General features: G+C 39.8%; 10 protein-coding genes, 2 long non-coding RNA genes and 1 other non-coding gene across 15 annotated transcripts in view; 7 read left to right on the forward strand and 6 right to left on the reverse strand.

Moving 5' to 3' along the window:
* Positions 1–810: 810 nt before the first annotated feature.
* Positions 811–1,786, reverse strand: LOC116206337. The gene is made up of 3 exons (XR_004156661.1): positions 1,526–1,786; positions 1,339–1,390; positions 811–1,102 (listed from the first exon to the last, which is right to left on the reverse strand). It is a non-coding gene; the product is annotated as an uncharacterized LOC116206337 (long non-coding RNA).
* A 1,351-nt stretch (positions 1,787–3,137) lies between these two features.
* LOC116202994 lies at positions 3,138–7,115 on the reverse strand. The gene is made up of 3 exons (XR_004156188.1): positions 6,772–7,115; positions 6,094–6,174; positions 3,138–5,490 (listed from the first exon to the last, which is right to left on the reverse strand). It is a non-coding gene; the product is annotated as an uncharacterized LOC116202994 (long non-coding RNA).
* Positions 7,116–11,629: 4,514 nt separating this feature from the next.
* On the forward strand, positions 11,630–14,086 carry LOC116205122 (RING-H2 finger protein ATL65). Its single transcript, XM_031537614.1, has one exon. The coding sequence runs from the start codon at positions 11,668–11,670 to the stop codon at positions 13,213–13,215; it is 1,548 nt and encodes a 515-aa protein (XP_031393474.1). The 5' UTR covers positions 11,630–11,667; the 3' UTR covers positions 13,216–14,086.
* A 12,314-nt stretch (positions 14,087–26,400) lies between these two features.
* Positions 26,401–32,608, forward strand: LOC116204694 (long chain acyl-CoA synthetase 2). The gene is made up of 19 exons (XM_031536904.1): positions 26,401–26,821; positions 28,499–28,562; positions 28,682–28,771; positions 28,907–28,963; positions 29,055–29,103; positions 29,340–29,416; positions 29,496–29,532; positions 29,620–29,714; positions 29,794–29,958; positions 30,224–30,334; positions 30,439–30,526; positions 30,671–30,737; positions 30,810–30,885; positions 30,964–31,081; positions 31,169–31,417; positions 31,635–31,774; positions 31,870–32,055; positions 32,138–32,257; positions 32,344–32,608. The coding sequence occupies exons 1-19, from the start codon at positions 26,673–26,675 to the stop codon at positions 32,389–32,391; spliced, it is 1,986 nt and encodes a 661-aa protein (XP_031392764.1). The 5' UTR covers positions 26,401–26,672; the 3' UTR covers positions 32,392–32,608.
* Positions 28,294–28,367, reverse strand: TRNAI-AAU. The gene has a single exon. It is a non-coding gene; the product is annotated as a tRNA-Ile (tRNA).
* A 349-nt stretch (positions 32,609–32,957) lies between the features above and the next one.
* On the reverse strand, positions 32,958–35,069 carry LOC116204695 (cold-regulated 413 plasma membrane protein 1). 3 transcript variants are annotated; one of them, XM_031536905.1, is made up of 5 exons: positions 34,905–35,069; positions 34,601–34,800; positions 34,073–34,180; positions 33,893–33,963; positions 32,958–33,426 (listed from the first exon to the last, which is right to left on the reverse strand). In XM_031536905.1, the coding sequence occupies exons 2-5, from the start codon at positions 34,774–34,776 to the stop codon at positions 33,173–33,175; spliced, it is 609 nt and encodes a 202-aa protein (XP_031392765.1). In that variant the 5' UTR covers positions 34,777–34,800; positions 34,905–35,069; the 3' UTR covers positions 32,958–33,172. The 3 variants fall into 3 exon arrangements, with proteins under 3 accessions (XP_031392765.1, XP_031392767.1, XP_031392766.1); XM_031536907.1 differs by having other exon boundaries at positions 34,601–34,795; positions 34,905–35,054; XM_031536906.1 differs by having other exon boundaries at positions 34,601–34,805; positions 34,905–35,053.
* A 9,148-nt stretch (positions 35,070–44,217) lies between these two features.
* LOC116202318 (protein JINGUBANG-like) lies at positions 44,218–46,730 on the forward strand. The gene has a single exon (XM_031533841.1). It carries the CDS (start codon positions 44,458–44,460, stop codon positions 45,871–45,873), a length of 1,416 nt encoding a protein of 471 aa, XP_031389701.1. The 5' UTR covers positions 44,218–44,457; the 3' UTR covers positions 45,874–46,730.
* Positions 46,731–52,033: 5,303 nt separating this feature from the next.
* LOC116206221 (diphthamide biosynthesis protein 3-like) lies at positions 52,034–53,113 on the forward strand. The gene has a single exon (XM_031539035.1). The coding sequence runs from the start codon at positions 52,160–52,162 to the stop codon at positions 52,409–52,411; it is 252 nt and encodes an 83-aa protein (XP_031394895.1). The 5' UTR covers positions 52,034–52,159; the 3' UTR covers positions 52,412–53,113.
* Positions 53,114–58,078: 4,965 nt separating this feature from the next.
* LOC116204191 (protein ALP1-like) lies at positions 58,079–59,377 on the forward strand. Its single transcript, XM_031536260.1, has 4 exons — positions 58,079–58,594; positions 58,681–58,906; positions 59,012–59,238; positions 59,324–59,377. The coding sequence occupies exons 1-4, from the start codon at positions 58,079–58,081 to the stop codon at positions 59,375–59,377; spliced, it is 1,023 nt and encodes a 340-aa protein (XP_031392120.1).
* A 3,430-nt stretch (positions 59,378–62,807) lies between these two features.
* Positions 62,808–65,442, forward strand: LOC116205214 (pentatricopeptide repeat-containing protein At2g15630, mitochondrial). Its single transcript, XM_031537730.1, has one exon. It carries the CDS (start codon positions 63,224–63,226, stop codon positions 65,123–65,125), a length of 1,902 nt encoding a protein of 633 aa, XP_031393590.1. The 5' UTR covers positions 62,808–63,223; the 3' UTR covers positions 65,126–65,442.
* A 508-nt stretch (positions 65,443–65,950) lies between these two features.
* Positions 65,951–67,226, forward strand: LOC116205216 (transmembrane protein 45B). Its single transcript, XM_031537733.1, has one exon. It carries the CDS (start codon positions 66,088–66,090, stop codon positions 66,991–66,993), a length of 906 nt encoding a protein of 301 aa, XP_031393593.1. The 5' UTR covers positions 65,951–66,087; the 3' UTR covers positions 66,994–67,226.
* Positions 67,227–67,242: 16 nt separating this feature from the next.
* On the reverse strand, positions 67,243–68,167 carry LOC116205217. The gene is made up of 2 exons (XM_031537734.1): positions 67,980–68,167; positions 67,243–67,803 (listed from the first exon to the last, which is right to left on the reverse strand). The coding sequence occupies exon 2, from the start codon at positions 67,781–67,783 to the stop codon at positions 67,427–67,429; it is 357 nt and encodes a 118-aa protein (XP_031393594.1). The 5' UTR covers positions 67,784–67,803; positions 67,980–68,167; the 3' UTR covers positions 67,243–67,426.
* Positions 68,168–68,710: 543 nt separating this feature from the next.
* The window catches only part of LOC116205215 (B3 domain-containing transcription factor VRN1-like), a 4,447-nt gene continuing 3,540 nt past the window's right edge, over positions 68,711–69,617 (reverse strand). The window contains exon 4 of the mRNA XM_031537732.1: positions 68,711–69,341. Within this exon, the coding sequence (XP_031393592.1) occupies positions 69,066–69,341 (276 nt within the window). The 3' untranslated portion in view covers positions 68,711–69,065. The remainder of the gene's footprint in view (positions 69,342–69,617) is intronic.

Below are 69,617 nucleotides of genomic sequence, written 5' to 3' on the forward strand. Positions count from 1 at the left end.
TGGACTGATCAGATGGGCCTGATTAATTCTCGGGCTAAGACTTGGAAGGAAAGGCCTGAACCGTAGCAATGGGCTGAGGGTGCATCCTCAGGATGGGCACCAAAAATGAAGTCTATCGACTGGAAAGAGAGTCCCGAGTCATGACAATATTAGTGTTTGCAAAAGGGAAATGAGACTCATTAAACCAGACATGGCGAGAAACATTAACCCGATTGTTGTCAATATCAAGGCATCGATAGCCCTTATTTTCACTCGCATAGTTAATAACACACACAAGGTTTGGATCTAGGTGCAAGTTTGCTCAAGGCATAAGGCGTATGATTAGGATATCATGCACATCCAAACGTACGTAGAAATTCATGATTCGGTATTTTACCAAATAATTTTTCACAATGAGATAAATTTTGTAAAACCATAGAAGGGAAGTCTATTGATTGTAAAAACTGCTGCTAGTGAAGCATCAACCCAAAATCGGTATGGTAGATGACTATGGACAAGAAATATTCGGACCATGTCAAGGATGTGACGATGCTTCCTTTTTGCCACATCATTCTGTTGCGAAGTATGTGGGCATGTCATACAAAAATTAATTCTTGATTTATCAAATAGATCTTGAAATTTAGAATTATTAAATTCCAAACCACCATCGCATTGGAAGATTTTGATTTTCCTATTGCATAGATTTTTCATTTTTAATTTAGAGATTTGGAAATTTTCAAAAACTTCCGATTTGAATTTTATGGGAAATAGCCTGTGAATCGAGTAAAATCATCAATGAAAATAACGTAATATTTAAATCCCAAATTAATGCCAAGCATCCGCATGAATTAATTCTAAGGGAAATTATGCAACATGGTCCACGTAAGAAAAAGGTAACCGAGATGATTTTCCCAAATTACAGGAATTTATTGAAGGAAATTATAGGAATTAACTTTCTAGACTTAAGGACTCCGAGCGCTAACTTATTTGTATGCCCAAGATGCTGATGCCAAATTACGGACGATTATGTGGTATCATGGAGAACCCGTGGCCGAGATAAAGGAACAGTATGGAAAGACCCTTTAGAAGGGCAGCTGAGAATGATCCTCCCTGAGAGATTGTCCTTTATCAAAAAACCAGAATTAGTTAGGATCACATGACAATTATTCTCCTGACATAGTCGATTAAGAGAGACAAGATAATAATCAAGTCCACGAACATGAAGCACATTCCGAAGATGTGAAGGTTTGAGAGTGGTCAAGATAGTCAAGGACCCACTGTTATGTATAGGCAAAGCAGATCCATTGGCAGTAACAATAGATGTGGAATCAGAATATGGAGTAAGGTTTTGAAGTATACCTTCGTTATGGACCATGTGAGAGGAGGCAACAGAATCCAAATAAGCATCATTCTGATTATAATGATCAAAGCATTAGCATTGAAGGGCAGTATATCCGGCAGAGTTGCACAATTGACAAACAACAACTACAGAGGCATGTCCTAGTATCCCATCAGTGACAGGAGGAAAGTTATTCGATGACCTTACCGAATATGAGAATTGGCTCGATTGCCCACAGCCATAAACAATTGTTGTTTGACCTCTACAATTGTTCTGATAGCCACGACCACTATTGCCACGACAATAGGATTGCCCGGCAAAGCTTGTTGCTAATTGTAGCCACGACCAACACTATTATCGTTGAAGTGACCTCCACCTCTTCCACCCCCTCGATTGGATTTTCCTTCATGAGTTCCATTGGTCTGCTGTCCACGGCACCACCACGTCCTCCAAGCTGTGTCGATACCTGAAGAGCTGTGTTAGTCGTCGTAGTAGGAGAATGATAGAACTTCTGAACCCTATTCTCATGGAACAACAACTTGTTTTGAAAAACATCAAAGGAAATAGGGTCAAAGTCATTAGCATTGGAGGTGATAAATGATTCATATTCACGAGGGAGATCAGCTATAGCAAAAGTGATGGGGTCTTCATCGTCAATGGGCTTGTCAATCTCTTTTAACTGATTGGCTAGCAGTCTCCGGCTTCATGCGGGTGAGTTCCACCTTGATATCCCGATATATTACACGGGACCGCTCGACAAAATGATTGTGAAGGACATCTTAGACCTACTGTCTTGTGCCCAGGTTATAAACCTCTTCTAGTAGCGTTTGGGAAAGTGTGGAGAAGAGCCAGGATTGTATATTCTAGTCAATTCTACACTAGGCGGCACAAGTTGGATCCGTGGAGTCAGGGCAAGGCTGACTGCCTTCTACAAACCCAAAAGATCATGAGATTTTAGGAAGGTGGAAAAGAAGGTTTTCATACAAGGTAATTTGATTTATTAAGCTGGAAGTGGACAAGGTTGGTTATATTGAGGGCTGCGACTGAACCGGAGCAAGGTTGTCATAATCATGATTCTACCTAGAATCGGTTAAGGGTCGTGGAATCGTGAATCGTAGAATTGAATTGTGAATCATAAGATTCTATCTGTAATTAAAAAAAACATATATACATATATATATGTATATATTTTCCTGAGCGGTTCTGAGCAGAAAAGATCAATTCTTGTTCATTCAAATAAAAACTATAAATCAACAAACCAACAAAAAGTCATAAAAACACGAGACATCGTTACAAATTATCGAAAATCAAGGTCTAAATCACAGTTCATAACTTCAACTTAAACTCTCGAAATAGAAATAAGAAATTAACAACATAAGTCATAACATAGGAAGAATCAACATATCAAATCTCATCCAAATCTTCATTGTCAACTTCAACATCATCATCATACAAAGTATCAAACTCATCTTCTTTAAGAAACTCCAAGTCATCAACTGTGGCATGCTCTTGTGTGTGCATGTTCTCTGCATTTTCATCGCCAATTTGAATAACTCTACCTTCTTCATCACCATCATCCCCATGACCAAGAGCATGCAAGTTAAAATTATGTCTTGAGATTTGTGGTATTCTCTGTTTCCTCTTCGCAATCCATTTATCATCGGAAGAAATGTCTTCCACTTGAAGATCAACTTGCTTGCTGATCTTCTTATTTTTTAACTTCAAAATGTACATCACAAATACTAAATCATTCATCTTATTTTGATGCAACCAATTTCTTCTTTTTGTGTATACCTAAGCAAAACAAAACAGTTAGTAGATATATGAAAATGAACTCTGGTAAGGTAACACATAGTAAAAAAACGAATTCATAGAATACAATTTCAAAAGCACTCTAATTACGCTTACATCCCGAAAAGGTACAAGTCAAACTCAATATTCTTATACTGAATCTTTACAACTCTGGGGTATCAGCACCATATGACTCCCACCAATCTGTCGGTGTCTTCTTGAACCTCATAGACTTCGCAGATGAGAATCCAAAGAGCCATCTTTCATGTTTGAATTCCTCTAACTGCAAATCGACCTTATCCCTCTCTTCATCATCTAGCATCCTATCCATAATCTTATATAATCCACGCATGACTTCCCTATTAGCTCTAAATTCAGAAGAGAAATGCAACTAGAGATTCAAGTAATAAGCAGCAGCATAGAGAGACCTATGAAGTTGAACCTCACATCTCTCATCAATAACCTTCCAAATATAAACATAGCTAAAAGTATGAAACAAACCATTATTTGATATTTACAAATTTCAAATATAATTAAAGACTAAATATATAGTAGCTTATAAATAATTTTACATCTCTCGATCACCCTTGAAGTTTGCCTTGATTTTCAGCTTAGCTTTCTCTATCTCATTATAAATAAAGCCCATCGTGGGCTTTTGATCTGAATCCACCATGCGGAGCACCTTAATGAGAGGAGATTCAGCCTTCAAACTTATATTAATATTATTCCAAAATCTGTTATCCATAATAGCACGTTCCGCATACTTTCCACCTTCTAACTATGCAAATCGACTCCATTTCCATTGTTTGGATGCAAACATAGTCCTTAGAGCGTTTCTATTGTCGGAGAGGCATCCCAAAGTCAAATAAGCAGTAGCAAAGTGAGTCACAGCCGATCTAGTCAAATCTTTGCCCTTGGTGAAATGCTTCAGTATCGTGATGATGAGTGTTCTCGAGTAAGTGAAGGTCGTGATCTTCCTACCATTTATTGTCGTTAGCTCATGTACCTTAATCTTCTTCTCCAAATCCTCCAGCATAAGATCTATGCAATGAGCTGTATAAGGAGTCTAAAATAACTTTTTTTCATTTTCTCCATTAACATCTCACCTACCGCCTTGTAATTGGCAGCATTATACGTGACAATTTGAACTACATTTTCTTCCTCAACTTGCTCTACTATATCATCTATCATCTCAAATACTTTATCTACACTCTTAAATATGTATGATATGTCAATGGAAGTCAAAAAAATTATTTCATTGGGGACTATTCACTATGAAATTGCATATGGACATCTTCTTCTTATCAATCCAACCATCTAACATTATGGAACATCCCGACTTTCTCCATACAACCTTATGCTCCTCAAGTAATGATATGGTATTATCAACCTCTTTTCTCAAATATTTATCTCTAATCTCATGATAAGATGGAAGTTTCAATCAAATTCCATATTTTCCAATCAAATGACACATCTTCTCAAACTCAGGATTCTTAACACAATTAAATGGAATTGCACTTGTATAGAAAAAATAAGCAATCTGCATGCACACATCCTCTCTCAAATCTTTCTTCATCATCTGATTAATTGTTGACTGCTTTTGCTTACTTTGAATATTCAAACTTTTCTTCTTAAACAAACTAGAAATTTCAGTTGTTTCATTTTCCTTCTTCTTTATACTAGCCCTTGCATCTTCATCATCATTATCAATGTCTACAACATCATCATCTTCCAACCTACAACTATTAGCTTATTTTTTCTTCGTTGCAAGGTCCTCTAAACACATACAAATTGTGAACATATTATTCTTCACATTATCAGGACCAACAAGACAAGGTGCCACCACCAGCACGGTGGTCTAGTGGTTAAGCATCAAGCGCTCCACTTGAACATCACGAGTTCGAACCTCACTGAGGACATAGAGCTCGCCACTATGTGTGTGTATTATGGGATGGCGGTGGCCGACCCATAATGCTTGATCTAGTGGGCTTTGGACTTAATTTACTAGTGTGTTGGTGGGGCTGCGTTGACCAAATTGGGCTAAAGTCTCAGCGAGCTATGGCGAAAGGAACATTCTGTGGTGGTTAGGTTCTCTTAGTTTAGGCCGCCACAGCAGGCTAATAACTCGACCTAGCCTTTTTATTCATAAAAAAAAAAACTAGACAAGGTGCCACGTTAATCTTGGTACATCCCAAGTGATGCTTCAATCTATAGGGACCTCCAGAAACATCTTGTCACAGTATTTGCAGTTAATCTTTAACCTCTCTCTCGGAACTTCATAACCGTGTGCTCATACCGAATCATCTCTAACTCCACTTGTATTTTTTTTTTAGATTTGACCACTACTTCGGTATTACTAGCCGATGCATTACCAGATTCACCTGCAAAAGCCATCTCTATTAAACCCAAAATCAGCAGTCCCTCACTCAGCAAATCAACACAAACTCAGCTCAACTGATCAACTCAGTAGTAGCACAAGCATTCAGCAGCGCACAACACAATCATTCAGCAGTTTAGACTTCAGACGAGCATTCAGTAGCAAATAAATAAGACATAAGCAACCAATAGGCAATTACAAACGAGAAAAATAGATAAACTAAACAAGTACCTCTGTAGATAAACTAACTATGCATAACTAACCATCAAACAAATCCAAAACAAAACAACAATCATCAAATGGAAACTCTGAAGCTAACACAACCGACGGGAAACAACAAAAATATTATAGAAACAAAACATTACAGCAGCAATTCAAAACTCTGAATCAGATCCCATAATCAAAAAAGCTGACAACAACAAGCAAGTGAGCATAACTTTAATTCGGTAGCAACAAATTCTCTCACTGTCTCTCAATAAAGTCATATAACAGACATATCATATTGTTCTTACCTACCCCATAGTGTTCAAGTTCCATACAACAACTCAGGGAAAATAACAAAATGAAAGAATCATAACCTCGACAAGACAGAGAGTAGTTTACGAACCAGAATGAGTCTGAGTATAGAACATCAGAAGCATCTGCATGTCACCTCAAAGAGAATGGCACCTCCAGGAAGTTCTTTGACCTATTTCAAACATTCTGTTAGGGGAAAGTCATCCCAAGAGTTGGGATCAGAATGAAGAATTAAGCCTTTTGTAAGGACCCAGATTTGCTAATCAGGTTCCAACCATATGAAGAGCATAATTGACTCCATGATGTTTCCTAATGGGATCTACCTTGCAGCCTTGTAGGCCTACAGCTTCGAAAATTTTGAAACAAATTCATTACCTAATAAAAAATATAACTTTCAAAAACACTATAGGTATGACCCCATTTGCTTCTTTCAAAGAGCAAAATTGACATATTACAGGATCCTAGTTTCTCCTATCAATTAAAGTACAAATCCTGAACTTCGAATGCAAATTCATCTTGCTACTCTGAGCTTTCAAGCTTGCACATAATCAAAAAGGAAAGAAAAGGAATGAAATCCAACTTCAACGGACAAAAGCAACACAACGAAACATTCGGTTTCACCGAGAACAGATGATAGAACAACTCAAGAGGGTGAGTCGGGTGAGAAACAAAGCAGCACAGAAAAAAGAAACTCGCCAAAAAGAAGGAAGACGGAGATGAAACAAAGCAGAACGAAGAAGCTCGAGGAAGCTCGAAGAAGCTGACTCACCAAGCAGAGCTCTAAGAAGCTCGAGGAAGCTCTAAGAAGCCGGAATAAAGCACGAAGAAGCAAATAATCGGAGTAATTGGAGGTTAGAGCAAAGAGTGAGTCGATTGAACTGGAGAACAACAATAAGAAGAGACAATCGACTGAAGACTTCAGTCTGAAGTCAAAAAGAAGGGGGAAAAGTTAATGCAAGAGTATCCTAATGATATCAAAATATATTCTAATAATGACAATTGTGCTGATGCCGAAACTTAGCAGGTGGAGCCAAGCTTGCCGTTGTGCCGGCACGATTGTCAGGGTGAGGGCTTCAAAAGTTAAATGATTATTCTATATGCATTTACAGGTCACTTGGGTTGACCGAAAGTGATCATTGTGTGGATCGGCTGGAGTAGCTATATAAACTGACGGCAATTTATGTACCATTCAACTACCAATTGTTTCAGTGATCATACAACTTCTCTGTAATTTAACTTGTGATGAAAATTATTATTCTTAAAAAAACTATACTTTCTTTTTTATTCGAATATATATATATACATACATACATACATATATATGTATATATATATTGGCAACGATTTTAAGGAGCGGAAGCTTGGTGGTTGTCTGTGTAGCATTCACAGGCATGGTTTATCATGGAACCTCCTATACTGGACTTAAAATGGCCTGCTTTTAACTCGTCTGATGACATGAACCAATCGAAGTGCGTGCAAGTTGGCTCAATTGCGACATGATCACATGTGGAAAAATGAGAAAGAAGGCAAGACAATGGCTAACAGTGGTCGTCACATCAATATTGATAAATCAGATACGGTCAGCTTTTTTTTTTTATAGTAGTCAAAGCTTACTCTGCTAAGTGACGAGGTTATTTTATTTTGTATAAAATTTTATGGCACGGTTCAATATTTTTTTATGAGAAACGAATCAGTCCGAATGTGAAGTTTTAAAACTAATAAGTGGGTTTACATTACTATTTATCAATGCAAAATGGATTCATATTACCAATATGAGGAGAAAAAAAATCAAGATTGAGATAGACACCATTAGGCTTCGTCTCGATGGAAGGAAAGGGAATGAAAGGCGAGTGAGCAAAATAAAATCTAAAACTCGTTATGAATAAAATGATATTAGAAATCTCTTCCCCTCTCTCGATCAGAACATAGAATAACGTATCAAAATCGAAATTTATTTGTTATTTTAATAAAATTAGTTAAAACATGACTATCTGTCTGCTGATTTAAAATTAGCTCTGCCTGTGCATGGAAAAGCTTTCATTTCATGCACGGCAACCTTTTTTGATTTTGTTGAAAAGAATTGGAGAACTTTATTTGTTGGGCCACCACATCCATTAACCTTTATCTAAAGGCAGGGAACCCCACCCCCACAACATTTTTCTTTTACATTAGTATTAAAAAAATTCAACATTTTGACAGATACAGTTGGAATCGGATCAGCCTATTAAATTATAAAACTCTTATGATGTGAATTTTCTCATTTTACAATATTTAAATTCAAAATCTTTTTTAATTAAGAGAATAAGTAATAAGTATTACACTGGAATCAATTCACTTTGATTCTCAATATGTAATTTAGGAACACGTCATTTTCTTTTTACCAAAAGGTTTTTTTGTTACATCATTTAAAGGGGTAGAAGGGCCCAAGAAGACTAAAAATAAAATGCATCTGAGTCTTCCTACTGCCTACCATAATTTACAAGAAAATTAAAGCATATCGACATAAATTTATGAAATATTTTCGTATCTTAAACTAGCCCCCACGCGCATGGGTGCGTGTAATTGCTTCAGAGATTGGGAGCAAATTCAATTATCGGTTTAACAATTAAAATTATTGCAGTATTATACCATTTATATCCGTCTTAATAGATTTGCCTAAGGAAATGGATAGATTTCGTATAAGAATTTTCTCCTTTACGCACTCAAGAGAGCGTTGATGTTTTTTTTTTCCTTAATTTGAGAATTGGTAAATTAATAATGCGCGGATTTACTTACATTTTTTCCCTCTATTTTATAAAAGAATATATATATTCATTATTTATTTGATTAATTCACTTTTATATGTTTTGCTGGATCTTTTATTATGCAGTAAATTTCCTTTCTCAAGCTTATTATTGGCAGTTTACTGCAGAAAATCATAATCTCCTTTATTTCCTTTTTTTTACCTGTTCTAGTACTCAGAGAGCATTTCAGACTAGATCTTGTGGACGGATGGATTCATGGAAGTTTTTTTTTCTTTTTTTTTGTTAAGATTTTTTTCTTTTCCCATTTCCACAGTTAACGAATTTGTTGTGTTTGGGTGTTTTTCTTTTTCCATGAAAGTGCCTGTCAAAAGACAAAAGGGCACTTCCTATGATTTTTAAATTAAATTATTTTTAAATTTTATAATAAAGTGAAAGTTTGGTGAATTTCAAAAATGGTTACAATATGAAGTTTTTGTTTATATAATAGTATGAGATAATATAAGATACATTAGACCTTTTTTTTTATATCAGTAAAAAAACGAATCTGTCTTGAATATTATACATCTATTGGCAGGTAGGGTCCAATTGTGTTGAGTCGGGTGTCTCTTGGCTCAGAGTTAAGTTCCTGGCAAAGCAAATTTAAACGCACCTTATGATTTTTAAATTAGGTCGATGCAATCGTGATTCTAACGCAATTACAAATAAAACCCAAATTAAGAAGGGATCCTTTGGCTCGGAGATTTCTTCTTGATGTGTAACATTTAAGTATTCGGTAATCTGCTGGGGTTCATATAGAGTTTAATTGCAAGAGATTAAATACGGATTACAGCAATTATAAGGATTTCTTTAACTGTATCTGTGTCTATCTGATGTGTTTCAGTCACATGTAACTTTTCATTTACACCGATTTCAATGGATTTGTTATTTTTTTCCGTCTCTGTAATTGTTGGACATTTTCCTTTGGAGTTGAAATCCCACTTTACTCTGCTCCATTCTATTCTTCCCTTAATTCAATATGTAATAATAATTATTTTTTTTGTCTTTTTCTCTCATTTAATAATAAATTCTCATATATATTTTTTTTCTAACCATTATTACAACTAATTTTCTACTAATAAATTCTTTCAACTACTTTTACATCATATAAATATCTACTTATTATTTGTTTCATTTAATAATAAAATCTCGCATATACATTTTAATAATTATTATTATAACTAATTTTTTAATAATAAATTTCTCATTTACTATATTTATAATAAATACTTTTGTCCCATTAGATTGGAGTGAAATAAAGTAAAATTCCAACTTCAAAATCAAACGGAGCCTTAAACATTAGTATTTGGTGCATCCCACAATATTTTTCTCATTTTTTCTTGAAATATTATCATGCTCTCTCATTTAAATAATGAGTAAACTGCAAACTGGTCCTCGAGAAATGGGGTTTTTCTAAAATGCATCTCAAATCATTTTTTACATCAATCCGATTCTCGATCGATAACATTTACATCATCGTAACTCTTCGTGAAAAAATGGACGAAATCTTTCTCTCTTTTCCAGTACTTATATTAATTTTTTTTTCTATTGCTTTCTCTCTCTCCCTCTATCTCTCTTTCATTTGAATCAGGAAGGTCCCCACCTGCCCATATCGACGGAAGATCGCCGGTGACTCGTAGGAGTTTCGGCGACCATTCCGATGGGCTACTCCCAACCCTCTTTCATCACCTGTCTGCGCTACCATCAAGCACGAAGTCTGATGATGATGAGCTCTCAGAAGACTTCCATTCATTGATGGACTGATAAATGCTCATCACTCCTTACAAAACCGTAGCCTCAAATGTAAAGAATGGAAAGGAAAAGTTTCTTCCTTGAGTTGAATCACACACCATTTTTTATGCAAAAAAACAGTGCAGAAGACGATTAGCAAGAGGAGAGAGTATAAAATTAATCAGCCATAGAGTCGAGTCAAGAATCGATGTTTGTATTTACCCACAAAGAATCAACAAAACACATCATCTGAAGTATCCTCTCTTACGTACACAAATTCGTATAGAAAAAAAAAACTAAAAATGAAACTAAAAAGCTTCCAGCCAAATTTCCCAACAGAAACCAAACCCGACTCGAAATTGGACTCTAAAGATGCAGAAAATTGAAATCGACGGCAACCTACTCATATCTTTTGTCGTTATCTCGAGCTCAGTGTCTCCTAGATCTCCCTCCCTATCGTCCAACTTCCCAGATTTCGAGCTCGCGAAGGCCAGGTTCTTCCTCTGCACCGACAACTTGTGGCTGTACGTCCCATCTGCGATATCGAATTGGGGGGTGATAGCCGAAGGGATTACCTCTCCACCGGTATCGAATTGGGGGTGATAGCCGACAGGGTTGTCCCGCCGATCTTCCCTCCCGCACGCACCCCCTCCCATCTCTCTCTCTCTCTCTCTCTCTCGGTGTGTATAATTCGTAAAAGTCATTTTTTTTTTTCCAAGTTTTCAATTTTTTATTTTTATTTTTCTGATGAAAATAGCATTAAAATAATAAAACATATCATTAAAGAATTAAAAAAATCATAAAATGAATTAAAAATTAATTTTTTAATGTGTTTCGTCCATTTTTTAACAGAAGGGTAACGGATGGACTAGACTGATGTAAATATTAACGGTCGAAGGTCAAGTTGATGTAAAAAATAGATCAATGTGTATTTGCGACAAAATCCATTTCTCGTTGATGAATTTGTCAATTTACTCTTAAATAATTTTATTAATCAATTTTATAAATCAATAGTCTGACCAATCACAATCGTGTACCGCTCCAGTTTCAGTGCGCAGTAGGCCAAAGGTAATAGGCTGCGACTCGGGTCGTGCAAGGGTGAAGCCGGCCGCACCTGATAAAACCCCCTCCCCTGGGGAGCCTTAAATTCAGCAATGTTGACGTGTCAAAAACCCACGACTCCGTCGACAAATCGTATGAAAGAAAGGAAGGAAACGGAGCGAAAAGACGATACTACCCCCACCACCACCACCACCACCCACCATCTCCACCACCATCAGCAGTCAAACATTCAAACCCACCAAAACCTCTTCTTTCTTCCCCCTTTCCGCCGTTACCAGCACTCAGAAGAAAGAGGAGGAGGAAGGGGAAGAAGAGGAAGACTAGAACCCGTTGCCCGTCGGAGCCACCAGTGGACCCACAGCCACCGCAATGACCATGTCGGCTCCGTCTTGATGATCATGATCTCCCCTGCACATCCGCCGTTCCCTCCCTCTCCCTTCTGGGCCTCATCCCCGACTCCATCTCCATCTCCTTCGCAATCCCCATTCGCAGCCCCTGCCACCGTCGCGGCTAGCTCAATTCCTCGCCCACCATCCCCGCCGCCGTCCTCCAGGGCACCGGTGAGCTTCAGCCCTCCGCTGATCGCCATGGTGGCTGTGGTGGCGACGGCTTTCCTGATCGTCTTCTACTTCCGCCCCATCTCCCGCCACCTCCTCCGGCTCTCCAGGTGGCGCCGCCGCCGCAGGGTCCACCGCTCCGCCTCATCCGTTGACCTTGGTTCCCCGCCTACCACCGGCTTCTTCGACTCTCCCCTCCACGACCCCTCCTTCCACTACTCCCCCTACGGACTCGACGACGCTGTGATCAAGACAATCCCGCTCTCCCTCTACGCCTCGAAAGCAAACAAACATGGGACCGCCGTCAGGGAGTGCGCAGTGTGCCTGCTCGAGTTCGAGGAGGACGACTACGTCCGTACACTACCCGCTTGCTCCCACGCGTTTCATGTGGACTGCATCGATATGTGGCTCCGCTCCCACGCGAACTGCCCCCTCTGCCGCGCCGGAATATTCCGCCCGGATTCTCCGTTCACCCCTCTGATGGCCGCCAGGATCCGCCCCAGCCTCGACGAGGACCCAATCCTCCGGGATATCATCATAGAGGAGACCTTAGCTGACCTCGAATCCGACGAAACCGCGGCACCGGCGTCGGCTGTTGGAGAGATCACCGAGGAGCCGTCCCCCAGGAGGGTGAACCCGGGATCCGACGATCGATTCAGGGACTTCATGCTGAAGAGATCCTACTCCTTCGGGTTCGAGAGAAGCATCGCGTCAGAGAGGATGCTGGTGATGGAGCCTGCGACGACATCCCCCTGTAGGTACCGCCGTAGCGGCGGCGGGGGGTTCTGGAGCAAGCGGCCGTCGCCGTTCGGGTCGCTGTCGAAGCCTAGGGTATTCTCGTTCCGATACTACAGGGGGATGAAATCGCCGTTCTTCCGGCGGCGCGGGTTCTTCCCGCTGTCGGAGTCGAGCGTGAGATTCTCCACCTTCGGGAGCGGAGGGGGAGGTGGGTCGTCGAGGCGGAGCAAGTCGCTGATGAGCCCAATGTTCGGAGGGAGGTCGGGGGTGGCGGTGTCGTCGAGCCGGCTGAGGTGCGGGGACCCGGAGGCGCTGCTGTCGCCGGAGAGGTTCAACCGGAGGTGAGGCGAGGGAATAATTCGGATGGAGGGAAATGAAACCCGACACGTGGACGGCTGAGGTTGGAGCTGGGGAGTGAACGGTGGGAGATGGGGCGGTGGGGGCGAGCTGGGTTCAAGGCTGAAATGAGGGGGCTTTAATGGCGGAGGGAGGTGGTCGCAGTGAGAGAGAGAGAGATTTAATGGAGTCTGCAATTGTTTTTCGAAAAGAGAGCAGAAATTAATGGAGGGAAGAGACGAGCATTAAATTTTGCGTGACAAATCGGAGAGAGAGAGAGAGAGGTTGATTACTTGATATGATAATGGAGAGGGAAGTAGAAGGAGAAGAAGGAGAAGAAAGAGGAGGGAAGGAAAATGAAGGTTGTCATTAATGGCAGGGGGGAGACGACCTCTGCGCCATTTCGGTGTTTAGAGCAAAAAATGGGGCAATAATGGTGGGAGTGGTGAGGTTTTAAATGGCCACTTTTGTCGTGGGTCCCCCTTTTCCATGCCAAATTTTCACCGGCTGGGATCAAACGTTTATCGGATCCGATCGGATTTATCGGATATGGCAGTCGGGGAAGGCTGTCCTCGAATGATCGAATTAGATCATCCAGGAATCCCCGAGCCAGTATTTTGTTCAATGATGTGCCGCTCCTGTGCTCTTCATCAAATGATTTCGCATTCATCCGATCGAATTCTTCCCAACTGCACATTTATATGGATCGAACATGGTGCACGGAGATGTATGCTGATGCGTAGGGGACTTCGATCGGCTCCAACACATGAAATTGTTGTTACGCTATTGTGAGACGACAGACCATATGCAAATATTGATATGTTTAAGGGCTAATACTTTGTTATTATTGGATTTGGTTCCAAAAGCTTCTTGGGCCGAACTTGGGCGTGGCATTTTGTGCAGACATCTACCTCACGATTCCAATCCCATCGGTGGTAAAACACCCAATTCCCAAGCCAATTAGCGCAACTACGAAAGACATGGATTACCATCCTGTCGATGGTTAACGTCCGGCATGATAAAATAACATCCGAAACCCAATCAATTGGACTCTTTCATGATGATTCTCCGCATTAGATAAGATTATGATTTTTACTACGACGAAATTCCTCCGGATCCTCACTGCGTTTCTGAGTTGGATTTGAAGGGAGAGAATTTGGAGAGAGAGTGCTCTCCTTTTGTTTCGGAGATTTGTTTGAGAGAGAGGGAAAGATGAGGGATTTAAAAGGAAACACACTCCCTTCAAATTCAACTCCCAAAAACACCCTTAGGGACTACTAGATTTATTTCCATACGTGGGATTATATCATATCATAATCAAAAGTTTATTCAATCTCTTTAACACCATGTTTGGGAGTTTTTTTTAGGGAGGGAGAGGAGAGGAAATGGAGGAAAATGAATGAGAGGAGAGGAGTGAAGAGAAAAAAAATATTACGCAAGTTTAAAATATTATTACAAAGAGAGATGAGTAAAGGTGAATAAATAAATCGAAAGTTTGTCCATTTTTAGATTAAGAAAAAAAATTCGTACTAGAATCGTTAAAATATAAAAAAATTGTGCACTTTTTGTTATTAATCCTATATTTTTTAAAAACTTTTATAGTTTTTTTTTTCTAATTTTCACTTCTTTTTCTCATCTTTCTTACTAATTACTTTCAAACAAGTTCATTTCCCCCCATTTCCTCTCCTTCACTCTCCACACCTCCTCTCCTCTCCTATTTTCCCTCACTGAAAAATCACAAACAAAGTGTAAGGCTTATAATGACTAGAGGACTAACCAATAATTCATGTCAACTTTGTCTCAAGCATGAAATTTTGTTAATGAGTTTAAGTTAAATATTTGCTTCGTGAGTCTCATCAGTCTTTTGCTTTTTTTTTTTTAATTTCAATTGGATATGTATGCCGAGGACGAAAAGTAGTTCAAATCGACACATATATAAAAACACGTTTCATTATGGCCACCAGCACCGCATATACAAATGCAGGAGCATCTTATTCCGATAAGAAAGCCAAAACCAGTCGAGCACTGGAACTTAGCCTGCTAAAGACTGAGCACACTCGACGAATGCAACCGACGACTCACTTGGTAATGCAATAACAGCCAGATTTGGGTGCTCCTCCCCTAATGTTTAAGCATAATCCTCCAAAGAGTTTCAAAATAGTTTCGCAATAAGCTTTGCATTCATCGTTGGTCGTGCACTCTCCTACGTACTTGAGGCCCTCCTGTGTCTGTGCTGTCACTGAGATTAATTTAAAAACATAAGTTAGAAAAATGAAAAAATATCAAACCCATTCTGGGCTTCATGCTTGCTTTAAAAACACCATACCGTAGATTGGAATTATTATATCACGATACTGCGAATTAATTGTTTAAAGGAGCATGACATTACAGTATTTTATCTTAAGAATTTCTATAGTTATTTTAATTAAGCCCAGCGCGTATTGTAATATAGGGCAGATGATTTGTAAATGATACTATATGTGTTAAAGAAATTAGGGCAACATTCATAAACAAAAAAAGTGACTTCAGAAAAATATAGCAGATACATAAAATCATGTGGTTTTTTGGTTCTAAATTTTTCCACGCTTGTCACGATTCTTATATTTTTTTTAATTTTACATTTTCTTAATGATGAGTTGTCAGCATGCAAAGGTGTGGCCTATAATAAGTGGGTGTCGCATGTAGAGCTACCGCATTAGAGGGGTATCGACCATGATAAATCTAGACGGTAACCGGAACTACGCAATTTTATGAAAAACTTTAAAATCACCTAATACGTTTCAGAACTTTTAAAACTACGTGTAATTTCTATGGCATTTATTCTAACAAATATTGGCTTCAGAGATGAGAATCAATCAAGTACCTGCACTGAAAAGTAGAAAAGCACAAAGAACTCCAACGAAGAAGCAATTCTTCAAACTCAAAGAAGCCATTGTTCCGCCTTTTTCTGTCTCTCAAATTATTCGATTGTTTCGATGGATGGTGATGGGCAAATAAAATCTAGTAGAAAGGTTGATATTTATATAAAATTTGATAATGTGTTTTGGGTAATAAATCATGCAGTAGTATTGTTAATATTGTGTCCGAAAATGACGGGATTATCATATCTTACATTGTCTTTCATTACTTGGTAAAATTAATGGGAAATCTAGTAGTTTGAACATATTAGCAATGGTTCCTTTAATAAAAAATGAAAAAAAAAAGAGAAATTTTTCAAAATTTCAACTTTGTTACTATTGGAGATTTTATCACGGTTGGTAGGCAAAAACAGTCACTATGGTTGTTTTGTTTTCAACCATTAGATTCCCTTACGTAAAATTTGCACCATACACTTGTCCAATATTTTCTTACATTAAGAGTCACCCCTCATAGTTTTACTATCGATATTTTCGATCACATATCTTTTCTTTGGCGATCGATCTTGCCAGTAAACGAGTAGGATCCGCTTCGATATTAAATCGAATCAAGATGTACTAGGGGTGTAAATGAGCAGTGCCGAGCTGAAATATACTACGCTCGAGCTCGGCTCGTTTATTAGTTCGAGAGTTCGGGACCAAGCTCAAGCTCGCGCGAGCCTAACTCTTCGAGCTTGGACTCAGCTCGTTGTATTTAGTGAAGGCTTGGCTTGGCTTGTATAGGCTCGCCACGACAGCAGAGTTCAACTTGTATGAGGCTCGTGAGCTCGAGCTCACATAGGCTTGGATTGGGCATGGGTCTAGACTGGACTACCATAATAACTCATAATATATATATATATATATATAATTTATAAGAATATATATAAAAATAAAAAGCTCGTTAGACTTGCGAGTTTCACGAGCCAAATACCATTGAGCACGGCTCGGCTCGTTTAAATGGCAAGCTCGACCAAGCCGGACTCGAGCTTTATAAGAGCAAGCCGAATTCGAACTTTTATCAAGCGAAGCCCGAACCATTTGAGACTCATTTCCACCCCTAGGATGTACAAGTTCAATTAAATTAAAAATAATTTAATTACTTTAATAAAATAAAAAAGAAATAGTAAAAAACACCACGCAAACAGTAACACCAACCAATCTATTCTGCCTCATACAAGAATAGAGGCTCACAAGTCGTGGCATAACTGAGACTCGATCAAGAAAATGCCAGCATAAGATGAAGACAGATGTACATCCAACATCAAATATTACAATTTTGAATAGAGAACTAGAAATGTTGAAAAGAGAAAATAAGCAAATGACCGGGGAGGATGGCAATCCTTTTCAAGCAAAGAGATTTCAATAGAGGACCCATACAGCCAAGGCCCGTTACGAAATTTCACTTCATGAAATTTTACCTATGAATTCATTTCTTGTTTCCTCCGTTTCTCCAACTCCTCTATTATTTTGTTTGCCATTGACACATAATTCTCAATGGAACTTTTACGCTTTGTGAGTTCTCTTGGAATTTCGTTTCACATGAGTGTTTGTTTATTATTTTTTAAGTAATTAAATTGTTTTAAATTTAATTGAACGGTACATTTTAGTTCGATATAATATCGAACAGGATCCCACTCGTTCACGGCTGAGACCGACTGGCGACGAGAAGGTGTGTGGTCGAAAATATGAATAGTAAAATTATGAGGAGTGAATCTCAATATAAATAAATCTCGAACATATATATGGCTCAGATTTTACATAAAGAGATGTAATGGCTGAAAACAAAAATAATGGTGGTGGTTATTTTTGGTACCAAGTAGTAACATCATCCTTGTTAATATTGTGTCAGAAAATATTGTGATCGGCATATCATACATTGCCTTTTGTTACTTGGTATAATTAATGGGAAATCTAGTAGTCTGAACATAAATGTCATTAAAATTTGCAAGGGTTCTTCTAATAAGAATGAACAAATAAATTTTATAACAATGATGGATTCGAGCGGTTCGGCACTTGTTCCGCTTAAGTAAGGTATCGGGTTTGAGTCCTTATAAATGCAGAAAATTCAATCTGGGAAAGCTTAACCCTTAAGTGTATTGACCCAGTTCGACTGGATTAGTCGGGGCCCAATTGGGCATCTAGATACAATGGTTCACACCGAAAAACAAATAAATTTTAAAATTACAACTTTTATTTAGCAAATTTTAGTTACCATCCAAATACAAGTATCTATATCTTTCTAAAATTTATAAAAACATTTATGGTAAGTAATTTAGCGATTTTTTACCATTAAACATGACTACATATTTTATTCTTAAATTGATAAATATATTTACGGCAAGTATTTTAGCAAATTTCTATCATTTAAAAAATGTTAAGGTTATTATCTGCCGGGGAAAAAAAGGTTAAGGCTATCTGCACACTCTCTTTGCCTAATCCATTGAATATGTTCTTCATCCTACCAAAATACCCTCGATAACATATTAATTACTCTAATTTATATGGCTAAAAGACTTAAATTACTCGCTAAATTGTCATTTCTTCCTTCGTATTCAATGCAGGCAATTTATTTTGGTCTGTGAATGTTTTCTCTTTATTTCAAATATCCACTAAAAATTATTTTGAAAAGTTTTATTTCTTAACTCTATGCAACAAAGGAGAGAAAACGTAAGCTTATATATTATATATAGATATAGAATTTAGTAATAATAATAATAATAATGACAATGACGACGACGACGACAATAACAATAATAATAATAATAATAAAATTTTGAACAAATGGGCTGCAATGGTGATCTCCCAAGTAATTCTCCCATTTCCCATTTTCGAATAATAATAATAATAACAACAACAATAATAATAATAATAATAATAATAACAATAACAACAATAATAATAATAATAGAAATAGTAATTTTTTGAACAAATGGGGAGCCAACATAATAGAACCCAATTTATATTTCTCAATTTGTCGTGAGAAGTAGAAAAATAATTTGAAGATTTTCCAAGTGTTTTCCATGCTTGGTTTTCCCAGTTTCTTGTTAGTTTGCAAATAGAGATGTTAATAATACTAACAATTAATTAATTTTTTTTTGTTCAAGTTGCAAAAATTTATTACATAACAATAATGGTGATCTTCCAAGCAATTATCCCATTTCTCATTTCCCCAGTAATTAGATATAATAATATAAATAAATAAATAAATTTTTGAACAAATGAGCTACAATGGTGATCTCCCCAGCAATTATCCATTTCCCATTTCCTAATAATAATGATAACAACAACAACAACAACAACAACAACAACAACAACAATAATAATAATTATTATTATTATTATAATTTTTTGAAGGGTTCTACCATTAATAAAATTTTCTGACGAATTCTTCATGAAAGATGTTGCTTTTATATTCTGAGGTTGTGTTAGGATATGTCATGGTGAGGTAATCAATAAGGCCTTCCACTAATACGTAAGGGAACACTCGCTCCGCGCAACAGGGTGCTCGAGTGATGTCAGTTATCACTCGAGAGCGGTATCAATAATTGCACACCCTCACCTAGCTTTACTCAACAATGTGCTCGAGTGATGTCAGTCATCACTTGAGAGCGGTATAGTTAACCACACACCCTCGCTTCACTTCGCTCAACAAGGTACTTGAGTGATGTCAGTTATCACTCGAGAGTGATATCAGTAACCAAACACCCTCACTTCACTCAACAGGGTGCTTGAGTAATGTCAGTTATAACTCGAGGAAGTTATCGGTAACCGCACACCCTTACCTCGCTTCGCTCAATAAGATGCTTGAATGATGTCAGTTATCACTCGAGAGTGGTATCAGTAACCACACACCCTCGCTCTGCTCAACAAAATGTTCGAGTGATGTCAGTTATCACTCGAGGACGGTATCAGTAACCACACACCCTCGCTTTGCTTCGCTCAACAGGGTGCTCGAGTGATACCAGTTATCACTCGAGAGCAGTATCAATAATCGCACACCCTCACTTCGCTTCACTCAAGTGGGTGCTTGAGTGATGTCAGTTATCACTTGAGAGTGGTATCAGTAACCACACACCCTCGCTTCGCTCAACATGGTGCTCGAATAATGTCAGTTATCACTTGAGGACATTATCTGTAACCGTACAACCTCGTCTCGCTTCGCTCAACAGGGTGCTCGAGTGATGTTAGTTATCACTCAAGAGTGGTATCAGTAACCACACACCTTGGCTCGGCTCAACAGGATGCTCAAGTAATGTCAGTTATCACTCGAGAATTGTATCAGTAACCGCAAACCCTCGTTTCGCTTCTCTCAATATGGTGCTCGAGTGATGTCAGTTATCACTCGAGAGCAATATTAGTAACCGCACACCCTCGTTTCTCTTTGCTCGATGAGTGCATCGCTGATTAAAGAACCTTAGTGGTATTAGTCACCACACAAGCTATCTAAAGGGGGGGATTAATGTCGATAACTGTTTCCCAGCCTATGCAGTGTTATCCGTTAATTTAGCGAAAGTTAATTTAAATTCCAAAAATTCCAAGTTTTTTGCAGTGTTGCACTTGTTAAGGTCTTACCGTGTATCGTGCTAATCGAGATTATAGAAAAGCGAAACATCGATAAATGGGAGCCAAAAAGAACTTCACTAATGAAAAGTATTTACAAGGGCGCAAAGGCATGGATACAATGGAGGTAAGGAGAATGCTTATGTTAGAGTGACTTCGGCTTCAAGTTGAGGGTCTCTTGGGTGACCTCAACTTCAGCGAAAGCCTCTTCTGCGTCGACGTGAGGAGTCTCCGTCGCTTCACTAGTTGAGGCTTCAAGCGCAGTCTCTGCTCCCACCTCTTGAATAGTAGGAGATGAAGTCTGCGCGGTGGTATCCTCAGTTGGGGACTCGGACTCTCCCAAGGTAGCCCTGTTACTGTAGTAGTGCGTGAAGGTATTATACCTCCATGCATCTACTTGAGGATCCTTCTCCTAAAGTTCCCCTTGGATGCCTTAAGCTAACTCAAACAAAACCCAACCCAAGTCTGCAGCTTAATTAGACTCGACTTTGTATTCAACGACGACACTCAGCCACTACCTCTTCTTTCTCCTTCCTCGCTTTAGCAAGGGCAACCTTCTTTTCCTTCCTAACAATCTTGGTTACCCTCGAGTCATCTATTCAATTTGCTACTGTTGCTTCTCGGACTCTCTTTCGAGGTCCTTTATCTCGCCCTCCAACTTCGCGATCTGCTCCTTCCATTGGCCAAGCTCTGCCAGCTTAATTAGACTCGACTTTGTATTCAACGACGACACTCAGCCACTACCTCTTCTTTCTCCTTCCTCGCTTTAGCAAGGGCAACCTTCTTTTCCTTCCTAACAATCTTGGTTACCCTCGAGTCATCTATTCAATTTGCTACTGTTGCTTCTCGGACTCTCTTTCGAGGTCCTTTATCTCGCCCTCCAACTTCGCGATCTGCTCCTTCCATTGGCCAAGCTCTGCCAGCGGTTTGGCGTGAGGACTCAGCCTCATTCACCAGGCGGTCCTTGTTCTCATTGGCCTTCTTGAGCTTGGTCACGTTGCAAAACAAGCCATTCATGACCTCATAGTGATCCTGGAGGACCTGCATGCAGCGAACATGTAGAGTTAGTCAAAGCCAGTTTGAGCACCCAATTAAAGCATAAAGCAAGATACTTACGTGCATCTCCTCCCTTTGGAGAGTATTAACTGCCTTCGTGCGAGGTATCCCTAAGAAGTCCCCCTTTCACTACTTGTCCATGGGAAGATAAATGAATTCCAGCAACTATGAGAGAATTCCAAAGTCCTCGATTGAAGAGTCCTCCATCATTGTCTAGTCTGGTGGGGGCATGTACAGGCTGCGGGGGCAGGGAACCTTCTCGCATTGCAGCTTTGTAGCAACAACCACTGCACCCCTCGAATCCAACCTTATCTTTCAGTCCCGCAACGGAGGATCTAAGTCCTCCGAGACATCGACTTGGACAGGGGATGTGGTCTTTGTCCTCGCCTTCTTCTTATTCTGCCCCGCAGCAAAGGACTCGCGCTCCTTGCGTTGGCGCAAGGGCCTTGAGACAAGGGCGAGAGGGTTAGCAGGGAGAGCGACAACGGGTACGTTGGATGGTACTAAAGTGTTGGCCCCTGTGGAAGCTCCAAGGTGAGTAGGGGGCAAGTGACATCAAGCCTGTAAAGGTTGCAGTAAGTGGGCAATGTTTGACAAGCAACCTACCAGTCAAAGGAAATAAAGGAATCGATATATACTCCAGTAATTTGGACTGGTGGGTTAGGAATCAACTGCGCCACTTCTAGGGCTCTCTTGCTCAAATTTTGTTTAATGGAGATGGGCCTAATGGGGCCTCCCTCATTAGGCTGGACCATCTCTTTCCAAGTGTCTAGAGCGGACTACTATTTTGGAAAGAGCTTTGGGTCAACTTCGAGGACAGCTTCGCGCTACACCCATTACTGCCGAGTATTACAGGGCTTCGCCTAGTGTATGAAAAACCACGTCTTCTACTAGTCGGAGTTGGTACTGGGGTAATTGTGGGGTATCTTTGTCCTCCCATAACGAGGCGTGAAGAAATACTTGTGGGTTAGCCCACGACGGTTCTCTTCAAGGCGGTAGAAGTAGAGAAAGCCATTGAGGAAGTAGACTATATTGTGGATTTAGCAGACACGCAAAACGTGAACCACAACCTTCATGAGTTTAGAGGCAACTACGAAGGGCAATTGTGAGTCGCTTGCATAACTCCACGATGTCCTCGTGGAGAGGCCAATAAAGCCCTACCTCGATCTGTGTTGGACATATGGGCATCTGCCCCTCCTTAAGGTCATCTGACCTGCGATTTGGATGTGGGAAGTTGGGATTCTCTACATCACAGAAGCGGCCTAACAGCACCGCCTCTTGGAGCTCGCCGAAGGTGATTCAGTTCCGGGCAAAGATCACGTTATCTTCGCTTTATCTACGCGTAGAAGGTCCAACCCTTCTACCTGATGTTGTCTTGTCGTTTCTCTGAGAAGCAATGGCCTTAGGGTTAGAAGGTTGATCGAAGAAGATGAACCGAGAATGCTCAAGGAATAAGAGATTGAAAGTCTATAGAGTTTCATCTCAGTGGAAGAAAGAATTAGGAAAGCTATGAAGAGGCCCTTTTTATAGATGCCGGAATCCCACTAAAATACCAAAGGTCGTGGCCTTGGGAGGATTCTCGCCATCATTTGCTCTGACACGCTCACGAAGGCAAAACGACGCGTAATCTAAAGGCTAGGGGTGAGCAAGGCCATAATGATCTAATGGCTAAGAGGAATTGGGGAGATTGACGCAGATTGACCCCATATCCATTGTTGGATCAAGGCAGCTCTAACGGATTAGAAATGCTTAGAGTGTGCTTCCGGTGGGGTATGGCTCGTGAACCATCGAGTGACACGTGTCGGTAACTTTCTCGACTATGCTCATCGCATGTGCCCTAGTAGGGGCAATGTTGGGGACAAGATTTTGGACTGCGACCCGATATGGCCCGTAAGGCCTAGCAACCCCTGTGAGGCCCAATCTGCATATATGCGAAACATGCCCAGTGCTATCATTCCGCGAGGCCCATGTGGGGGGGCCTGCCAGGAAGATCCCTTATAGGAAATTCTTTACAATTACAAGATATACTTCCTGATACATCGAGGTATGGAATACAGAAATATATCGAGTATCTCGCCATGGTGGTAACATAATTTATCTTTAAGCCATCTATAAATATATGCACTTTACAAGTTTTTAGGGTTGATCAATAATTCATTACATTTCCTTCATATTCACAGCTCACATTGACTTGAGCATTGGAGAGGGATATCGAGGACCACCTTCGATCTCCCATTTTGAAGGTACTCATTGGCGAACGTGGATCGTGGATCAAGTCTCTTCATCAATTTCATGGATCGTTCGTGATTTAGACCCGAATTTCATGGTCCTAACAATACATATGGGCCAGAGCATTAAACTGTATCCTGCTTCCTAAAAATTGGCCATTTGGCTGCAGAATTGTAAATATCAACTGTTCACTTAATTAATTGGCTGCATGGAGAAAAGTTTTTCTATGACACTATAAAGTTGCTGAATTTTATAGTGTCATGGCAACTTTAAAGTTAAGACCCTCCCAACAAATCTGAGTTGGTTTAAGTGGTTCGATGCTTGTTCCACTTAAATAAGGTCTCTGAGTCGAATCCTTGTGAATGCAGAAAATTCAAGCTGTGAGAGTTTTATCCCTTGGTGAGCTGACCATGCTCGACTGGATTAGTCGAGACCCAATTGAACTTCCGGGTATCAGGATTCATATTTAAAAAGTTTAAAACCCTCCATTATTTATTTATTTATGAAACCCTCCGTTATTTCCAAGCCAAAAAAAAATTGTTCATTCATTTATTTTGTAAATTTTTCTATTGTTATTCTCTTCCTTTATGTTGTGGAGGATATCTTGTAGAAGTAAATAAACGAAATAAATTAACCTCAAGGGGTTTGGCCTAATAGTTAAGAGCTCATGTGTCCATTCGATTCCAAATTCAAAATCCCTTGAGGCCACCGGAGAGCACCTTTGGCGTGATTACCAGCTCCATACATCGCTAGGGATTCACAGAGTCCCAGAAAATTAGTCAGGTGAAACCCCGACACTCTCGGGTCAGCAAAAAAATAAATGAAAAAAATTCAAGAAAAAAATGAATTAAATAGAGACAATATTTAGTTTAGTAGCGCACGTCATCGTCTGTCAATTTATAGATTGCAACTAGGTTCAATTCTCATGGTGAGACTATTCATATACCTTTATTTTTTCAGTGTGCACCCTGATATCCAGAGGTCCATTGGAATCCCGACTAATCCAGTCGAGTTGGGTTTACTCATGCCTTTATTAGTTAGATTCTTATTTCATTCTACTAGACCTATGATCTCTCCCATAATTGAGAAAAATGAATTAACTAAATATTTATATTTAGTAGGAAGTAGAGCAACAGTTGTTTGGACACGGTACTCAAACATTAAAGATAGGCACACCAATTCTGGTAGTTATAGGAATTCAACTCACCAACTGCACCAATGCTCAAGTGTTCATAATATAATTAATGTACAAGAAGAAAAAAAGTCTTTCCGAAAGTTAAAAGAAAATATATTTTTCCATATGTGTTGACAGTTTAGATCAAGCCAAAATCTTCTCAGACTCATATACTTGATGCCTACATACTTTCAAGAGGTTTGAAAATAACACTTTAATTTAGTCCTAGTCACAAAAAAAGTGTTGATTGAGTGGTGAACAGTTTCAACTCTTGTAAGGGAGAACACGAATTCCGGGATTAAGACATTATTACTAGATCCAAACCGAGATACACATATAATATATGCAAAGTCCCATTCTGATTATTTCATCTCAAGTTGATAGTGTGAAAATTGAGTTTCGACCTTGTTACAGTATATATGCAAAGTCTAGTTCTCATTATGTCGTCTCAATTTGATTGTGTGTAAATTGAGTTTCGACCTTAGTACGGCCAAACTATGGAGGTTGCCGTCAACAAACCATGTATCATTTTTGCTGCATACACGAAGCTAGCCTATTAACATAAAAGTTGGTCATATAAATTTTGATTTTTGCCCAATGGTAATTCCCAACAATTTAATTTCAAGTTGTTACGTACGCATCGAGTGAATGTTTGCAACAGTCCAAATATCATAATATTCCGCCAGCAGAAGTAGTTGAGCAATTATGCAGGAGAACATAAGAAGAAAAGTAGCTGATAATTTTCCAACCCCTTTTCTCTCTTTTAGACATAGACACAACACACGTATAAATATGAATATATAATATATTTAAATATGTATATCCAAACTTTGCTCAACTAATCTTTACAACTCTAAAGATCCAACAAGGCGTATTGTCCTTCATCGTGTACAAACAATGACTCAAACTTTGAGTTTTTATCTAGGCAATCGCACCACTGGAGTACGGGTACCGTATATGCCAAACCTATTAGGCTTATATATGCACACACATATACATACATATATATATATATATAAAAGACGGTATAATTCAGTGACGCATACTCTCACTTAGTAATTTAGAAATTTCAAATTTGATATTCAATGGAACTACTCGTACCCCTTATTAACTATTAGGGTTTCTATTTCATTATAGTAGATTTATGTACTTTCCTATATATCCCGAAAAAAAAAATATACATACACATATGGAATTAATTGTCCAACCCTCTATTGCTCAACCAACATTAACCTCCGATCCTTTATTTCGTCTTCTCCTCCTCCAACCAATCTCTCCAAATAAAGTCAAAAACCAAACATAATCTCTTTCTCACAAGCTTCTTAACAACTCAGCTGAATATTTTCTTCTTTGTTTTTGCGTCAGTTGTATAAATGTAAACAAGGACCAAAACGTATACAGAGAGGGGCAGACGTTATAGACACTCACTTTCCTTGGAAGTACTATATATCAATTCATTATCAAACGTTTGTGTCCATCATCGTCGTCGGTCTCTTGAGCGTGTCAGTTTGTGTGCCTGTGTCTAATTTGTCTGAGCCAGCCCGAGAACAATGCCAGAGGTTTACACCGTGAAGGTGGAGGAGGGGCAGCCGGCCACTGCAGATCGTCCCGCCAAGGGGCCGGTGTACCGGAGCATCTACGCCAAGGACGGCCTCCCGGAGCTGCCAGAGGGACGCAATTCCCCCTGGGACTTCTTCAGGTGCATTCATCTCATATATCATATATAACTTATTTATGCTATAGATTTTTGTTTTGTCTGATCATCATAAGTTTATTTTTCTTTTATTATTTGTCTATTGGAAGAAATTTCGTAGTGCATGTTTTTCCATTTGAGTGTGTGAGTGTCTTTCTTTTTCTTCCCATTTGGATACGATCATGTTTCCTATTGAAAAGATTACACCGACTTCCTTCAGAATGTTACTGATAATTCTCTCATGTTATAACTCGGCACGACCAACTACGATTGAATTCAATAGCATCATTTACCCCGGTAAATGATAAAATGGTGCCCCGCCCGACTTTTTTTTTTTGATAAAATGGTGCCCCGCGCGACTTATATATATGATAATGATGAGATTTCGTTTGATCATCTCGTTTCTGTTTATCAAACGACACAACAATAATTATTTGAGTGAAAACCATAACTTATTTGCCTATCGATAATGTTTCATTGGCTGTACCGCGTCAGATATTGCGATACCTCAAGAACATAATTCGCAAGACATTTTCATACATATAAATGTATACACGTATTCTATATATCATAAATTCATTGACTATTGAAATTTTGTTGGGGAAAAAAGATTTTCAATTGTCAGTGAATTAATTTGTAATTAATAATGGGGTCACATGGTGGGGGAAATCGGGTAGCTGATGGAAGTTAATGCCTCCAAACAATTGAGCTGACAAAGAAATTAATTTCTCAATTAATGTTCAAAATAGAAAGAAAACCACTTTTTAGCCTTTTTTTCCTATATATTTGCCATTTTTTGCCGAATTTTTGCGTCGACTATTTTCTGCTCTTTAAATATTCCAGCAATTGCAATGTATTGGAATTTGGATCTTGCGTATGATATCGCAACAACATAACTTCAAGACATTTTCGATATCCATACCCGTCTATAAAGATATATATTTTCATTTAATAGTCAAAATGAATTGATCCATAAATAAATGGTCGTGAAATGGTTGGGAAGATAGGGTAGCTGATAGGAGTTAATGCCTGAATGCGATTAAATTTACACAGATAAGATACTTCTTATTTAATTTTCTCAACATTTACTCATTCAACATTTTAATTTCCTAATGATATTTTCTAGGTATGAAATATCACTTCCATTAACCTCGAGATGAGTAATAGGGGAACTATCCGTAAGTTCGAACCAATGATGTCACTGTAAAATTGCAATTCTAAGAAGTCATGTAACGATTTCTCGTATCGGAATTTGAGATAATTGCCGCCCTAATAATACGTCATTCTTAGGATTAATAATATCGACTAATGGAGAATACAATGAAGGTGGCAATAACATTAACTTTTAGAAGATCAAGGGGAGAAAAGAAGAAGAATACGGAAATCGTTATTTATCCAAGACATTATATTTAAAATATAACTTAAGGAAAACAAATAATGTTATTTTTGTGAAGATAATTCTTTATAAAGAAAAAAAATGGCCCATGCAGGTCTCGAACCTGCGACCTTCGCGTTATTAGCACGACGCTCTAACCAACTGAGCTAATAGGCCTTGGTGCTTCAGTTTCGTTATCCAAATATAATTACTGTAATTCAGCAAATTAAAAAAAAATCTGTGAAGTTGCACATATTTTTCATTGTTCCCGCCAAAGCTCACCAGTAATGCTCTGCATCTTCTTGCAGTGCCACGGTCAAGAGGATTCCCAAGTCCAGACTTCTGGGCCGCCGTGAAGTCGTCGACACGAAGGTTTGTATTGTAGCGCCCAGACTTAAAGGGACAATTGATAGTCTTCCCCAACAGAGTGCTGCTTTCATATTACTATGACTAATGTAGCCAAACTCATGGAGTCAATTGAATCTTTGCAGGTGGGTCCTTACGTCTGGCTATCATACCAGGAAGCCTATGATTCGGCCGTCCAGGTTGGCTCTGCCATTAGGCGCCGCAGCGTCAATCCTGTATGTGTGTGCTGTTACTCGAGAAAAATCAGAAAATTCGTTTCATTTATAGATTGAACATTATGGGTTCAGTTACTAAACTTTAATATGGGAATGTCCAACCGAGTGATGAATTCTGTCATCTTTTACTTATAGGGCGACCGCTGCGGTATATACGGGTCCAACTGCCCTGAATGGGTCATTGCCATGGAGGTAATATAATAGTCCCATCCTATCTGTTTTGAGCTGGATCAATCAGGTGTCCGGGGGGCTGGTAGTTATATTATTTGTTTTTGTTCCTCAGGCTTGTAGCAGCCAGGCAATAACATATGTACCGCTTTACGACACACTTGGTATGACAGTTTATGTACCTTTACATGAATCTCCGTCATCCTATATATCAAGCATTTGTTTCTTAATAAATTTTGCAGTTTGCTTTGGCTGAATTATTTGTGTCTCCTGTTTTTATGAGGCAGAAGTTTGTTTTTTATCCCTTTTCCTAGTGGAGAAAGCTGACAAGAAATTCATATGTTAGAGAACTATGTCTGATTTCCCTCCGTCCTATTCTTGTATTATATCAACAATCCAGGTCCTAATGCAGTGGAGTTCATCTTAAACCATGCCGAGGTTTCAATAGCTTTTGTCCAGACAAGCAAGATTCCTGCCGTATGTTTTCTTGTAGAAGCTTCAATTTTCGGTCTCAGTTTGTTTCCATATATTCAGTCAGTCGTCGTTGTCTCTGCAGATCCTCTCTTGCCTTTCCAAGTGTTCGTATTTGAAGAGTAAGTTACAGAATCGATTCTCATTTCCAAGACATAATGTACAATTTAATGCGTAAAAGAGTCTAAAATAATGCCATCCTTGTGTAGCAATTGTGACCTTCAGCAATTTTCCCACTGCGCAAAAAGAGCAAGCCGAAGCATTAGGAGTGTCCTGCTTCTCTTGGACAGAGTTTTTGGAATTGGTAAGAAGTCGAGCACAACTATTTTATGATAGGTCAGATAATTTTGCTGATATTGTCTCCTTCTTGACCTGAGTCATAGGGGAGTTCAGATTCTGAGTTACCAGCAAAGCAGAAGACAGATATCTGCACCATAATGTATACGAGCGGAACAACGGGAGAACCTAAAGGTGTAGTTCTTACTAACGGAGCTGTCATGACAGAAGTACTATCAATCGATCAATTTGTGGATCTTACAGACAAAGTGGTATGACCAAGTTTATATCATCTTCCTCCTCGTTTCATGGACTTTATGATTAGGATTCTGGTGCTATGGTCTTCGACTAGATAGCATTTTACTAGCTGTTTACGAGGTATTAGTTATATTATCATTCGTGTTAGTACTCATGATTTTGATGTTCTTACTTGAGAGATAGGACCCAACTTGATGGGAGATAGAGAAAGGCAGGTCACCCGACTATCGAAAGGATCGAAATATTTCCCTTTGACTTTATAGTTTCATCTCTTTGCAGTTCTCAGAGGAAGATGTCTACTTCTCGTTCCTTCCTCTAGCCCACATTTATGATCTGACTATGGAGATTTACTGCATGTATAGAGGTTCAGCGATAGGTTTTTGGCGAGGAGTAAGATAAACAAACACAACTCCTTTCATTTTCGATATTCAATTCTTCTATGACTTGCGATTGGACAGCCTCCCATCTGACTGTCCTATTCCATGATTTTTCAGGATGTGCGGTTCTTGGTGGAGGACATTCAAGAATTGAAGCCCACCATCTTCTGTGGCGTTCCTAGAGTTTATGATCGGATATACAGCGGTTAGTAGTAGAATTAACTAACATAATACCGACACTACAAGCTCTGTTATATATATATATATAACTAATCACTGATCTCTAGTTCTGCAATAATGATCCGGGCTTACCGAACTCTGCGAATTTCGTTCTGTTTTCTTTTTGAAGGTATACTTGCAAAGGTTTCATCAGGGGGTGCAATACGGAAAAAATTGTTTGAATTTGCATACAACTAGTATGTTTTCTATATTCCACCCTTCGAACTTTCTTTCATTTTCAATGCTGATTAAAGATCTGCTATTGGCAGCAAGTTGGGAAATCTTGAGAAGGGACTTCCACTGGAAAATGCAGCACCTCTTATGGACAGGCTTGTCTTTGAAAAGGTCTGTTCCTCCCTGTCTTTCCGGAATTCGGTCAATGAATCCTCCAAAACTGAAAATTTTTCATTTGTACTTTGGTAGACAAAGCTAGCTTTTGGCGGAAGAGTCCGGATCCTATCATCTGGAGCTGCACCATTGCCTAGGCATGTCGAGGAATTCCTGAGAGTCACCACCTGCTCAAGTTTATCACAGGGATATGGTATGACAGAAAAGAACCCGATAACGTTGAGGATTTCAGGGCTCTGAAAAATCTGGTGAATCACAGCGTATTTCTCAATTGCCACAGGTCTCACCGAGAGTTGTGGAGGATGCACTACTTCTGTAAGGAATGTGTTCTCCATGGTGGGAACTGTTGGAGTGCCGATTCCTTCGATGGAAATGAGGCTTGAATCGGTACCAGAAATGGGTTATGATGCACTTTCAAGCACCTATCCTCGTGGAGAGATTTGCTTGCGAGGAACAACATTGTTCTCAGGCTACTACAAGCGTCCCGATCTAACGAATGATGTCTTTGTTGACGGGTGGTTTCACACCGGTAAGAAAAGCTTCTGAGATGGTTGAAAATGCTTCAGTCAGTGTTAAGGGTCTTGCTAGGTTTTGGAGTTGTTCTCCTGAAATGTCTTCAGAAATAACTTAGGTGTGAATTTTCTGCAATCGAAATGCTGAGTTTTCACTCTCTGCGGATCAAATCTCTCTTCTATTCATACCTGTGAATACAGTGATAAATGACATTACATGTGAACTTCTTACAGGTGACGTCGGAGAGTGGCAGCCCGATGGAGCATTGAAAATTATTGACAGGAAAAAGAACATTTTTAAGCTCTCTCAAGGTGAATACGTTGCAGTGGAGAATGTTGAAAGTGTTTATCTTCGCAGCCCAGTTGTAACTTCGGTATGCACAAAAAATTCAGCCTCTTCATGTTAACTACAAACTCCATGAGACATCATGGGTTTGACAGTATTTCTGTCATATATGTTTCCCTACAGATATGGGTCTATGGGAACAGCTTCGAGTCATTTCTGGTGGCTGTGGTAGTCCCTGACAGAAAGGTCCTCGAGGAATGGGCTACGAGCAATTCCGTGGAAGTAGAGGATTTCCCATCACTTTGCCGAAACCTTAAAGCTCGAAAGTTCGTCTTGAATGAGCTGAACAAAGCTGCACAGCATCACAAAGTACGCCCATTAACACATCCTCTGTCCTGCATCATTGTTGTCATTGCCATTTCACTTCTTACTCAATTTTCAACCTGTGCAGCTTCGAGGTTTCGAGATGTTAAAAGCAGTCTATCTGGAGCCAAATCTCTTCGACATGGAGAGGGATCTAATCACTCCAACTTTTAAGTTGAAGCGGCCACAGCTGCTCAAGTACTACAAGGTAACAGAAAACTTTTCATCTCAAAAACAAGTTTGCAATCAGAGAGATCATTGGAAGTGTCTCTGAACGGATTTTTTCTCGTGCAGGATTGCATCGATCAGCTGTACATAGAAGCAAAGGGAACAAAAGCATAGAAGGAATTATTTGGAAGCATCAAGACACCATTGTCTATTTACTTTGGTTTTATTGTTATCATCCTCCTCAAATAATGCACAGTCCGATTTTTCTGTTAACCTCAAACAGAGGCAAATTCATGACCGAACAAATTCCACATCGCTAATTTCTTGCTGTTATGAATTGAGAATATGAGCTTTTCTTTTTTTATGAACTTTTCGAGACCTTATGATATAATGTCTTCCCTAGTTCATATGATTCAATTCAATTCATTTCTGCCATAGAAACTTGAAATGTTTCGTCGTGAAAACTTAATGAAAATTTTGCAAATGACTCGAGCCAAAAAGTTGTATTGCCAACAATATCATTATATAGAGAATACCAAGTTCCTATTCCACAAATCACTAGACCCCATGGCTCCGTTTGGATTCAAAGTTGCATTTTAAAATCTTACTTTAACTTAATTTTACCCACAACAAAACAAAATTTTACCCACAACAAAACAAAATAACTCATACAAAGTCAAAGGATGAGCCTTATTTATATCACTCTTTTTCAAAATTAAAATAACATAACTCATAAAAAGTCAAAAAATGAGCTCCATACATAACCATTTATACCACTCTTTTTCAAAATCAAAATTTGATTTTAAAATGTTACTTGCAAACCAAACGCAGCAATAACCACAGAAGTCCAGTGTTTCATTGTTTTACAAAATCAAACAATGAAACCGAAGTCTTCAACATCAATACAACAATTCTTGAACGAATGGAACAATCCAGATGCCACAGTATCAACGATTCAGAGGAGATCAATGATCAGAGCCCAGGCAGGATAGACAAATAGGATGATAATCCCAACGGTGTTTGAGACCCCACGGGCCTGGGTGAAGGAATTTCGGAACCCGCCTGAAGCTCTGATGTGCTCCTGCAGGAGGTAACACGCGATCAAAAGGCATATGACGACTCCAACCCAGTCGTTCCTAAACGTGCTCGCGAACAGGCTCGGGGCAACCACTATCAGAAGTATCATAGCAGCAGGCATTTCCAACCAATCTTCACAACAAAAGAGCAGTTTCCAATTAGTTGCCAATTGGATGCGAGAGAAAAGAAGAGCAAAGAACCTAATTCAGACATTTGAAAGAATGCCTTCGGACCTTCCATTTTTCCATTATGCAGTCAAGCTGATGAAGTTAAAGTTCTGAGGTTTCATTTTACGTAAGTTTTCCGAAAAATTGCTTTTCTTTCTCCATTTGCAGTTTTTTTCAGGAATTGAGTTGTGGTGTTATTTTCATTTCTCAGGAGTTCCCATGTTCTCCGTGATTTCTATCAGTCGGAAAACAGAAATACATGAAGATTTGTTTTCAAAGTTTCATCTTCCTGCCCATTTCAGTCCGATAACAAGGAAAGCAGCCTATTGTAGTCCTTCAATTTTCTCTTTAAATGCTTTTTCTACACAGTTTCTACTCTTGGATAACAAAAGGAGATAACCGGGAAAAATCTCGGATAACTGTTCAAGTACCTGGGAACCGCCGGGGGAAGAAAAGCCGCACGATTACGGCGACAAAAGCGATCCATCTACCAATCTGTCCCCTGCATACAGCAGAAACATGCAGTAAGCACCAAAATTGGATGGAAAAATAGTTTCAGTCAGAATCAAAGATATGCTTTTCCTCTCAGCTGGGTCAGTTTGGTCAATCACCTGAATATGTTGAACAACAGCGAAGGAAGGCTGAAGAATATGTAAGGGATCAACAGCCCAGTGAGGATGTTGGTCTTCCAGTGCGTTCGATCCAAAACCAACAGATAACTGCAGACAAGATATGGTCTTGTAATCGTTAGAGAAGGAAAGAGCAAACCGGAACTGCAGTAAGGGAAAGCTGGAGAATGATCTTCCTATCCTTCTCCTCACAAAACTCGTCGACAAACACGTCTGAACATTTCCACGACAACCCGAAAAGGGAAAACGGAATGAGAGGTACTGGATTGTCCCACTGCTGCATACTGACTAGTAATTTGGCTGAAAAGTTGAATCTAACAGCGAGTTGAAGGTCTGCTTATCAGAGCATTCGAACTAACGAATCGCACAAAAGAGAACACCTTTAAGAACACAAATCATCGAAAAGCAAGAGCGAACCTCAAAAACAGACAGACAGACAGACAGAGATACAAATCGAAAAAGCTTGTGATCGGGAAACAGAGCAGTGCAAAGGGAGTTGAGCTGACATACATTGCAGCAAAGGAGGCGATCCATTCGAGCAACGTGGTCCCGAGACCCAGGCTCCCCAGCCTGATGGTATGGTTGACGAGCTTCTTAGCAGCAGTCCCGAGCTCCTGGAGATCCGAGCTGATCAGATCGCCGGTTTCTCGTTCAGTCCTCATCCTCAGTACTCCGTACTTCCCCATATCTCTCTTAACTCACCAGCTGCCCTGCTCTAACAAGAACGATCAGGAAATCAAGAAAACGGGCAAAGGAAGATCGCCCTTTTGAAATTGAAAATGGAGGGGAAGATCGAGATGAAGTGTGGGCTTACAGAGTCGCAGAAAGTAGAGATTTTTAGGCGATGAAGCAGCCAAAGTCAGGGCAGAGGAGCTGACAGCGGAGGCGATGATTGGGATGGGGATGGGGATGGGGATGGGGATTGGATCAAATGGCTACGAATTCCGATATTTAAATTTTGACTAATTTAATTTGAACCGTATCTTGAATAAAAGATAAAAACTTTAACCGTATAAGTTTTTCCCCATTCGCCCCGAACCTGAAATTTTAATAAGAGAAACAGGCATCCAGCCATGTCTGTAGTTAATTAATTAATCAATTTTGGAGCTGACGATTGAGTCAATGGCGCCACGTGGGTGCACTAATTGCGCATTGCCCATGTTCATGGATCTCTTCTTCTTTGTTCTCAAAGCGGAAGGTAGCTTCCAGACAGACAGTTGTCCAATGTTGTCCGCGTTCTTACTTTGTCCTTTTGACAATTATTGTCCCCTCGAGTCTTCCAGTAATAACGATCACTAGATGACCGTTAACTCGCGATAAAATTATGCGGTTGACTCATAGTCGTTACTGTACTGAGCATCTTTTAGTATTGTTGAGGCTTTGTTTTGCCCGTGCTTGAGGGTATCCAAAGCCCGGCAAGGGCCGGCCATGCTCAGGGATCTGACCGAGCCGGGTTTCGTCTGGACGAGAGTATTCTACTCCGCCTTATCATGCGAGTCACCAAACTTCAGCCTCGCAAGACTATTTTTGATAAAGATGGAGTGGGGCATGAGATTAGCTTGATTGCCTTAATATGGAATATTTTCAATAGGACATTATCCAAGTAGTTTGTGCCTTTTTATCCCCATTTGGCACCAAATTATTCCCGAAACTGTGGCAAAAATAAACTTTTATTTAATAGGAAAACGTCATGGTGGATAAGATAATCAAACCCATGTAAAATATATTAAGATATCTCATTTTGATGTGCATAGTCTGCTATATAAAGAGCCAAAAAACAAAAAAACAAAAAAAATTCTGTGATAGTTTGCTTATAGATTTTGGCAAGCACCACCACTAGGCCACGTCGCATGCTTGTAGTTAGCCTATTATGCGTATGAACCCTTTCGGGTCCCACCGCTTTGGTATGAAGCCACGTTCCCTTGTCCCATTTGAAAAAAATTAAGCGATGATGCATTTGCAAGAAAATTAATACTTGTTTGATTTCAAATTAAAATTATAAAAAATTTAACTTTAATTTTAACTCAACACACTACACAATAAAAATATATATTTCTCAAGTCAAAAATTTTAACTTTAATTTTAACTTGACACACTACACAATCATTTATCATTTTCCACAATCAAAATCAAAATTACTTTAACTCTGAAACCAAACGTACAATTAGAATTGATAGTAAATGCTCAACAAAGTTACAGTACTTTTATAAGCAGTCTCGGGGAGAATTTTCGGTTTCATACAAAAAAAAAAAAGCCAAGTTGATCATAACACTTACGAGTTCGAAGAAATATCATGCCGCATTTGTGTAACGTCCATATCAAGGTGCAGACAAACGTGTTTTCTTTGGTTTATCTCCCTCTTCCTCTACGGTTTATTCCTAAGATTCTTCTTGTTCATGGTTGGATTTCAAAATCGAAAATGGATGCAATTGCTAGGCTTGATTTTAACGAGAGGGGCTTGAGCTTTTCTCATCGGTTTTCAATTGGACATAGTCTGTTTCCATGGAGTAGTTCTATGTCTAAGAAGCGGATGGCTCGGGTCAGGGTGGTCTTGCCGAACTTAGCCGTGGCCTTTTTCCCTCTCAATCCTAATTAAATAGCAAAAATCCGATTCACCTAACATCTTAAATTGAGACGAAAGACTTCGGTTGGCTTGTAATTAGTTCAAGCACCAAAATGTTGATTAATTACTTTAGACACAAAATCACAAATGCATGTTAAGAGGAAATTGTGTGGGCCCAAGAGAGGACTCTTATGGGCCAATGGCCCATCAGAATTCAAATCGTGAAACGAATGGGCTTCAGCCCGGAAGGAACCTTTTGTTAGGTCAAAAGTGTAACTTGTGGGCCTACCGGTAGGACTTCTGAAAACATATTCCGATTAAAATCATTCTTTTGTTATGGTTCAACTTGATCCAACTTGAATGATCGCCTTACTTCTATCCGTTTGTTCGGATCCCGCCGGCTGCCAGCATCCAATCGAGAATATAGGCCCCGATGACGACCGATTTTTTATTGTCTCGGTCAAGGATTATCTGCTTTCTATATATTAAAATTAATAAAGAGAAGCCTCAGTTAGTTGAGGAGACTCATCATCAAGGACCTTTTTGGGTGTTGGGACAACTCCATCAAAGCCATGAGAGTTGATGCTACCGGTTGAGTAGCTCGCCGGTGAAGATTCTCTGGCACACGTATATGTTGTATGAATGGTAAGGGCGACAGAAACACTTGATTGTCTATCAGATTAATTTAGTTCATGTCTTGTTGGAAGATAGGCATTGAAATGATTAGGTATTTTCTGAAGTTGAAAGATTTGATTAGACAAACTTGAAGTATAAAACACATAGGCACGCAAGGGAAAGCTTGAAAAGTCTATGTTTATTAATTAAAATTGACCCTATGAAAACCATCATTTGATTTTAAACACAATTATTCTCATTATCAAGATAGATCCTTCTTCTATATGATGCATTTATCCATTTAACCAAATCGGAAAGATTTATTCATGTATATATATGTGTGTGTGTGTGTATTTTTCCTGTGTTTCTTTGCCATTAACGAGAGAAAATTTGAATGTAATTGATTAGGGGCACAAAACATAGCCGGGGGAAGTGTCGAGGGGCATTTCAGCTGCTTGGAGTGGAGAAAGAAGTATGATCTCATGGATATATCAGATTAATTTATCCATCTCTCGATAGAACTCCCTTAGTACCGAATCGCGCCAGCCAGTCCGTCCTCAATAGTAGTACTGACCTCTGATTCACATAATTTGGCAGTAATTGATCTTTCGTGGGAGAACACCTATGATATGATATGATATTAGCAGACCTTTTCCTCTTAATCCATATGTCACACGGACAAAATTTATCTAATTAATAAAGGTTAATTAGTACTCAAACTATTTAAATAATCATTACGTGCTGTTAAACAAAACGAGAACTTCTTGCAGAACTGTCGAACAAAAGTGGGTTGTTCTGTGCCAGAGAGACATGTCTGACGATGATTTAACAAATCTAATAAACCTTAATCAATGGATTTAAATTTATGATTAATACTTTAATCACATATGTTGCCGGCTGTCGTGAAAGTAAGATGAATGACACGTGCTTGCTTCATATTAACCACACAGCCATAATTATCCTTAACACCAATTTCAAACGTTGAGATTTGTACATGTAATGATTATTGGATTATTAATTAATAAAGATAATACATTAAAGCGACTATCCACCCAATTATTCAAGTGGCAAGTCAGGAACACTTGGCGACAAGTAATTATATAAACATTTTGATGATTATCGATAGGTTAGCAATCTCGGGAAATGTCTTTGTTCAGATGTTAACAGACAATTTAGATTTTTAGGTGAAAAGTTTCTTTAAGATAAATAGGATAGCCCTCTGTTTTGACTAATTTATCTAAGTTATCTGTTAGATTTCTTTTGCCTTCTCATGAAGACTACTACTTGCCCTTTATAGTTGTTAAAGGGCCAAGCTACCATCTTAAGTATTCTAATAATTTGAAAATTTCGACCAGTTAATTAATCGCCGGTGTCGGGTAGCTAGCAATGATTTCTTGACCAAATCAGATAATAGATGAGGATGTAGCTCAATAGATGATTTTCCTTTCATTTAATGTTTAAAATGCATTTTATTTTTACGTTCTAGGTCATGAGATATATGTCCTTGATTGTTGTCCTGGTATCAGTCTTTCCTAACTTCATCCAAGTAGGTCTTGTAACAGAGTTTAGTGCATTCACAAATTATTTGTTTTTTTCTTTTTTTCATAGTAGCCACCCCTTTTATAAACATATATAACATCAAAAGCAATTTCTTTTGCAAATATTTACTTGTTGCTCTGAATCTCTCTTTGATTGTCTGTCGGTACTTAGACGCAGTCGCAGAGGTACGCTCGATTCGAGCATGGAAGGAGAGACCCGACATGGACATTCGACACTATTGATCCATTCCTTGCCCTTCTAGTTTAACCCCACATTTTAATTCACAGGTAACCCCAAAATCTCAATCGAGATTTCGATGACAGGAAAATGGAGGATTGATGCCATTTTTCAAAATTCAACTGTTCCTTTTTCTTTTTCTTTTTTGCAGGTAATCAATTAATGAAGTGACAATTTTGCCCATTTTAGTATGATATGTGAGTGACGTGTGCCAACTTTTGGTTGAAATTTTGGTCGGAATTTGGTTTGGGGCTACCTTACTTATTTTCTGGTAAAGTTAGGAGGTGCTCTGCAAAAATTTAAAAGTCAAGGGACAAATCCAAACTTACCTTATAGGTCGGGAGGAAAAGTGTATTTAACGCAAAAATAAGTGTTGATTTTAGAGAAAGAAAAAGTATTTAAGAGGTGACAATTACAATTAATTTTTACAATAAAAAATAAACAAAACGATTTTTATAAATGCCTATCAATCTGTTTGAGAAAAACACGTTTTCAATAGCAAAAATTAACTAAATCATGATTTTAAAAGAATTAATCATATATTATTTCTACTTAAAACTCAATAAAATAAACATTTCTCCATCAGCCACTGCCCTCTTAAACGAATCGACACCCCTATTTTTCATTTCTTAAGAAACTAATTAAAAACTTAGTGCTACACAAAATCTTTCTAAATTTGGTAGTACTGCCATCACAAGGACGTCATGTGACGTCGCCTCCATGCAATCGTGTCTATAAATGAATGGCTGATATTCCCAATTTTTTAATTTTCAATAATGCGCATCTTGACAATAATGCCGAGAAATTGGGACAATACAATATAATGTGTCACCCAAAGTATGCACCATCCATCAAATAATAATAATAAAATTCCTATCACAACCAAAAATCTATCGGACTGCCATGTGGCACTTTTATAAATTTTTAGCTGATTAATATAATGAAAACTACCGAATAATTGCTTATAGATGTATTCAAAATGAAGATTTTATTGGTTAGAAAATCCAATTCTTTTAATTCATGATATAGGACCGTATTATGTATTGAGCTACTTTTCTGCTATTCACCTCTTGTTTACATTCGATTACTTATCAGAGTGAAAGAAACATATTTCTTCAAGAAAGATAAAAGATTTCATTTCAATTACCTTCTAAAAATATAAGAGATTTATCCATATTTATTTATATCGCTGTTACCGCATTTCATATTCACGTCAAGAATATTTTATTGATATTCAAGCCCCTAGCTCCAATTTCAAACTTAAACAACTCTCCTCCACAAAAATATGATTTTTCGTGCGATACAAATCAACATGACTTTTTTGCCATCTCTAGCTTTGTCAAGAAAAAGAAAATTTTGCTATCTATAAGAGGGAGGGAAAATGAAAAATAACAATAAAGATAGCGAAGAAAAAGTCCTTCCTTGTTTTGGCAATAATGAGGTAGAAAGTCAACAAGGAAAAGAGTCAATGGCGAAGGCAAGATGCAGCGTTTAATGGACCGTTGACGTTTGGCGCGTAAAAGTGCATTAGAGGAAAAGCTGCTACGTGGCGCCATGCAGTTTACCAACCCGTGACCTTTTATATAAGAAGACAACATCCAAAACAAACAAAGCCCAATTGTCTGCGTTGTCGTCTAATTTAATAAGCTTCTGCAGCATATAACAGTTCGTGCTAATCCCGTTCACGAATATCGCATGCACTGATTATATTCTCGAATTATATATGCTGCAGCGATTTAGTCATAAGAGCAAGGGAGTTACCTTTAACTCGCATGAGGATGCATGCAAGTTAGTTGAGATGCGTGCGATGTGTCACGAGCACTACTTGATCAACCAAAAGGAAAAAGTCCCATCAACGATAATAATTGATTGATCGATCATGTCGTTGTATCATATGCTAAAATTGGTTGCCCTTTGAAAAACTTTTCCCTATAACAAGAAAAATTGCATGTTTATCGAAATTATTTAAGAATCCAAGACATTGAACTATCTAGGTACTCTTAAAAGTTGCTTTCTTTTGATTTTTCGATAGAAACAATATTTCTCCATCTATCATTTTATGGAATCTCTAGAACCAAGTACAATCCTTTCTGGTAAAGTCTTGAATTCAATTTCCATTGCTTTCAATAATCCCATGATTGTGAGAGGGGAGCTCAATGATTATCATTAGCGAAAATGAATCAGTCATCGTGATTTGTCGCGTTAATGATGCAATGGGGAAATCAGCAAACCTTTCCAGATGTACAGTGAGATTTTTTTTTTGGGAAAAAAGTATTAAAAGTAATAAGTTGTCCAAGCAACTAATATAGGAAAGAGGAATGACAAATATATATAGATTTGTGAAATTCCCGCGGACAAGATTTGTGCACGTAATCTCTAACATCAATCCCCATATTAAGGATGAGTACCGCTGCGTTGAGTTTCATTTTTTATATGAAAAAGGGTAACTTTAAATGCTGTAATTAATTGCCATATTGACTATTATGGAGGACTTCTTCAATGTCATTTTCAATGATTCTAGCAAACATTGGTTTTAACAGAGAGTGTATGTGAGACATCGTAGCAGTGGATATTGTATGATCATGTTAATGGGGCACTTTACTTTATTATCACAATACATTATATTAGAGTCAGTATGACACTCGATCTTCCCTTGCCAGTATGGTGTCTAAAAGTTCTCATACTACCCTTTTGATAGATGAATACTATTTGGTGAAATTACAAATTAATGTCTTATGCGAGCAGCTAGAAATATTTTAGGAGGATTCAACGTAATTCTAAAACCTAGGCATGAAACGAAATTATGAAAATTTTAATTTTCATATATTTTTTCCACAAAAGATCTCGTTCCTCTCAATCTGAACATATATAGGTTTATAAGCACGAAAAGTTGGACGTATATAAAAGGTTTTAGAAACAATCAGTCGCATTCGCAAGCAACCTATTTTGGGAATGTGATTGTTTTGGCTTTCGTAGCTAGAAGACATTAACAGTCGAAGGAGCTTAAGGAAATCCAATTCGGACATAAGATACACTGAATGAGAAAGTTCTCTTGAAGGAAATAGTCAAAGGTCAATATCTTCCCAATTACGGGATTAGAGAGTCAACTTTATTGTCTGAAATGGGAAACCGCCTCTTTGGGGTCATTGGACCTAGATCTCTCTCATTTTCCCTTTCGATAATGCTTCCAAGCATCTGCCATAGGAAAAAGCACGGCGTTCGATTCCTAGACGCCGAAAACAAATCCTCCCGTTATTCAAAACAACCTTTTTTTCAAGACGAACTAGTTAACAAGGTGTCATCATATTATTGGTTCTGATTAGGCCAGCTCGGGAAAAGATTTGCTGTGACGACACATTTTCCGTGAGTGTCGAATATACGAGGTGTCAATTTGTACCGTATCGTGTTTGAACGTGTCGTGTTTAAACAGTCTTGTGTTATAGAAGTTTTAATTCGAACACGATACGATTATTAGATGGATTAGATTTCGAAAACGAACACGACCCGTATATTTTCGCATTGACACGGAAACAACGCGTTTAACCGATTTATCTAAGCGTATCATAATAGATACACGAATGCACACCTACATGGATATGACACGACTAATTGAATCGAACACGTTAACATGAATTAAGCATGACGATGGTCTAATAAACAGTACCAACTACTTAAATATAACCACCAGCTGGGTTAAGGATATTTTCGTGAATTTCATATATAATTGGATAATAGGTTAGACAGAGTTTAACAATACGATTAAACACGTTCATATAGATGGATTTAATCGTGTATAATCGAATTATACGAGTTCAATCCGATAAGACACACTCACTAGCTGTGTTTAAACGGGTTCGATCCGTTTAGGCCGAATAGCAAAAATGCTCAACTAGAATCCGTATTAACTCCGTGTTGTATCCATATATGCTATCATGTCGTGTCAAAATTGGTAACCCTGATCGAACATAACTACAGATAAAGTTCACCAATTGGCACCCAATTTGCTCGCATCTCATGGTTCAACTTTTTTTTTTCTGATTAAACATTGAATAATATTATTATCGAAAATTGTTACAAGGGTAACCCTCAAACATATAAAAGGAAAGAAAATTTGATCTAATACCAAATTGGCATAGATCATGCGCATGAGGGTTGGAGGATCGTGGAATCCAAGTACAATGCCAATCCGAAAAAGAGGAAAGCAGTAGCCTAATATTTAAGACAATGTTCTTAATATCCCAAGGGTCAGTCCAGGGATTAAGCAAGGCATTAGCTAGGACTAGAGTAGCAATATGGAGCCAAATCTTCGACCAATTGTGATTGAGAGCTAAGGAGACAGCTATAAGAATGGCTTGTGCTTCCGCGTGGGCTGGAGAAGCTGCTGTGATAGGAGCGAATCAGGAACAACATATATCTCCATTAAGGGGCTCCGTTATACCATTTGCATATATCAGCCATCCCCCTGCATATAAACATTTGCTCCTCAGATTCTATGAAATCTGAAGAACAATAGCTCCATATAGCGTAAAAGATGAAAGTTCAATGTAGTCATTCAATTAGCAGCCCAATAGGTTGAGTAATAAATTCTCTCAACAATTCAACATTTTCTCATCAATTCAATAATACAATAATTACTTTTTTATATTCTCCTTCAAATCCTCTCACATACTTTTCACAACTACTTTTGCCTTCATATCTTCAAACCAAATTAAATCAAACTTAATTTCATTACCAAACGCAATATAAAATTTTCCTAATTTTAAATTTTCTCTATTTACTGAACTCATTTTGAAATCCTACTAATCAATAATCAAGGGGATATAGCGGCAATGGTCGATGGTCGCGCCTGATAACCAATATGTTTCAAATTCAATACTCGTTGTGAATTATCCGTTCTCCTTTATTAGCTAATAAAGATTTTTATTCTATTATAATAGATTTACAACATGTTTTCTGGCTTATTTTTCATCTTCCTAATATATTCACATCGCGGTAGCTTCAGCATTGACCGGCACAGCCGGTTCCCGTACACGTGTCCATTTCTCATCGTGACCTACACGTCTCGTCGCTACACGTGTCATGTATCCGCAGGCCCACCTACCTAACGGCCGTTGCCGTCCAATCTATATTTAAAACCCTCCCTCCCCTCTCTCTCCTCTTTCCAAGTGTGTGCTCTGTTTTCCCAATCCTCCCCCTCTCAATTCTATCCCAAAACCAACCATACAAGGAAACAAAAGCTCCTCAATCTTCTATCCTTACTGGTCAAATTTCTCCTTATTAGCTTCTCCGTTTTCTCGGGCCATCGGCCTCGTGAATTCTGCATTTCCTTTCGTTTGTTCCCGTAAAGAAATCTTATAGATCTGGTACACGGGGTCTTAGGATAATTGGTCGGTTTCTTTTCTTATTTTCTTCGATGAGAAGCAAGAGAGTAGGGGGAACCATGTTTGAAGACGCAAACAAGAACAAGTTCAAGATATCCAAGTTCGGAGATTTCCTGCGGTCCGACCCCGATGTGCTCTCCGCAACTTATAGCAGGGAACGGGAGGACGATGACTACGTCGACCATCGTATGAGCAATGCCTCCGCAGCGACCACGAGCTACTGTCCCTCACCGGCCGATGCGTCTCCTTACCCATTGTCTCCACTGAACCAGTCCTCTCCCTACAACAAATCTCCGTGGATAATACCGTCTCCCATTTACAGCCCTTTCGGCGAGAACTTCCCGAAGAATGGACTTATCGGGTCCCTGGTGCGAGAGGAAGGCCATGTGTATTCTCTAGCCGTCTCCGAGGATCTCCTCTACACCGGTTCGGACAGTAAGAACGTGCGTGTGTGGAAGAAGTTGAAGGAGTTCTCGGGATTCAAGTCTAATAGTGGGTTGGTGAAAGCGATAATTATATCTGGCGACCGGGTTTTCACTGGCCACCAAGATGGCAAGATCCGGGTGTGGAAGCTATCTCGGACGAACCCTTCTGCTCACCGGCGGATCGGGAGTTTGCCTTCATTCAAGGACTTCGTGAAGAGCTCCATGAACCCGAACAACTACATTAAGGCGAGGAGAAACAAGAGCGTAGTGAAAATCAGGCATTTCGATGCTGTGTCGTGCCTGAGCCCGAACGAAGACCTGAGCTTGCTGTACTCGGGCTCGTGGGACAAGACCATGAAGGTGTGGAGGATCGCCGACTCCAAATGCCTCGAGTCGGTGAGCGCCCATGATGATGCCGTGAATGCAGTCGCCTCGGGGTTCGATGGGCTTGTCTTTACAGGTTCAGCCGACGGGACGGTGAAGGCTTGGAGGAGAGAGCTGCAGGGTAAGACCACGAAGCATTTCTTGGTGAAGCTCTTGCTGAAGCAGGAAAGCGCGGTGACGTCACTCGCCGTTAACCGATCATCGGGTTCAGTCTACTGCGGGTCGTCGGACGGGCTTGTAAACTTCTGGGAAGGCATTAAAGACGACCTTTCCTACAGTGGGGTCCTCCGGGGGCACAAGATGGCCGTCCTCTGTCTGGCCACGGGAGGAAACCTGGTCTTTAGCGGGTCTGCTGACAAGAGCATCTGCGTGTGGAGGAGGGGCGATGGCGGGGACCATGCCTGCCTGGCAGTGCTGACAGGCCACACCGGCCCCGTCAAGTGCCTTGCACTTCAGGAGGACGAGGAGTCTGACGAGCTGGACCAGCGGTGGACCGTGTACAGCGGGAGCCTGGACCGATCTGTGAAGGTCTGGCGTGTGTACGAGAACCTGCCCGACCTGAAGCAGTACACGGCTAGTCTATATTCCCCGAACAATTCCATGATCGACCAGGCTATCCCGAAGAGCAACAGAAGCTAAATTAGTTCACGAGTTTCACGCCATGTAATTAACGATTAAATTCATTTGACAATGAATGGATAGGCGTACAACCGAAGGGTACATCGAGCCTGTCTAATGAGGGCATCATTCAGTATGATTCAAAGTACGATGGGCTGGGGTTCTGGAGGCTTGAGGATTTTGCAAAAAACCGTCCCACTGTCCGTACAGGGGATGGAGGTCAATGGGACGGGACAATGTGATGGCCGGTGCACGCGGTTCATGCCTTTTGAATATTGCTGGTAGAGGTTTCGCGAATAGGTGAGAGGAATCTCAGGGGAGGACATGGGATTGGGGAGCGTCCAAAAGGGTGACAATGACAGAGGAGGCCGCAGCCCGATCGACCCGTGCACGTGACAATTTTGAACACGTCACCCTCCCCGAAATAGAAACCGATACAAAGATGAAACGGATCACAGACTAGCAGTAATGCTACACAAACTATCGGGTTTTATCGTAGCCAAGCATTTTACTTGCAGTTGAGTTCGGGTGTAATAAGTTTCTCTAGACATCCCGTGTCTTTTATACGAGGCCGTAAACATGTGCCAATGGAAGACTGCTTCCATATTGGAAATACAGGCAGCACAAGGCTAGGCTGAAGCAACATCTTGTTCCATCTTGTTTGTGAGAAGAAATTTGTTAATTCTTTCACAGAGTTATAGCTTGTCCTCATAGTTTTTTTTTTTTGGGTGAATTCTTGTCCTTAATGTTGAGAACAGCTCCTGAACAGGGGAACAGCCAATTTGTTTAATACTTTCTTTGTATATTATTTATAAATCAAGTGATGTAATACTTACACATTGTTGGATCATTAATTAAAATATACCCAATATTTTATATATCAAAATCGGCTTATCTGAATCTTTGACTCTGAGATCTAATATGAAAGAAATTCATGGCAAGACGCGATGCCCCTTTTGCTTAATTTCTAGAAGCGCCATCATGTAATTTCAACTTTTTTTTTTATTATTATTATGAAATATGCACGTGGATTTAATACGACGAAATAAAAATCTTAAATAGTTAATAAAAAAAGATAGAAATAGTCTCAAAATGAATATCAAATTGAGAACATTTTATTAATCAATCGAAAGTCACTACGTTACATGTTCTTTCAATTTGGTTTAAAGCTTTCACATATATATATATATATATCTTCAATTTCGAGGGTTATGTTGATGCAAAACGTGGGTCAGATATACACCGAAAGAGAAAAAATAAAAAATAAAAAAGGGGGAAATGGCCAATATTGTCTGACAAAACACATGGAGGATTTAACCGAACTTACTGGACATGGACCAGACACAAAAACACATGGATTACCTAACTTGTCACGTCCATCTACATGATTATGACGTTATTTCTATCATCTGTATGGGGTAGTTAAGTTACCATAAGCACACAGAACGTATGAGATCGTGTTCAAGGTCGTTTGTTTATGACTTAGGATGTTCGAGACATACAGAGACTGTGCTACGGAATGCCATGTGTGGATTACCAAATAACATGCCATGTTTGGCATTAGCCACATAAGAAAAGGCCCATTCAGCAACGTATTGGGCTTTAGGATTTTATCCGCACCATCAAGTTTTGAGACCCCAATTCCTTTTCTGAAGTCCCTCACATAAATCACAATCAGCCCCATTCAATGCAATTTGCATGCCTATTGCCTTGGACTGGTCGATCAGCCTGAGAGATCACATCTGGAAATCGCGAGCCATCAGATTGATTTGTGCGATGGATCGACTAGTGTACGGTATATATGTATTTTTTCGTTTTCACCTATCGGATTCGAGTTTCTTCAAAAGACATCGTACCAGTTGTTGTTACCCTATATTGGTAGCACCAACACAACCCAATTGAGCTTAAAACATTGCGTTGTAGACATTCGAGCATCGATTTGTATATGGGCCTTGATTTTCTACCGGGTCGTCGATGAGATCCCCAGCAAGAAGGTAGACCTCACGCAGGAGGAGATGGACATGAACTCATCAATGCCTAATATTTGATTCTCCTGTTCTGTTTTTGAAGTTCAACACGTTAAATGAGTCTATAAATGAACATTTCTCGGATCCATTATTGCAAGGCGAACTTCAAGAAGACAGACCAAAAAACTAATCCAGAGCGCGCAATCGGTACGTACAATTTGGCTAAAACTGATCTTTATTTACACAACTTGGAAAACATTAAAACCATGCAAAGATATACAAAAGCTACAGATCTCGCACATCCCGGTAATTGTTGGCCATCGATCACCAGGGCACGAACCGGTCCATAAGCAAGCAAACGGTGGCCTCTGACATGGTGGTCTCGGCCCGACCCGCGTCCTCCTTCATCTCCGGCCTCTTCCCTTTCTTCTCCTCCTTCATCTCCGCCGTCTCTTCCTTCGCCTTGAGAACCTTCCTCAAACGGACCTTCTCTCGGAGCTTCGTCAGCTCACTCCCCCATATCTCGACTAGCGCAGACATCTCCAGACGTTCAATACGAATTTCTTTTCTTTTTACTGATTATATATATTTCAAGGGAGAGATGGGGCTTTGTGGGTATTTATATTTGGGGCAAAGAGGACGCAGTTTTGAGGCGTTGGTTTTGACGGGGGGAAATCCATGTGTGGACGCCCCCAGATATAGTTAAGTTTTTGCGCCAATAGGTGGGAAGGATATGGTATGGTATATTCCACGGTATTGGTCTTGTTTATCCTATCTGAGTAGGGCAGTTTTCCCTGCGTGCGGGTCTCGTATTGATGCCGTGCACATGCACGAAGAAACTACGTCGTCGGATCCTAAGTCACGACTCGGTATGGGTGTCACCCGCCTTCCAATTCCTCAATCCCGAAAGCTTGCCTCTCACAGCTTTCTGAGATCTGAACAACAATCATGCGAAGGTCCGGTAGTTTGGTAAATGAATGGAATGATTAGTCAATACGGATTGTTTCAATTAGTTCGGTGTTTGTCAGCTATTTCTCTTAAAGAAAGTCTTGAATTCGAATTTTAAAAATGAAAAAAATTCACGTATAATGGACCGACTCAATACCAACTAAATTAATGGATGATAAATTAACTTTCGAATATTGTAGTACAAAAAAAAAAAACAACGAAAAGATTGGCTAAAATTGAATTTAAAAAATTTCGGTTTCAGGACAACAACATTTACTACTGCAATTCACAATTTTTCTGCTCAGAAATACCGCGTAAGTGCTCGCGATTTAATGGTCTCTTACGTATGCGCGATCACATCAGGAGCCTCATGTGACTAATAAATGCTTACGGTTAATAAAGGACCAATGAATTATTTATGTATGGGCACACAGGACAAGATTCCAAAGGAGGAACTTTCGTAGGCAACGTGGCCTCTCTTTTGTCACCATACGGCCGACGACTGTCGTCCTCTTCCAATCGAGTTGTCAGTGCCAAACCAATAACTGAGATGGGCCAACCAACGTGGGTTGGTTCAAGCGGTTCGGCGCTTGTTCCGCTTGAGTAAGGTCTCGAGTTCGAGTATTTGTGAATGCAGAAAATTCATGCTGGAAGAGCTTTACCCCTTAGTGAGTCGACCCGGCTCGACTGGATTAGTCGGGGCCCAATTAGGTTTTTGGATACTAGGATTCAGACCGAAAAAAAAAGAAACTGAGATGGGCCAGTCATTCTTCGAGCTCGACCTAACTGAACAATTAGTGCATGTATCAAGTAATGCACAAAACATAGATAATAACAGGAAAAAGAAAATGTTTTACGCGATCGATGCATAATTCAATCCCTTATCGATTGCAAAGCATACAACCAATATTGACTGATCATTTGGATTAATATGTTTACCTTCCGGCTCAAAGTATTTAATGCCGGTATATAGTTCAGGGTTGAATGGCAATCCAGGGGTCGGCTTACCCTTTACTGGATACTACTACGTATTAGACGGAAGCATTATTCACAGGCCCTTTCATACTGCAATCGAAATATCTACTATGTAGTAATGTATAGCATCGGATCGTGACTGATATCTTCACACACACATGCATGGATCGGACATCAAGGAATATCGGAGGCAACGAAAAGTGAAAAAGGGAGAAAAGATCTTTGAAAGTGGTAGACATGGAGATATTTGAAATTTATATGCGTGGTTGATACATTTTCTAGCTAGGGTTTATTGATATATCGATGGATATGCTGATAGGTCGATGGTATGGTTTTATCTCGCGGTGGTGGTCCACACCACTCCTTGTTTAGGGTTAGATTCCCCGGTTTGCAAATTGGGATATTTGTGGGACTTTTCTTCAGTTCGTGATCAATAATACCACACGTGATTGGGACACTGATCATGACTCGATCGCCGGTTTCTAGTACATGTGCACTGCACGCTGAATTGTCAAACAATAGAGCAGACCTATACTCATTAATCGCGCAATTTAGTCACGATGAAGTTCGATGTGTTTCGGCATTAATCACCTTCCTCGAAGGTGAGGTTCCCCCCGGTGATAAAACATATGAACAAAATTCTCAATTCCTTTTTTTCTTCTTCTTTGGGATACGTCATGATATTCGAAAACCCAATAAATTTCTATAAATTTTGTTTTCTCCATGGAGGACCACATTCTAATTAAATGGGCCTCTTCTTCATCTTTGTAGCATCATCTTTCTTTATGCACCAAGAGCCAAGGCCCAAATTAAATTCTTGCCCCCTGCCGAAGACCAAGGAAGGCCCATGAAGGGGCGAAACGCAAAGACTCCCCCACCAAAGCCCGATTGCAATAGACTTTTATCTGACGTGGAATGACTATTTGAAAAATGGATTGAAATAGAAAAGTAAGTAAAAATGGCGGACTAAATGTATTCTTTTATCTCAAAATTAAGAAGATGTAACATACTTGAGACCATGGGCCTAAATTGTCCCAAATCATGGGCTTAACATAAATATACCCCTGCCCCAGATTACCGAAGGTCTTAGTGGTTGCCACTTGCCAGCGCACTCATTAGGCAAACTTAGCAACTAAATAAAAATTACCTTTTGTAATTCTAGTTTATAGAAGAGGTAGATAGATATAGATTTGGATATTTTCTTTCATGGAAAAACTATTCTTTGTCTTAGTAAATTTTTATTACTTGGTTCACAATTTATTTTTCTTGTCGGTTATTAAATTGTAATAATTAATGGATAAAAAATGAGAAGAATCATACTAAAAAATACACTTTTAATATTAAAAGCATATGAAAGATGGTTGCATTGGACTTTTAGAAAAAGAAAAGGATTGTTGTACTGTATTGAAAAAAGATTTTATTTTTAAAACTTTCAAAAGATTTCCATGTGCGTACATATATGTCTATTGGTCCAACTAAAAGTCCAATGAGTCAAACTACACGTTTAATTTATAATTAAATAATATATAATTTTTACAAAGAAGTACGATGAATAAAATAAATACACAATACTTTGGATAATTATTTTTAATTAATAAAAGAAACTTTCACCCTAGCTTCTTTCTCTATGTTACTATGTAAGTTACTTATAATCTCTCATAAAAAGTCGGATTTTGAACAGTGATGCATAGTACTTGACTCTTGCATTAATGGTTTATGGCGTAGTTGAAGGATACTGAGGTCTTGTGTTCAAATCTCCATCCAAATCGTTTCATTTTTCTCAATAACCGGAAATCCATGGAATCAGCTCGGTTTGATACGACCGAACGGTTCGATTCTAATAACATTGCTCAAAAGAGAGGCAAAGGTAACAAACCTGCCAAGAGTAAACAAAGTAGCCTTATGAAACACTAAAAAGATCTGCATCAAATTCAGACTTCCAATTCACGTCTTTTCTTTGGACATGAATTAAGTTGGACACAATTTATAGCATGAGTGCCTATGTCGACTTAAAATTTGATTGCGAAGGATTATATTTCAAATCTTATCACTCTCAGGATGAAATTAAGTATAACTTCTAATAAAACACATATCGGTTGTGCAAATTATTAAAAAAAGATATCACAATATCGTGATCAGTTTCATTTTGTTCCATTTTATCTTCACATTGGAGGACTAAAATCAAAATTCCCATAAGTTTGGGGACTGAGTTTCCAATAAACATAAAATTGGAGGGCTCTCCTCCGAACCGACATTATTACTAGAAGAAATATATAAATATAAAAAGTCCGCGTCCGTCTCTACCAAGCTCGCCGCCTGAACTCGTCTCCGACTCGCTGCCCCTAAATTTCTCCTCCTCCGTCTGCCGCTCGTAGAAACCCTAGCTCGGGCATTCGTCGGAGGTTCTCCAAGGAACGATGTCGTACGACGACGTGGAGATCGAGGACATGGAGTGGAACGAGGAGCTGCAGGCGTACACGTATCCCTGCCCCTGCGGCGACCTGTTTCAGATCACGAAGGACGAGCTCCGCCTCGGGGAGGAGATCGCCCGCTGCCCGAGCTGCTCCCTCTACATCACCGTCATCTACAACGCCGAGGACTTCGCCGATGGCTCCGATAAAAACAAGAGCTTGCAGCCCTCAGGAAATCAGGCCGTCGCCGTCGCTTGAATCCCCACGTCGTGTGCCAAACTCATTTTGCGGTTCATTAATTTCTGACAGGCTATATGTTTATCAAATTGATTGGTCGTCCGAGTATTCAATAGATTGGTGTTGCTGCTCTTGTTCTCATGGAGGTGGAAGGAACACAATTCATGAAACCAGTGCACTCCCAAAGTTAGTTGCTGCTTATATCAAGTTTTTCCGAGTTCAATCCGTTGATTGGCAATTTTGATCACAGCAGCGATGTTCACGAATTTGTTCTGGCAAGGAAAGAGTGTACTTGGGAGGATTTCGGGATGGATTCATATACGAGTTTATGTGCGAAAGAATGTTTCTTTATGCCTGGTGAATTTTTGCTCTGGCTTTTTTGAGATGATAATTATTTTATGAAATTGTTGTCATCTGAGTATGCAGCAAATTTGTTTTGCTGGTCCTGTTCTCATGGAGCTGGAAGGAACGCAATTCATGAAAACCAATGGACTTCTCAAATTTAGTGCCAATGACATTGCTGCTTATATCAAGTTTCCTCGATTTCAATCGGTTGATTGGCAATTTTGATCAAAGAAACGCTGCTTATGAATTTGTTCTGGCGATAAAAGCATGTTCTTGTGCCTACTCATTGCCCTTCCACGATAGTTTGCCTTTCCGACTTCGTAAATCTTTGTAAATTTGCATGGGATTGTTTAGTTTTATGGATGGATGGATTGATTATGAGATGTGCTTTTATGTGTCGACTTTTAGCTAAATTGATGATGTGGATCACATTTCATTTAGTTCAGTTAATATATTTGATTGAAGGGAAAAAAGAACCACAAGTTCCAGCTGGATACCCGAAACCTGCAGGTTCCAGGATAGGTTCTGAATCTAGGCATCAGAAGGGCAGGTTCTGGTTCCCAGATCGTGGAATCGAACCTCTACCAGGTAACATAATAAAAGCAGGGGACCTGGACTCGCACATCCCTAATAAAATGAGAAGAGAAGAGAAGGCCAACGTAAAACATAACACACACCCTTTTTGTTTTGTCTTAGAATCCTTGGTTGACTTAAACGAGCAAAATGCGAAGAAGATAAGAGAGAGAACACCAAAAATTAAAGCAAAACCTCTGTTGTTACTATGTGCGTGTGTGGAAGGGAGGTAACAGAGTATTATTCCCGCTACTCTTACTGACATATAGCTAGCTAGGGGCCTCATCATTACCTGGAGACATCGACGTGGATCGGCACATAATCAGGTATCGTCGACATAGCGGGGATCGACACACAATCGAGATTCTACAACTTCTTCGTACAGATATCTATGACTTCTTCATCATTGGATCAGCCATATGCCGTCTGAGGAGCCCAAGCAACTGCAACGGCTGCAATCAATTCGAATCGGAAGCGGCCTTGCGGCTTCGGTTGGAAGCATTAGACGCTTGCTTCAATTCGAATCATAGAGGCTTCCATGGGAGACCCGATCGAAGCTCCTCTACGTTTTGAATCGAAATAGCCTCCAGCCCCGGTGGTGGGGATTGATGGAGACTCCCAGAGGCAAGTGACCACCGCTACTATAGTGTCAGAGAGAAAGGGAGAGAAGGGATAGTGGAGGCGACACAGTACGTACGTGCTTATGTTTTGTAGAGGCTTCTACCATCCGTCCCTCCTCTCCATCGTTAGATTTGGCATTTCAATCTCAGCCATTCATTTAGTTTACCTGTGCAATAGGTTTCTGGTTTTTGTTTTTGTTTTTGTTTTTCTTAAATCAGACTTAATTGTACGGTCATCTGTAAAATCTATTTTCACATCTTTTATTTACGCTATCAAAATTTTTTTAATTTTCAATAACCTCAATTCGAAAAGTGGTAACAATTCTAATTTGAACTAAGTTATCCTTTGTTGTAATTGAGTTATTAGAGAACTTTCAATCTTTTATAACTTCAGTTTAATACGTGATAACAACTCGTAATTCAAATAAGTTGTCACATCTTGTATTGATATTATAAAAATAAATAAATAATTTTCGATAACCTTAGTTAAATATGTGATAATCAGTTTTATTTGAAATAGGCTATCACATCTTGTACTAGAGTTATCAAACAACTTTCAATTTTTTATTAACTCAGTTTAAACATACTGTAACTTCTCTTATTTGAGCTACGTTATCATATCTTGTATTGGAGTTATTGAAAAAATTTTAATTTTCAATCATCTTAGCTCACCAAGTAATAGTCGCATCTATTTTCCCTATTTGAACTATGTTATCACATCTTATATTAGAGTTATCAAAAATTTTCAATTTTTGATAATCTTAGTTCAATAAGTGATAACTACAACTATTTTTCCTATTTGAACTACACTATTACATTATGTATTGGAGTTCTCGAAAAACTTTCGATTTTCAATAATCTCAGTTCAACATGTGATAATAGCTCCTATTTGGACTAAGTTATGACATCTTATTTTGGAATTATAAAAACTAATTTTCGATAACCTAATCTTACCATGTGATAACCACCGCTATTTATCCTATTGAACTAGGTTATCACATCTTGTACTAGATTTATCGAAAAATTTTCAATTTTCGATAATCTTAGTTCAACATGTAATAACCATCTCTATGTCCACTATTTGAACGAAGTTAATATATCTTGTACTAGAGTTATCGAAAAACTTTCAGTGTTCAATAACGAAGTTCAACATGTGATAGCCGTCGCTATTTCCCCTATCTAAACTAGCGTTAACATGTAATACCCATCGCTATGTCCCCTGTTTGAACGAAGTTAATACATCTTGTACTAGAGTTATCGAAAAACTTTCAATGTTCGACAACGCAGTTCAACATGTGATAGCCATTGCTATTTCCCCTATCTGAACTCTGTTATCACATCTTGTACTAGAGTTATCAAAAAAATTTCAATTTTCGATAACTTCAATTCAACATGTGGTAACCGTCTCTAATTTCCATATATGAACTAGGTTATCACATCTTGTACAAGTGTTATTGAAAGACTCTTACGGGCCGTTTGGATTCGGAGTTAAAGTCACGAAACTTTAACTTTGATTTTAACTGAGGAAGAAGACAAAAAAAGTTTATTACCGTTGTGGGCCACCCTTCATCTGTCCCCTTGACTTTCAGGGTTATTGGCAAAATGAGAACCCCCCCCCTTTGCAACCTTCTTCCCCTGCGACACAACGCCGGCCCCCCTCCTTCTTCCTCCTCTGCTCGACATCTCAAGGTTTGCGAGTCGAATCTGTTCTACCCCACATTGCTTGTCCTCTGCGAGAAAGAGTAGCCGCTAGACCTACCTCTAAAGCTTCGCGTCGGCAGTGCATCAGTTGCAGTATTACGAACTTAGCCGGTCCCCTACCAGTTCTTTCTCTTCTTAAGAAGTGCCTGAGCTCACTTCCAACTTCCACATCGACATTATAGGTAATTTCTGCGACCTATTTCATGTCCAATTTGAATTGTATCGTTGAATTCCTGGTTAGGGTTTCCTTTATGTCAATGCCGTTACTGAGGGTCGAAGCATTCTTCGATTTTTTAGTGAATTTCCGTTGGATTGTGTTCTGTATTTCCGTTGATTGGTGAATTTGTTGGACCAATTTCATGTCACTTTGTCTTTATTACCGCCGTTGGTTGCTTAACACAGGACCCCTGCTGTGCAGTATTGCAGTTGTTCGATGAAATGTATGTGAGAAAGTGTTTAATCGAAACTTGTTATAACTCTCGGATGGTTCAGTTCGTTTGTTTTTTGTTGTACTCCGATTTCACTTCTCTTGATCTGTGTGAGCAGTACAGTATGCCCTGTGTTTCTTGGCAGCTGTGTTTCGCTGATCTGTACTGCAGTTGTTCGATGGCAATATTACGTGAGAAAGTTTTTGATCGAAACTTGTTATAACTCTCGGATGGTTCAGTTCGTTTGTTTTTTGTTGTACTCCGATTTGCACTTCGCTTGTTGTATGAGCAGTACAGTATGACCTGTGTTTCTTGGCAGCTGTGTTTCGCTGATCTGTACTGCAGTTGTTCGATGGCAATATTACGTGAGAAAGTTTATGATCGAAACTTGTTATAACTCTCGGATGATTCAGTTCATTTGTTTTTTGCTGTACTCCGATTTGCACTTCGCTTGTTGTATGAGCAGTATAGTATGACCTGTGTTTCTTGGCAGCTGTGTTTCGCTGATCCTAGACTTAGGTACCGTTATGTATTTGCATTTGCCATACTGCGATTATCACGAGTTTACTGCTCAACCATTGTGGACTCCCTTCTTGGCAAGCTGCGTGTGAATCTTTCACGGCTGCATTGGACTTATATTTGTTAAAATCAGTTCGTGGTTTCATAATGGTAGTTACGTGCGTGGCTTTGTAAGTTTTTGCTGCAGCATTTAGACAGAGATGGCCCCCAAGGGTGATGGCATACTTGAGTGGACAGATGCATTGGAGAGTGCATTCATTGACGTGTTGCTCGAGAAGTTCACAAGGACGCATACTACATCTTGGAAAGGAAAGGATTGGGAACAAATGAATAAGGAGCTAGAAGAGCAATTTCCAAGCACTACTCTCGGCAGCAAGAAGTTGCAGCAGAAGCTTCGCAGGCTGCGGACCCAATACACGTAGTTCACTGAGCTTGTTGCGCACACTGGTGTCGGTTGGGATGAGACAACCAACACCGTAAAGGCCAGTGCTAATGTGTGGGACAAATTTATTAAGGTATAGTAATAATAACCTGTGTTTCTTGCTCTTTCCAATTTGTATGTTTTCACTGGAAGTTGTTACTGCGCAACTGTTCATTTTTATTTACATGCAGAAAAACAGTGGGTACAAGAGTTTCCAAGTCAAAGGCTGCAAGCATTACAACTCATTAAATGAGTTGTTCAGATCTAAAACAGCAACAGGTGCGTTACGTATTTCATCTGCAGAACCACCAAAGAGCCCAACAACTTATGCATGCATGGAAGAGGACTTCCTAGCAGCAGCGACAAGTCGGGGAAAAGAACCAATCAATCTTGAAGAAGGCTCCGGCGATAGTGATGACCCGATCCATGCGGTTACCGAACCTGTTGTTACAGCGTCCCGTCGTCAAGTGCGTAGAAGGAGTTCCAACGCTGACTCCCGATTGTAGGAGTGCCTCAACATGTTGAAGTGCAATATGAGTAGGAGGGAGAAGGAGAGAAATTGTACCCCTCCGACATCGAAGAGAAGTAAATCAGTGACGAGCCTCGAGAAACCAGCTGCGGGTTCTATCGAGGAGTCAATGGCTGTACTGAATGAATTGCGTCCACAACTATCCATTGAAGAGTACCTCGTGGCCAGTGACTGTCTATCCAAGGATGAGCAGACAAGGCGTATGTTCATGTGCTTTCTCGATGATGCAAGGCTTCCATGGGTTCGTCGCCTTGTTGCCCCTTGAGCGGGCATGATGCATCCTCTACTCTGTCATAATTTCGTATTGTTTAAATGTTATGACATTAACTAAACACTTCCCTTTTATATTTGTTGTGTGTGCAAGTACGTTGCTTTGATTGTTTGCCTTGGTTATATGTGAATGCTGTGCTATTTGTCTATTTTGTTTGTGCACTAGTCTTGCATTCGTATACAGTGTTTGAAACTTGTTTCGTTTCACCTTATAAATCCAAATTACGTAGTTGATGCCATATTGTTTGTCACTATAGTCTGCTGAGCAAAAGGGAACGCACGATGCCAAGACATGGTAATTCACGGCGAAATGAAACTCAACCAAGTTATGAAGAAGATTACGACAATGAGCTTACGTGGATTTATCTGGCCCTTGAGAATGCAGCGGCCGAACAACATGTCCCGCGCAACATTCCTTGTAGAACCTCAACGCTACAAGGTAGACATTACATAGAGGAAGTTCTTCCCAATGACACAAGGTGTTTCGAGAATTTCAGGATGAACCCTCACGTATTTCATAACTTGTGCGATACGCTAAGGGCAAACTGTGGAATCAGAAATACCAGGAAAGGTACAACCGTCGAGGAAATGGTCGGCATGTTCTTAATGGTTGTTGCACATAGTACGCGATTGTTTGTGGTTGCCGAACGCTTTCAGCATTCTAAGGAGACGGTGTCACGGCTCATCAAGGTAATAGTTAGAGGAATTCATTCATTGCCACCAACGTACATAAGACGGAGGAACGTTGACGTGCAGCTTGAAATTCAGAGATGCCGAAAATGGTACCCATTCTTTAAGGTATTTTTCATACATCTGAGATATTAATTTGGCAGTTAATTTTTCCAATTAATTTGTAATTCGTATTCTTTCCATTATTCTCGTAGAATTGCATTGGAGCAATCGATGGAACACACGTGGCGGCTACTATTCCTTCATCGGTGAGAGGCGCGTATCGCGATCGAAATAACGAGATTATGCAAAATATTCTCGCCGCTTGTTCGCATGACATGATGTTCACACATGTCGTGACTGGATGGGAGGGTTCGGCTCACGACTCAAGAATTTTGTCCGATGCCGCTACATTGCAGACATTCCCCGCTCCATATGGTGGTAAGTTCTTACTCATATCGCATGTTTTCTTGTCAATTGCGTATGTATTTCCATAATTACATTTTACAACTCTTATATATTAGATCTATATTTATAATATTGCAGAACAATATTATGTAGTTGATGCGAGATACCCCAATATTCCCGGTTATATGGCTCCTTACAAAGGGCAGAGGTACCACCGCAGTGACTTTAATGACGACACCCCACCAACGACGAAGAAAGAGTTATTCAATCAGCGGCACGCATCCGTTCGTAATGTTATCGAGCGGTGTTTTGGGGTGCTGAAGAGCAGATTTGCCATACTGCGGTCAATATCAAATTACCGCCCGGTTTGCCAAGGACAAATTACTCTTGCATGCTTCGTATTGCATAATTTCATTCGGCTTAATAATTATCACGACAGATTATTCGCAGAGCATGGAAATGCATGGCAATATTACAATGAATTCCGAAATCCTCCTCATCTAATTGGAGATCGAGTTGACGTAAACATGAGAAGCAAGAAAATGGATGCATTACGTAACCGTATGGCAGATGCAATATGGCAAGCGGAAACAAGATGAAGTCGGTAATAAATAAAATGAATGGATGTAGTAGATAACTGTTTATAATGAGATTGTGTGTTTGAATAAGATATGGGGCCCACCAGTTTGACTTTTCAAATGTGTGTTTTGTTGTGTAGTGTAGAGTTAAAGTTAAAGTTAAAATCATGGTTATTTTAACCCACTATCCAAACGGGGCCTTCGTTGACTCAGTTCAATATATGATAACCACCGTTATTTCCCCTATCTGAACTAGATTATCACATCTTGTATTAGAGTTATCGAAAAATTCTCAATTTTCGATAACCTCAGTTCAACTTGTGATAACCGTCGGTATTTTCCATATTTGAACTAGGTTATCGCATCTTGTATTAGAGTTATAGAAAAACTTTCTATTTTCGATAACATTTACTCAAAATGTGATAACCGTAGCGATTTCCCCTTCTAGACTAGGTTTTCACATCTTGTGCTAGAGTTAACAGAAACTTTTAATTTTCAATAATCACATTTCACCATCTAATAACTTGCTTGCTTAATTTGAACTAAGTTACCACATCTTGTACCGAGTTATTGAAAAAAAAAATTATTTTTGATAATATCAGTTCAAATTGTGATACCTTGCCTTGAACTACGTTACCTCATTTTAAACATGGGTTATCGAAAAACTTTTGATTCTGGATAACGTTAGTATAAAATGTGATAAGTTCACATGTTTTAACTAAGTTACCACATCTTGTATTGATGTTATCGCAAATCTTTGGAATTATGATAACACTGGAAGGAAATTTGATAATCAGACCAATTTCAACTAAGTTACCACTTCTTGTACTTGTGTTACAGAAAACAATCGATTTTCGATAGAACTAGTACAAATTGTGATAAGTTCACCAATTTTAACGAAGTTACCACATCCTGTACTGGTGTTATTAGAAAACTTTCGAGTTTCAATAATTTCAATTCAAAAAATGATAAGTTAACCAAGTTGAAGTAATTTACCACTTCTTGTACCGTTTTTATTGGAAAACTTTCGATTTTGCTATAACACCAATACAAAATGTTTATAAGTTCATCAATTTTAACTAAGTTAATATATCTTGTATTGGTGTTATTGCAAATTTTAATGCTATGGTAACTGTTACTCAACGTGTGATAACCATACAATTTTCGATATCCTAATATATAAAACCTATTCATGTTACTTTTTTTTAATGCAACATAAGAAAATTTAAATTTTTACATTATTTATTTTTGTTATTCCCTTTAAAAAAACATTTATTTTTATTTTTATATCATTCTTTTCATATTTTATTCAAAAGCTAAAAGGAAAACAATTTTGTAGTTGACCGGGTGTACCAGTCAATCGGTTACCCCACCTAAAGGAACCATTCCACCAGCGGAATGGTAGAAATGCCCATGTTTTGTTTTGCCAGGTGCCAACTTATAACCTCAAAGACATAAAGAAATTGAATTGTTCTTTCCTTTTTCTTTTTTTTCTTTTCTTTTATTTTTTTATTTTTTTATAATAATAATAATTAAGCTCAGAAAAAATTCAGCTCATTCCTACTGCAAAAGAAAAGTAATATGATAAATCTACAAAAGCAGAGTTATTCAACTCTTTTAACGGGTATAATTATAGTTAGTTTATCGAGTTTATGTTAGTTTGAGTAGGCTTTTAGTTTGTTTTTCATTCATTAGCATTGTTATAGGTTTTAGGAGTTTTTATTAGCTTTTTGTTTTTCTTTAGGTGATTTTTGGAGTTAGTTCATTAAGTGATCTTTTGCAGCCTCTTGCATATGGATAGAAAGCTTATCGAGTTAGAAAAGAAATGGTTCAAACGATTCATGGTTTGGGGTTTGGAGTTTGGATGAGGAAGATTAGACAAGTTAAAATTCGGTGCGTGGTGTTATTTTATTGACTCGGGAGGGCCCAAGCCGCGGATTTGGAGGCCTAGGCCATTCGTGACCTATTCACCCAACCAAAATTTGTCTTTATATTTTGCATGGGTCCCGAAAATATTTGCAAAAGAAAATAAAGATGGAGATATTTTGATTTATTTGAATTAATATTGTTGGGTCTTATGAAAGATATTCCTTCATACTTAAAATAGGAAATTGAATTTCAATTATTAGGAAATTAAATTTGGGTGAGAAACTTAAATATTCCTTTGCTGTCTTTCTCCCTATAAAAGGCAGCAGAGGAGAAAGCATACATTTAAGGGAGATTTTATTTGGTTTTTGGGTTCTTGTGGCACGATCGTGTCATTTTTATCTTAAACTCTTATTAATTTCTCTTCAATTTCAATGTTTATGTTGAATTCTTGGATTTGTTCTTCATTCCTTATGGGCTAATTTCATATTCCACGATTACAATTGAACCTGTATGTAGTTAATTTGATTATTTTCTTATGATCTAATGAGTTTTTGATTCTAATCTATTTAATCTATTTCATTGATTGATGCTTGCGATTGTCTGATCACCAATTGTATTAATCCCAATCGTCTAGATGAACTCAAAAGGAGAATTCTAGATATAAACTAGGGGTAGACTATCCCAAGATCGGCTTTGATAGATCGTTTCGAGGGTAGATTTGGGTTTACAGTTGATTTGTGGGTATGATAGAAATAATACCTATTCACCATAGGTAGTTGAAGGGTTGGTTGTTAATGAACTTGCATTAATTTGATAACCATAGAAATATAGGGGATCGGTTAGTGCGAATATTTTCTTGAATAATTTGAAAGAACATTAAGGATAGTTAAGAACCTAGGTTAGTAGAGAGGATTTTAAACCAATTAGAATATAGAGAGTATCTCGAGTTAGCTAAGTGTTAGGGGAAATTGTAATTCTAGGCCATCTCTACCAATTGATAAGTAATTATTCTTGATTTGTTTTTTTTTTTATTTTAATCAATCAATTTTCGATTTGCTTGACTTCGATTAAGTCGTGAATTTCGATTGCTAGTAAAGTTTTAGGTCAAGTTCTCGTGGGAATGATACTCTTTATTCATCATTTTATTACTTGTCACGGCTCGTGCACTTGCAGGATTTAAAAACTGTCGAACACTACATCACATCCTTTATGGTAGGTCCATAGACGAATTGTAGCTGAGATGTCACGCGACCCATCACTATTTGCGGTACATGAACTTTTCGCAGTTGGCACGATATCGATTTCTTTTAGCTGTATCCTCGCTTGAGAGACGGTTATTTTGGATGGAAACGAGTTTGACAAATATCGAGGTTATTCGTTTCTTAAGATATAAATCTTAGATCTTCTTGATACTTTAATTTCCTGAAAACAGTTACAAATCTCTCGCTATAGGCTATAGCTATATTACCATTTGAGCAGTGATTATGCCACTGGAGACTTTTCTTTTACTCATTAGGCCCATGGGCCTTAGGCCCATAAACACCCTGTATCTCAGCCCAACTCCCTTCCCGCCGCCACAATGACATGTTTGAGAGTCCAGTCAGTCAGTCAGCCGCGCGTCGACGACACTCATCGGAGACCTCCGAACCACCACCGCGCTCATGAGCTGAGCAACCGCTCTCAGCTCCCAACTCCCTTCCCGCCGCCACAATGACATGTTTGAGAGTTCAGTCAGTCAGTCAGCCGCGCGTCGAGCCGACGACACTCATCGGAGACCTCCGAACCACCACCGCGCTCGTGAGCTGAGCAACCGCTCTCAGCTCCCTCTCTCTTTCTGTCTCTCTCTCTCTAAACTGCCCGCCTCACGGCATCCCAACTCTCGCTTCCTCCATTTCTCGCTGACATGAAACCCCACAACCTCAAGCTCCTTGCCTCCCAAAACCTCAAGTCCCTCTTACCAGGAGCCCACCGCCGCCGGCAGTTCTCCCCCCAGTTCTCTTCCTCCGCCTCACAGCTCGAAACCCAAGGCCTGGCCAACGAGATCACTCCCAAGGTGCTCCTGAGCTCGGTCCGGTCCTCTCAGTGGCATTTCATCGAACAGCTCGCGCCACAGCTCACTCCCTCCCTCATCTCCACCACCCTCTCGTGCCTCCACAAGACCCCCGAGCTCGCGCTCGACTTTCTATCCCGCATCAACCCCCAATGCCTCCCGGATGCCAAGACTCTCTGCCTTGGCGCAGCAATAGCCTCCCGCATCCCGTCCCCGAAGCCAGCATTGCAACTCCTGAACCGGATCGTTAGCAGCAGTGCTCTCCCGGTGAAAGAAGTATTCGACGAGCTGGCGGTGTGCCATGCTCAATTGGGCTCGAAAAGTAGCATCGTCTTCGATTTTCTTATACGGGCTTGCTGCGACCTGAAGAGGGCTGATGAGGCAATGGAGTGCTTCTACATGATGAAAGAGAAGGGCTTCTTGCCCAAGATTGAGACTTGCAACAGTCTGCTCAGTTTGTTCCTTAGGTTGAATAGGACTGGGTCGGCGTGGGTTCTGTATGCTGAGATGTTCCGGTTGAGGATTGGTTCGACCGTCTATACTTACAATATAATGATCAATGTGCTGTGCAAGGAGGGGAAGTTGAAGAAGGCCAAAGAGTTTGTCGGTACCATGGAGTGTTTGGGCATTAAGCCCAACGTTGTCACGTATAATACACTTATCCACGGGTATTGCGTGAACAGGAGGGTCGAAGGAGCTCTGTTGATTTTTAATACAATGAAGTGTAAACGGATTGAACCTGATGCATATTCATTTGGATCAATTATTGCCGGGATGTGCAAGGTGGGAAGGCTTGAGGAGGCGTCAGGCTTTCTCGGTAAAATGTTTGAAGCTGAGTTGATTCCTACTGCTGTGACATATAATGCCTTGATTGATGGGTATTGTAATAAAGGCGACCTGCAGACAGCTTTTAGATATCGGGATGAGATGGTGAAGAAGGGCATCAAACCGACTGCTTCTACCTTCAATTTATTGATCCATGCCATATTCATGGAAGGAAAAATGAGCGAAGCTGATAATCTGATAAAGGAGATGGAAGAACAGGGGGTGCTCCCTGATGCCATCACATATAATATCTTGATCAATGGGTACTGCAGGTGTGGGAATGCATCGAAAGCCTTTAAGCTCCGAGACGAGATGTTAGGCAAAGGAATTCAGCCCACGCGAGTAACTTATACATCCCTTATTTACGTTTTGGGAAAACGTGACAGAATGAAAGAAGCCGATGAATTGTTCAAGAGAGTTAGAAAAGATGGAATTGCCCCTGATCTTGTGATGTTTAATGCTCTAATTGATGGCCATTGTGCCACCGGAGGAGTGGAGCGAGCTTTCTCACTTTTGGAGGAGATGGACGAGATGAAGATTTCTCCTGATGAAGTGACCTACAATACCCTTATGCAAGGACTCTGCAGGGACGGGAAAGTTGAGGAAGCTCGTGGGCTTATTGATGTGATGAAGGGAAGGGGAATAAAGCCTGATTTTGTCAGTTACAACACCCTTATAAGTGCTTATAGCAAGCGAGGAGATATGAAGGAAGCCTTCAGAACTCGGGATGAGATGTTGAATATCGGCTTCAATCCCACACTACTCACTTACAATGCACTGATTCAAGGACTGTGCAAGAGTGGTGAAGGGGTTCGTGCTGAGGAGCTCCTAAAGGAAATGGTTAGCAAAGAGATTACTCCCAATGACAGCACCTACATTTCGTTGATAGAGGGAATGAAGCAAGATGATGACACTGAAGGGAACAGCTGATCGTATTTATATGCTCGTGAGCTGTTACGTAATCTGATGAGAACGATTCAGACAGATTCGTACATGTTCTGTTTGTGAGCTGAATCGCACTACTTCAGAGTCCAACTATATCACGGTGGAGCTATAATCCATCATGAATTTGCAAGGTGTACTCTGACCCTTCACATATTCTATCTGGAGATATATTTACCGGTTAGATGGCAACTAGTTATTCAGAATTGTGATAATGCTGTATAATCTGCATAAGTTGATAGAAACAAAAATGCCGTGTTATAATTGTGTTCTATAAATCATAGTAGTCCGAATTTTCTTTTGCATGTGTGTTTTTGAGATATCTCTTAATCAAATATTGACTATTCTCGTCATTCTGTGAACATTAGCACCAGAAAGCAAGAGAAGAAAGGGAGATTGAAAACCGAAAATCGCGAACTGTGGTCCTTCTTTCTTCTTTTTATGCAAAGAAAGCTTTTAGCCTAGGATAATACTTGGAATATGCCTGTGTACCACGATTAAAGAACTCTTTGATTTATATGGTCCCTGGGTTCCATTAGTGCCAGTGGAGCCACCTCCCCTTTCCACTAATATCAGGATAGTGCAATTACTTTCCCGTGAAAGTAGTATCTTCTGCATAGAGGAACACTCTTTCAAGCCATCGAAGAGTCTAAAATCTGATCTTTGACGGGCAACAGCTGCATCATCGTCCATCGACTTTTGGACAGTTGCGTGAATCACCATGTTCCTTTTGAGCCGCAGCAGCATTTCATTTTCGGGAGCAACTTGGTTTACCAAAAACACCAGGATACATTTGTGGAATTACATGCAGCATGCACCCATCAATCATCTCGACAGTGTCCCACGCTGTTCTGCTCTTGCTTATAAGAATCCTCTGCAAGCCACAAGTGCTCCCGAGGCCTGGAACTCGTCAATGTTCATAGAATTGCTTCAGACTCTCTAGATTTTTGATGGGAACTTTTGTGGGACATTTAATCCCGGGGTTTGCCGTAGCACTTCTCGGTCTATGGCACATTCTCAACATGGCCCAAGCCTTCTTCCACAAAGGCCCTGATAACTTCAAGGCAAGATTCTCATACCCCTTGAATATCCCCTTCCTCAATCTGCGGAACCTCGATCTTGTCCTCATCCTATCCTTATCCATCCTCGCGATCATCACCCAAGTCCTGGACTTCCCGATTGTCAAGTTGGAATTTAGGCTCGATAACTTCGAGCATGCGACTATGTTCCTTCACCTTCTAGTGTATTCAGGATACGCCCTCTTCGCAGAACTGACCCAGACAGCAGAGAGTCTCTATGGGGTTATCGCAGTTCTTGCAAGTTCAGTGTTTGGCCAAGAGCTCTTCCTCCTCCACTTCCACTCGACTGATCACGTCGGGATTGAAGGGCAATATCACTGGCTCCTGCAGCTCATTGTACTAGTCTCATTCCTCTCGGCTATAACTGTAACTCTATCCCCCACAAGCTTTCCCGCCTCTCTCGTCCTTGCAGTCTCCGTGGTCTTCCAAGGGCTTTGGTTCATAAACATGGGATTCATGCTGTGGGTCCCCAAGCTGGTCCCAAACGGCTGTGCCCTACATTTAGGCCTGCCTGCGCATCACGGGGAGCCAACTGTTGTCTGTGCATCCAAGGATGCAGACTCGAGGGCGCGGGCCCTTGCCAACTTGCAGTTCAGTTGGATACTATCTACTGTGCTGGTGCTCACTGGGATCCTCTGCCTGAAGCTAGCCAGCAGCAAGGGAACTACTGGAAAAAGGTCAGCCGAGTATCAAAAGCTTCAGAACGGGAGCGGAGGAGATTTGGGTCTGACCCTATCAATCAGGAGCTTCAAACCAGATCACTCCTTGGGCGTATAGGATCAACCGATAATTAGACTCCTTGGGGAGGAACTACTGATCAAGGTTTGGGATAATTATCCGATATTATGTCAGAACCTACTACGCGAATAAAGCGTGTTTGCCCTCGGTTGTAATTACACTCATGCTCCGACCATGAATCCGTGATAGTTCCTATGTAAGACCCATTTATCGGGATATAGTGTGACAGCAATATTAGGTGCTTGATCGACCGTTACCCGGTTTGAGCTGCTTCCCAGTACATTTAAGTTTTTTTTACTGAAATAATCGTAATCGATTTCGGAGAACTTGCAATCGAGTTTGTTGACTGACATATCCAGAAACAATAGGTTCTACATTTATATCAAACAACAAAAGAAGAACAGACGATCTTCTGAATCAAAGAAACAGAACCCAACTGAAAGCAGCAGTTGATGTGGGGGGAATCAATCTCTTATTCAGCCTCTTCAACGGAAGCTTCAATCCTGAGGAGCACGAACCCTACTGCTACCCCGATAAGCACGAGCCCGTTCATTATGGCAGCGATCCTGAAGATTTCCCCAGCAGCATTGCAGGTCGAGCCCAGAGCCCCACCCTTGCCCGCCTTGCCGTAGGATGACCTCAGCGAGCTCACGAAGTTGGCGAACGATTGCTGGGTGGATACCGAGACCCCCAGGGAGGCCACGCAGTTGTGGGCCTTAAGCCCACCGAACGAGTTCAGCCCGCCGATGTGGCGGACCACCCGGGCCTTGGGCATCCGGGTGGCAGTGAAGGCCGTGGCTGAGGCTGTCATTGCTGCTGCTGCCGCCATCTTCGGCTCCGACCCACGACCTGTGATATCATCATCACAACAGGAAATAAGACACACAATGGGTAGGTAATAATTACGATATTATTGCACTTAATGCTGACACGAATCGATGATGAAGAACATATAATACACTCAATCGACATCATTCGACGGGAAAGAATCACTGGGTGGTGTTAAGATTTAGTGCTATCCTGACCTGGTTGAGGTGATCCTGGGAGAGCTGTTGAGTTGAGGGAGTTCTGATGGAAAAATGATTGGGTTAGGGAAAAGGAAAATGGAAAGTTAAGGAAAGAAGAGGATAAGGTGGGGAGAGGAGCGTATGGTTGGCTGGAGAACAGATGGGATGTGCTCGATTCGTAAAGGAGAAGGGTGACTATGGTGGGCTTAGTGGAACAAAGAAAAGAACTTGGACCACACAATTTATAACATGACCCAAAAAGATAAATAAATAAACAAAAATTCAGTGCAGCAATGCATCATTCAAATGGAATGCGTGCATCTACTTGGCCCCTAAGACACAGTTTACTGCATCGGAGCAAGTGATATAATCAGAGTTACGACTATACAATCGTGCTCAGACAGTCTGATAGTTGAAACCACCTAGCTGATATTCAGTGGAGCTGTCTGTATTAGTTCGACTTTCCAAACCGAAAGAACCTGTTCATATTTGTTCACGTGCATGTGCAGTCCTTGATCGAGCAACTTCATGCAGGCTAGCATACTTCAAGTAGTAGCCTTTTCATGTTGTGCCCGTTTACCATCTTCCATGGAAGATGGTAAACAAGCAAAATATCAGGTTAGTCCCGTTTCTCCTTGCTCGATGATTAATTTTGGTATTGACCAGAACCCAACAGGGTGAGGAACCTCTCATTCGGCTCAACCATAGGCAAATATGTCTAGAAGTTAACGAGTAAAGACGATTAACAATTTAACAGTACAGTGATTGATATATGCTGTTCGGGTGCATTTCATTACTAGCTCAAGTGAACAATGTATTTACAGCCCTACACTCCTTAAAGGACAACGGAAGAAACTGGGAAAGACTAAACCACATTAAGCCAACAGATCTGACACCGAAACTTTCTAACAGCCACAAATTAGGTTCAATTCACGCTAAATCGAACTTGAGAGCATATAGACACTAAGTTGCTGCTCAAAATCCACACCCAGAAAACCCGATCAGTAACTAGACACCATGGGATAAAATAAAAAGAAAAAGGGTTACCCAACAGGAACAAGACCCCCGACCCAGAAGATACAGCCAATCCTATTATATCCTTAATTATCGGGGATGCTGATTCAGCAACACGGCATCATCGACAACTCGGAAGGTGGTGACTTTCAAGATGACCTCTCGGGCGGAAATGAGCTCAAACACACAGACATCTCCTTCTTCCAAGTTGTTCTCCAACGAGAAGTCGTACCATCCCTGGCTTAGCTTGGCCCTACCTCCCCTGTAAAGGCATCGAACGGGCCACTGCTTCCCATCAGCGCGCTGGAGTTTTATGAATCCTGAGACTCCGTTTAGGTGCTTTTCGGCAAAGCAGGAGGGAAGATACTGCAGACATTTCAAACAGTGTAAGTAAGGACAATGTGAAAGGCGAAAAAAAGAAACATATGTTTCTCCAAGTAAAGGCATGGCAATATCAAGTTTAGGCATGCCTAAGATTTATGCAGAACCCATTCGAATTCAATTTTTCATGCCAAGAGCAAACCGGAAAGGAGAAAAGATTATGACCCTGAGAAAGGGGAAAATAGAGCTGGCATTTTCTGGTTCTATTCCACGGTTTAGCTCTGGTTTTAGGGCTTTTGGGAATAAGAAGGATGTCTGGCT

Source organism: Punica granatum, chromosome 4 (genome assembly GCF_007655135.1).
Source record: "Punica granatum isolate Tunisia-2019 chromosome 4, ASM765513v2, whole genome shotgun sequence".
Taxonomy (NCBI): Eukaryota; Viridiplantae; Streptophyta; class Magnoliopsida; order Myrtales; family Lythraceae; genus Punica; species Punica granatum.

Coding starts and splice junctions, on each gene's coding strand:
- LOC116205214 (XM_031537730.1), top strand. CDS start 63,224: ATGAAACCCCACAACCTCAAGCTCCTTGCCTCCCAAAACCTCAAGTCC.
- LOC116205122 (XM_031537614.1), top strand. CDS start 11,668: ATGTTGACGTGTCAAAAACCCACGACTCCGTCGACAAATCGTATGAAA.
- LOC116204694 (XM_031536904.1), top strand. CDS start 26,673: ATGCCAGAGGTTTACACCGTGAAGGTGGAGGAGGGGCAGCCGGCCACT. Junction 26,822..28,498: donor TCCCCCTGGGACTTCTTCAG/GTGCATTCATCT, acceptor ATCTTCTTGCAG/TGCCACGGTCAAGAGGATTC. Junction 31,775..31,869: donor GCAGCCCAGTTGTAACTTCG/GTATGCACAAAA, acceptor GTTTCCCTACAG/ATATGGGTCTATGGGAACAG.
- LOC116205216 (XM_031537733.1), top strand. CDS start 66,088: ATGGGAACTTTTGTGGGACATTTAATCCCGGGGTTTGCCGTAGCACTT.
- LOC116206221 (XM_031539035.1), top strand. CDS start 52,160: ATGTCGTACGACGACGTGGAGATCGAGGACATGGAGTGGAACGAGGAG.
- LOC116204695 (XM_031536905.1), bottom strand. CDS start 34,776: ATGGGGAAGTACGGAGTACTGAGGATGAGGACTGAACGAGAAACCGGC. Junction 33,964..34,072: donor CTGTTGTTCAACATATTCAG/GTGATTGACCAA, acceptor TGCTGTATGCAG/GGGACAGATTGGTAGATGGA. Junction 33,427..33,892: donor CTTCCCCCGGCGGTTCCCAG/GTACTTGAACAG, acceptor TTTGTTGTGAAG/ATTGGTTGGAAATGCCTGCT.
- LOC116204191 (XM_031536260.1), top strand. CDS start 58,079: ATGCCAAGACATGGTAATTCACGGCGAAATGAAACTCAACCAAGTTAT. Junction 58,907..59,011: donor ATTCCCCGCTCCATATGGTG/GTAAGTTCTTAC, acceptor ATAATATTGCAG/AACAATATTATGTAGTTGAT. Junction 59,239..59,323: donor CAATATCAAATTACCGCCCG/GTTTGCCAAGGA, acceptor GATTATTCGCAG/AGCATGGAAATGCATGGCAA.
- LOC116202318 (XM_031533841.1), top strand. CDS start 44,458: ATGAGAAGCAAGAGAGTAGGGGGAACCATGTTTGAAGACGCAAACAAG.
- LOC116205217 (XM_031537734.1), bottom strand. CDS start 67,783: ATGGCGGCAGCAGCAGCAATGACAGCCTCAGCCACGGCCTTCACTGCC.